The sequence below is a fragment of the Sus scrofa genome, chromosome X, assembly GCF_054392235.1.
Source record: "Sus scrofa isolate SSC_HxYL_T2T_F1_AM1 chromosome X, Sscrofa_HxYL_maternal_Yorkshire_Landrace_v2.0, whole genome shotgun sequence".
Taxonomy (NCBI): domain Eukaryota; kingdom Metazoa; phylum Chordata; class Mammalia; order Artiodactyla; family Suidae; genus Sus; species Sus scrofa.
This window is the reverse complement of record NC_139401.1, coordinates 117,036,687-117,108,775: the sequence shown is the minus strand read 5'-3', so window position 1 is coordinate 117,108,775 and position 72,089 is coordinate 117,036,687. Positions and strand designations below refer to the sequence as shown.

Below are 72,089 nucleotides of genomic sequence, written 5' to 3'. Positions count from 1 at the left end.
ACTCAACCCCAAAACTACTTGAACTGATTAATCAATTCAGCAAAGTAGCAGGAGATAAGATTAACATTCAGAAGTCAGTTGCATTTCTGTATACCAGCAATGAAATTTTAGAAAAGGAATACAAAAATACGATACCTTTTAAAATTGTACCTCACAAAATCAAATACCTCAGAATACACCTGACCAAGGAGGTAAAGGACCTATATGCCGAGAACTATAAAACTTTAATCAAAGAAATCAAAGAAGATGTAAAGAAATGGAAAGATATTCCATGTTCCTGGATTGGGAAAATCAATATTGTAAAAATGGCCAGACTACCCAAAGCAATCTACACATTCAATGCAATCCCTATCAAATTACCCATGACATTGTTCACAGAACTAGAACAAACAATCCAAACATTTATATGGAACAACAAAAGACCCAGAATCGCCAAAGCAATCCTGGAGAAACAAAAACCAAGCAGGAGGCATAACTCTCCCAGACTTCAAGAAATACTACAAAGCCACAGTCATCAAAACAGTGTGCTACTGGTATCAAAACAGACAGACAGACCAATGGAACAGAATAGAGAACCCGGAAATAAACCCTGACACCTATGGTCAATTAATCTTTGACAAGGGAGGCAAGAACATAAAATGGGGAAAAGAAAGTCTATTCAGCAAGCATTGCTGGGAAACCTGGACAGCTGCATGCAAAGCAATGAAACTAGAACACACCCTCACACCATGCACAAAAATAAACTCCAAATGGCTGAAAGACTTAAATGTAAGACAGGACACCATCAAACTCCTAGAAGAAAACATAGGCAAAACACTCTCTGACATCAACATCATGAATATTTTCTCAGGTCAGTCTCCCAAAGCAATAGAAATAAGAGCAAAAATTTACCAATGGGAACTAATCAAACTGAAAAGCTTTTGCACAGCAAAGGAAACCCAAAAGAAAACAAAAAGACAACTTTCAGAATGGGAGAAAATAGTTTCAAATGATGCAACCGACAAGGGCTTAATCTCTAGAATATATAAACAACTTATACAACCCAACAGCAAAAAAGCCAATCAAGCAATGGAAAAATGGGCAAAAGACCTGAATAGACATTTCTCCAAAGATATCCAGATGGCCAACAAACACATGAAAAAATGCTCAACATCGCTGATTATAAGAGAAATGCAAATCAAAACTACCATGAGATATCACCTCACACCAGTCAGAATGGCCATCATTAATAAATCCACAAAGAACAAGTGCTGGAGGGGCTGTGGAGAAAAGGGAACCCTCCTGCACTGTTGGTGGGAATGTAAACTGGTACAGCCACTATGGAGAACAGTTTGGAGATACCTTAGAAATCTATACACAGACCTTCCATATGACCCCGCAATCCCACTCTTGGGCATCTATCCGGACAAAACTCTACTTAAAAGAGACACGTGCACCCACATGTTCATTGCAGCACTATTCACAATAGCCAGGACATGGAAACAACCCAAATGTCCATCGACAGATGATTGGATTTGGAAGATGTGGAATACTATGGAATACAATGGAATACTACTCAGCCATAAAAAAGAACGACATAACGCCATTTGCAGCAACATGGATGGAACTAGAGAATCTCATACTGAGTGAAATGAGCCAGAAAGACAAAGACAAATACCATATGATATCACTCATAACTGGAATCTAATATCCAGCACAAATGAACATCTCCTCAGAAAAGAAAACCATGGACTTGGAGAAGAGACTTGTGACTGCCTGATGGGAGGGGGAGGGAGTGGGAGGGATCGGGAGCTTGGGCTTATCAGACACAACTTAGAATAGATTTACAAGGAGATCCTGCTGAATAGCATTGAGAACTTTGTCTAGATACTCATGTTGCAAAAGAAGAAAGGGTGGGGGAAAAATGTAATTGTAATGTATACATGTAAGGATAACCTGATCCCCTTGCTGTACAGTGGGAAAAAAAAAATATTAACCCCACCTCACAATTGTTAAGGATTTCATAGGAAATAAATTCCCCTACGAATGTTTCCTTCTTCATCTGTAAAATGGGGATATTGGCACTTACCTCACAGAATTGTAATAAGAATGAAAATAAAACAATGGCTATAAAGTGCCTAGCACAATGTCTGTTGTAATAATCTCTTCGAATAAACTGTCAAATTACAGAATGTGACACAGTGAATATGGAAATGATGATGTGGCCATGGACGGGGAAATAAATTCTGCGTGAAGGGTAATGAAGGGAGAGGGAGTTGGCAGTAATACCGGATAGTGGCTGATACCAGGAGTTCTCAAACCCCACAGTTCTTGCTGTTCCACTTGCTAGCTATGCGACCTGAAGGAAGTCCATTAACTTTTCTGCATCTCAGTTTCCTTAGGTGTATAACTAGAGGACAAGAGGATGATAATAACAGTCTCTGAGAAACCAAACGGCACGATTCTTAGCACACTGAATGGCAGGCAGTACCTATCATGAACGCTGATTTGGCAGCGAGAGCAAACTAGAAATGAGCTAGAAAAGCGACCTGGAAAACGGATTTATAGGCCGACAGTGGAAGTAAATAAAAGTGGGTGATGAATGTCGGGAGGAATGATGGGCGGGAATGCTGAAATGTTAGGAGGCAGGCCAGGAGAGAATGAGAAGCCCTGCGGGAGAAAGATGTGGGCCTCACCTAGGAAGATCCAGGCGCTGTCCTTGTACTCGGAGTGCCAAGACACCTTCTCCGCCACCCCCAGCTGGACCTCACGCTCATTCAGCTCGTTGATCAGCTTCACTTTAGTTAAAGGGCTGCACAAGGGGCGGAAAAGCGGACAAGTAAGCGCGGCCTAGCCTGAGGTAAAGGAGAGCAAAACTGGGAGACTAATTTTCTAGTATCTGCGCCTCCCCCGCTCCTCAGCCTCACAAGTGCTCTACCACTCCAGCTTCAGTGAACTACCCCCGGCCGCCTGTCCCCTTTTCCCAAAAGGAACCTGAGGCCTTACTTCATCTCCGCGGGTTCGCCCTCAGCACCTAGGAAGCGACTTCCGGGAGAGGCTGCAAGACGCATGCGCGACCCGGCGCTGCGCGCCCATTGGTCTCAGCTGCGCGCTTACGCCGCGCCGGAAGAGCCGGGCCGCGCTGGGGCGTGGCGCCTGCGCACTACGTCAGTAAGCGGCTTCTCTTGTTCCGCCGATGTCGCTCTTTTTCTGTAGACCCTCGCTTCCACCGTGCTTGGAGTTGGACGAGGGTGCGAGCCTGGTTTGTTACAGGACTCCGAACTCCTAAACGATGCCTGGCATTTATTGGGTTAACTATAAATGTTTTTTGAAGGAAGACTTTGAGAGGTGCCTGATAACGGCGACTTGAGTCCCATCCTTCTCTTCCAGTGCAAATCCTCATTCTGTCCTTAACTCCCAGCCAATTACTCACACGCACACCGCCATGAAAGCATCCCTGTTCAGGAGTTACAGCAGAAATGTGAAAAAGCTGTGTGAGAGGGTAAATCTTTTTGTCTCAAATCGCACCGCATAGGCAACTGACCACTGTGCCTCCATAGGCTGAATTGAATACCCAGATTTGTGTGAATGCTGCTAACCGTTTTCCATAGTCTGTCTGCTACTCAAGCAGGAGGTAGGAATTGGTATTGTTAAATTAATAACTAACAGTTGAGCAGGTAATGATAGATTGTGTGCTAAGCAATTTACATGTATTGGCCCTCCTGTGAAGGCTTAGATACAATTATCCTCCCCGTTTCGTAGCAGAAACTGAGTTTAAAGGAGTTAAATAACTTGGATGGTACTCTGTCTCTATCCATCAGATCCACTTGATTTATCGGTCCTTACTGAGCATCTGTATTTGTCCTATACAGTAAGTCTGCAGATGGGAATGTAAGGTTGGGTTCTCTGCCTTCAAAGAGCTAATAATATCATTGAGGAGACAGGGCTTGATAGATTTGACTCCAGAAATAATCAGGAACCTGTAGAAGAGATGATGGCATGTAATGTGTGAATTAAGCCATTCTGAAGATTCAAATCCATCTTGCATGTGTCCACATCAATTCTGGCCTTAGACCATGCAAATTATGTCAAAGTCAAATTATGGGGCTGTATAGTTCTCTGTGTAGGCCTAGCTCACAGCCCCAGAAATTAAAAGCACTTTGATGATGGTGACAGTGACAACTGTACCCTCAATGGTTCACCATGTACCCAATGTCTTCCCAAGAAGCAGAACAGGCTGCCCACCAATGACAGTTTTTGTGTCTGTCCCCCTCCCCCACTTCCAACCCAGCTATTCATTAACTTTGTAGAATTACCTTGGCAATGAAAACTAAACAGTGACAGATTGCATACAGGTTTTATCTGCTCCTAGAAACCTTAGGTTGCTTAGTTGTAGGGTTGAAGTAGTCACTGCAAAGTGGTAAACTAGCATGCAGCATTATCTGGATGGATTCTTCAGGCTATTGTGAAATGAGAGAATTGGAGCAATACCTAGGCCTCGGTCATCAGAGTTCCTAGCAATTCTTACCCATTGGAAGTTTATCCATGGAGATGTCCCAGGCAAACTGGGACAGATTTCAGCTCTCCCAGCTTCTATTCCTTTCTCCACCAATAACATTCATTTACCACTCATTGTATGCAGAGCTCATTTCCAGGTTCTATGGGTAATGCTAAGGAAATTGAAGGCAGTCCCCACGTTTATGGAAAGGCTGAATATGTCTAGCCGAATTCATCTCTCCACTCCCCACCACTACATCCCAAAACAGCTTTCCCTCCTGACTTCCCTATTTCAGGCAACGTTATCACCATTTTCCTGGTTACCTGGCTTCAAAAACAGGGATGTCATGCTTCAGTCTTCCAAGTTCCTCACCCAAAGATATCTATCCAGTCACCAATTCCTGATAATTGTGCTGCTGTGGTATCTATAAAATACATCTCGTCTACCTGAAGTGCTATACTGAGTCACTGTCACATGCCTCCTAGCTCTTTCAGTGCCCTTCTAACTGCCCCAGCCCCTATTCTCCAGTCTTTTCTCCCGCTGCCCCCACCATGAAGCCTCAACTTCAGCCAGGCTCTACTGCTGTCCATCCCCTCAAGGCCCCCCTTCACTATCCAATCTAGACACCTCTTCTGAGAGAGCCCCATAACCCTGAACCACTCATCTCTCTCTGACTGAAACCTGCCCAAACTCCAAACTCCCATCAAGGCATCTCTCATTCAAGAAACCTTTCCTGGGAGTTCCCGTCGTGGCGCAGTGGTTAACGAATCCGACTAGGAACCATGAGGTGGCGGGTTCGGCCCCTGCCCTTGCTCAGCGGGTTAACGATCCGGCGTTGCCGTGAGCTGTGGTGTAGGTTGCAGACGCGGCTCGGATCCTGCGTTGCTGTGGCTCTGGCGTAGGCCGGCGGCTACAGCTCCAATTAGACCCCTAGCCTGGGAACCTCCACATGCCGCAAAAGCGGCCATAGAAAAGGCAAAAAGACCAAAAAAAAAAAAAAATTCAGGGTCCTCACAAGGTTCTTAACCCACTGAGCCACAACAGGAACTTCTTAAATGTATTTGTTTAAAAGATCTATTCCTTAAATGTAGGTTGCCTTGAGGAATAAAGGGAGTAAGAAATGGCACATTGTATTAACAGAGGCTCTCACCATCTCTTCCAAGGATATTAACCTGAATCCATGCATGGGCTTCAGGGAGTTCGTGAGGACTAGCTGTCATTTTGTTCCCTTCTTCCTCCACTGCCCAGGCCAAAGCAGCCGCTCTCCATACCTCAAGAAGCATAAATTTCAGATGACCTGCCTTTGAAAGCAGAATCCAGTTCCAGAGAAGAAAGGGAGAGAGTAAAGAAGAAATTGCTGGGGGAGAAGATGGTTCTGATCCACATGGATCCTCCTGTAATCACAAATCACATTTACTCACCCAGGTTGGGTGAGGAGTAGAGCTGGGCCAATCTCACTTGAGCTGAATGGAAAAGCATATTTTTTTCCTTTTTGGCTGCCCCTCAGCATGTCGAGTTCCCGGGGCCAGAGATCAGATCCATGTGCAGCTGTGACCTTTGCCCTTGGCAACACCAGGTCCTTTAACCTACAGTGCCCAGCCAGAGACTGAACTTACAACCTGGTGCTGCTGATTCCATTAAGCCATAGAGGGAACTCCTAGAAAAGCATTTTTGAGGAATTGCAGGAGCCTGCCAGGAGCAAGAGTTGCACCTAGGTCACTCTCCAAGCCAATGACTAGTGCCCCACCCTCTATTCTACAAAATATTCCTTGCATGATCAGCTTTTTCTTCCTCTGTCATTTTCACTATTTTGAGCCAGACTTTTTCACTGTTTTGAGCCAGACTTTTCTGGGGTGTTCAGTTGGCCTCAATATATCATGTTAATGACATATTGAGACAAAGGTGAAGAAGCCAATTAGCAGGAATGCCAGGTGAAACACTAATCCAGAGACTAGGGGACAGATTAGGGAAAGGAATGGGTGGGCCACAGGTCAGAGAAGCTAGATCACTGAGACACATGCTGGAAGGGAGGAGAGAGCATGGGGAGAGACAGGAGTGCAGGTTGGAAGACCACAGCAGTAGTGCAGATGAAAGACCCCAAAGTGCTGAATGAGAGATGCCACAGCAAGAACGGAAAGCAGGAGTGAGATGGAGAGGCAGGTGTACATGAATCCAGATTTATATATTTCCTTGGGCTCAGGGTAAAAATGATCCTCATTTTCCACAATCACTGGACTTTAATGAAAGGGGGGGCTTCTACTTCATCTCAGCTCAAGTGCCTTTGAAAAAAAAAAGCATAAAAGTGTGAGCTTGAAGGTCAGAGGTAATACGATGTGCAAAGGCACAGAGGCATAAAGTGGCAAGAAAAGGGGACAACATGTGGTCTGTGTGGTTGAAAAGAGACAGGACAAACTGGCTGTCTGACCCACAGAAACTGCTGGCTCGCAATTTCCAACACTCACTGCTTACAAGCTGTGTGGTCTTGGGCAAAGAAGTCACCCTCTCTGTGTGCCTTGGTTTCCTCATCTGTAAAATTGAGTTATTCATAGCACCTGCCTTATAGAATTGTTGTGAGGCTTAATGGAGACCTCATGTTGTCTACTTAGCCAGTACGCTGCACTTAAAGGCCCCACACCTGTTAGCTGGTATCATCATTACTATAAGAAGGCGCAGATGCCCCAGAAGCCTAGGGCTGTTCCCTCAAAGTGACTCCCACTCGAAGAGACTAAAGTTTCAAATACCAATTTTCCCACCCTGTCTTTGTCCTACCATTTTTCCCAACCGACACACACCTCTTTCTACAAAGGCAGCACAGGCAGGTAAAGACGATATAAGCAAAAATATGTGTGCGCATTTCTATATAGTCTTAAAAAGGCCTTTGCAAACTGCTGCCTGAGCTAGATAGGGAGGGGGAAGGTTTTTTTTTTTTTTTCTTTTTCAGCCACTCTCTCAGCGTATTTAAGTTCTCGGGCTAGGGATCAAATCTGAGCCACAGCTGTGACCGATGCTGCAGCTGAGGCAATGCTGGATCTTTAACCCACTGTGCCAGGCCCGAAACAGAGACCTGGGTGATGTGTCACAAATGTGGGCACCTTCTAAAAGTTGAAAAAGGCAAGGAAATGATTCTCCCCTAGAGCCCCCTGAAGGGAGACAGTTCTGCCAACACCTTGATTTGAGCCCTATGAGACCCATTTGGAACTTCGGATCTTGAGAACTCTAAGATAATAAATATGTATTGTTATTTGCAATAGCTTGTTATAGCAGCAAAAGGAAACTAACACGACCAGACACCTGAGAGAGGAAAGGGCAACTTTAACATACCTACAGATCACCTGGAGGTCCTGCTTAAATGCAGCCTCTGCTTGAGCAAGTCTTGGGCAGGGCCTGAGATTTGCCTTTTCTACCAAGCTGTCAGGTCCTGATCTGATACACCCTTTGATTAACAAGAAGCTAGAAGACAGTCAAGAAAAAAATACCTGTGTAGTATTTTACAGTTCATAAAGCCTTTTCACAACCAGGATACCTCATTTTTATCATCGCCACAACACTGATAGGTAGGTATTATTGTCCCCATGTCACACATGAGGAAGCCAAAGCTATGTCAGAGAGGTGTAGTCATTTGCTCACACAAAAGCACAGAAATAGCGTTAGGCTGGCCTCCGGGTGTCCTGACGCCAGAGTCTGTGCTTTTGCCATTGGACAGTCGTTTCCACCACTGGCAAAGATCAGAATCACCTGGGGGCCTTTTAAATTTCCAGAGGCAAGAGTTCCCATCTTGGCTCAGCAGTAATGAACACGACTAGTATCCAAGAGGACACGGGTTCAATCCCTGGCCTCACTCAGTGGGTTAAGGATCTGGCGTTGCCATGAGCTGTGGTGTAGGTTGCAGAGGTGGCTCAGATCCAGCATTGCTGTGGCTGTGGTGTAGGTCGGCAGCTACCACTCTCATTCGACCCCTAGCCTGGGAAATTCCAAATGCTGCAGGTGCAGCCATAGAAAGACAAAATATAAATAAATAAAAAATTCCAGAGACACAGATCACATCCAGACTAATGACATCAAAACTCCTTGGTATGTAACCCAAACATCAGTAGTATTGGAATCACCAAGTGATTCCACTGCACAACTAAGGTTAAGAACCATTTCACAAGAGCAGTGGTTCTCAAGGTAGGGTCCCTGGACCAGCAACATCTGCATCACCTGGGCACTTGTTAGAAATAGATTGTCGGGCCAACTCCCGACCTAATGAATCCAAAACTCTGGGGGTGAAGCCCAAGATTCTGGGTGTTAAGCAGCCCTGCAGGAGCTTCTTATGCACTCTTGAGTTTAAGCATGGTCTTGAAAAGGGCCATCTTGACTCCTCACATGAAGTCAAGGGCTAGAGAAACAAAAGCACACCTTAGATCCAGGTATAAAATTAGGCCAGGTGCTAAGCAACTGAAACCAGCCTCCTAATGGATGTACCAAAGAATAAGAATTGCTCTCAGGTTGGCAGCTGGAATACCAAGTCCCCATGCTACAGCCTTTCTTATCCTTTGTAGGAGAGACATCTGTCAAAGGCCCTCTCAGACTGTCAAAACATCCTGGAATATAATATTTGCTTCCAACTCTGCACCTTGCTCTCCACTCCCTCACTTAAAACACTAACCTTTCCCATTTGTGCTCTGACCTGAACTGAGTAAATAAGCTTTGAACCACTCTTCTCTCCACCCCTCTCTTCTTGGTATCCAAGATGAGAGGAGCAGGCAAAAGGTTAGTTCTAATGTACCCAAGCAAATGGATATATAATCTAAAATAGGAGTGACCTACACAGCCACCCTCCCTGCTCCCATCTCGCCTGCCTCAGCAACACTGCTGCTCTTTGGCCTAATGCTATCCCTGGAAAAATGGAAAATTCCACTACCAAACATTAGAGCAGACACCTTCCAGAATGCAGCTCAGCTCTCCTTCTTCTGTCCCAGACACCTGAGTCTATAGGATCAAGAAAGGAAAGGCTATAGGATCAAGTGTCAGTGGGAGTTGCCATCATGGCTCAGTGGTCATGAACCTGACTAGTATCCATGAGGATGTGGGTTCGATCCCTGGCCTCACTCAGTGGGTTAAGGATTCGGCATTGCCATGAGCTGTGGTGTAAGTTGCGATGTGGCTCGTGTCTGGCATTGCTGTGGCTGTGGCATAGGCTGGCAGCTATAGCTCCAATTCGACTCCTAGCCTGGGAACTTCCATATGCTTCAGGTGTGGCCCTAAAAAGACAAAAAGAAAAGAGAAGAAAGAAAGTGCAAGCCTGGCGGCCACAACTCACGCCCAGAGACATAGCTACACATGGTGCAGAAAAAGTTCTCAATGAGTATACCCAACAGACAGCAGCTTTTGACAGGGAGTAGGCTCTATTTTGCTTTTCCTGCCCTTCTGAATCCTCAAGTGAGTTCTGAGGGATGAAAAATAGGGGACCAGCATACCCTCCTTGAAAGAATTAGAATCTGAAGTGTTAGGAAACAAAAGATGAAGGAATAGCCAAAATATGTGTCAGTTCCCCCTGAAAATATGCTGGACCCTAAAAGGGCTTGCCTGCCCCACATCCCGCTCCAACTGATCATGATCATCTTGCTTAATTGAAAGCTCTCATAATAGTAACAGAGAATAAGTTATTAAGCAAATGTTTAATTAAGCTTAGTTATTAAGTTGGTACTTGAGGCTTAGAAAAAAAAAAGAAGTGGACACTTAATATCAAGCTATGGAGGAAGAAAACTTGTTATTAGGGTCAATGATAGCTTCTGATACACAGGAGACCTAATGAATGCCCCAGTCTCTCCAAACAAATTCCTTGAAACATCAGTGAAGAGAGAGAGCCTGGTGAGACAACGAGCAGCAGGTACTTGGGAGTTGTCTAGTAACTCAGTTGCTGGAGGAGGGACTAGCTCAAAGCTCAGGGACACATCTGCGCTGCGATCGCTACCTTCAGAGAGCTGGAGAGGCAAGAGCCTAAGGACCAAAAACGAGAGGGGGAGTGATTCTTAATGACCAGTAGGATCTCAGAGATGGCTAGCTGCCATCCTGCACTGCCAGCGATGGCCAGAACTGTACTCCAGCTCTGAACCCACCAGCCTGTGAGAATTTGAGCTGGAGAGCCAGCATGTCCTGGTAAGTGGACATCCTGCCACTTCAAGACATGGAGTCATCTTCCTTATTTGGAGTGATCCTTGCTGTCCTGGCCTCCCTCATTATTGCTGCTAATGCCTTAGTGGCCATGGCTGTGCTGTCATTGATCCACAAGAATGATGGGATCGGTCTCTGCTTCACCTTGAATCTGGCTGTGGCTGACACCTTTCTTGGCCTGGCCATCTCTGGCCTAGTCTCAGACCAGCTCTCCAGCCCGGCTCGGCCCACAGAGAAGACCCTGTGCAGCCTTCGGATGGCATTTGTCACTTCTTCAGCAGCTGCCTCTGTCCTCACCGTCATGCTGATTACCTTTGACAGGTACCTTGCCATCAAGCAGCCCCTCCGCTATTTCCAGATGATGAATGGGCTTGTGGCTGGGGCCTGCATTGCCGGACTGTGGTTGGTGTCTTACCTCATTGGCTTCCTCCCACTTGGGATCCATGTATTCCAGCAGACCACCTACAAGGGGCCCTGCAGCTTCTTCGCCGTGTTTCACCCTCGCTTCGTGCTGACCGTCTCCTGCGTTGGCTTCTTCCCAGCCCTGCTCCTCTTTGTCTTCTTCTACTGTGACATGCTCAAGATTGCCTCCACGCACAACCAGCAGATCCGCAAGACAGAGCACACAGGGGCCACGGCCGGGGCTCACCGGCCCCCACGGACTCCCAGTGATTTCAAGGCTGTCCGAACTGTGGCCATTCTCATTGGCAGCTTCACTCTGTCCTGGACCCCGTTCTTTATCACGAGCATTGTGCAGGTGGTCTGCCAGGAGTGCAACCTCTACCTAGTGCTGGAACGGTACCTGTGGTTGCTGGGTGTGGGCAACTCCCTGCTCAACCCACTCATCTATGCCTATAGGCAGAAGGAGGTACGGCAACAGTTCTCCCAGATGGCCCTGGGAATGAAGAAAGGGCTCGCTGCATTCCTCCTCCTTCTCTCGGCCAGGAATGGTGGCCCAGAGAGGCCCAGGGAAAGTTCCTGTCACATCACCACCATCTCCCAGTCAGAGCTTGATGGCTAAGATGGTAAGGGCAGACAAGTTTCAAAGTGCCTCTCCCTCTAGAGCCCCAACTAGGAGATCAGGTGGGGCAAGGGGAATGAGAGCACTTGCTTCTGGCAACTGGCCACCCCCAGGACCCCCTCACCCCAGACTGAGAGGTAACTGAGGCGGTGTGCTGACTTTCGTCTATAATCAGCTTCCCCATTTGCAAATTTCCATTCCTCCCTGCCCTTCCTTTGCAACGAGTCTGTTTCTCCTATACAGGTATACTTACTTAAAGCAAGAAGTGTGCTACTAAAAGATGCTTTAAAAAAATCAAATTTTGGAGTTCCCTGGTGGCTCAGCGGGTTAAGGATCTGGTATTGTCACTGCTGTGGCTTGGGTCACTGCTGTGGCGCAGGTTGGAGCCCTGTCTCGGGAAATTCCTCATACTGTGGGCACGGCCAAAAGTATTCTTATTTTCGAATACACTAGAGCAGCACTATCTAGCAGAAATTCAAAGCAAGCCACATATGTAATTTTAAACGTTCTAATAGTCATCTTAAAAAGGTAAAAAACAAAGAAACAGGTGACATCGATGTTAGTTTCATTTAACTCGGTATATCCAAAACATTATTTCAACATGTAATCAAGATATAAGATTATTACACTATTTTTTTTCATGCTAAATCTTTAAAGCCTTGTGTGTATTTCACCTTCACAGAACATCTCAATTCAAACTAGCCATGTTTCAAATGCTCAATAACTGCGTGTGGCTAGTGCTATTATATTGGACAACACAGTACTAGAGAAATGAGGTTCTGTCCTTTTTAACTGTTTACTTATAGTGATTGCTTTGGTAAAATGGGGAGCCCTGCCTGGTGTAAATTAGATGTTTTATGTAGTGAGGTTGCATGAATGTAGGAACAAGAATTAGATACTAACACCTGTCTTTTTCTACACTTCATGGTGTTCAAACCAGTGTTTCTTTGGGAAATAGCCTATCATATGAATATTTCTGGTCTCACCCCTCCCAATCCACCACCCTCCTAACTCTGTGGAGCCCCCTCCCTGCAGTTGGCCTCATGTCACTTGTAGCTACTTGCTGATGGTGATGCTGAACCACAAATTCTGAGGCATTAAAAGGGAAAAAAGAGGAAAATGGATAGGTACCAAGAGAGGCACTGCCAAGCTCTCCATGATGAACCTACTTTGCTTCTCAGAGCTTGACTTTCTCCCATTCACTCCCAAATTTGCATTTTCCTAAAAAAAAAAAAAACTCAGTTGCATAAAAGGATGCCTCCAAAATGGCCCAGAAGACCAGGCTGGGTACATTAAATGACTGTTGGCAACTGGGAATTATGCTCGGACTTCCTCTGGGCAAAATGGCAGGAGAAACTACAAGAACAGAGTGGGGAAGAAACCCAGGGACCATGCTCAGCCTTCCTGACCTTCCCTGTAAACCTTCCTTCAACCTCCTTGTCTCCACAATACATCTCTAGAAAGTTTACCTCTTAAGACCCTAAACTAGATTATCTCCCTAGAAACTGCTGAGTGGACAACAAAAAAAAAGGGCAAGAAGAAACCAAAACAGTATGGATTGATTGGTCTGGGATTTGGTGCCAAAACAACCTTGGAAGGTTAACCCCTTGATATCCCTAAAATGATAGCTTGAGGGTAAATTCGAGCCCAATGTGTAATGGCTAATTCCAAGAGGTCTGTGATGATTTTCATTCAAATCTCAAACAATAATGTTCAGAACCTAGATGGAATAGGCCATCCTCCTCTCAAAAGGATAGCAACCATGCCACGATGCTTCACGCTTGGGTTTTAATTCCTTTTCAGTCTTAGATTAACCGCCCCCCCCCACCACAAGCTTGCTTTCCTCGGTTGTTCAGAAGTTAATGATCACCCCCTTCCATTTCCGCGCTCTTGAAAATCCCCTTCCTCTCCTCACCCTCTGCCTTTAACCCAAATGGCCTGTTTGTCACTGATCTCTTCTAATACACATCAACCCTCCTTTGGTAGATGTTTTTGGTAAGTTGTTCTGCTTACCACTCTGGCGCAGAGGAGGACCATGCTTACCTTCACTGTAGTAAGTTTATATTCCTACCACTGAGGAACTTTTTGGTTCTTGGGTGGATGGTTAGAGTATTGTTAGTGCTCAGAAAATGCTCTCTTCTTCTTTCTTAAAAATCCTAAAGAATAACGCATCCAGCTGACAAGGGACTACATCACATATTACGGCCTTTAGGAAAAGGACAGTTAGGCTCCAAACCATGAATTCTTCCACCCCTGAATAAAGTTTTTGAAAATGCATGATGAGAGGTGACTCAGGTTGGAAAAGACAAACATAAATCTTATACCTTAGCAGGGTCAAGACAGAGCAGATATAAACAAGATCCTTGGGTTTAAGAGTAACTGCAATTAAGAAGAGTGCTTAATAGGCCACCAAGAACAGAGATACAGAATGCAAAGCAAGAGTCTAATGGCTGTCTTTGCTGCAGGCTCCTGTACAGATAAGGGAATGCGTTGGAGTGGAAACATTTAGATTTCATTCACACATCCTATGTAGTCTCCTGATGGACTCGCAAAGAAAACCCGATCCTGTTCAGCAGTTTGAGCAAAATAGCCAAAAGATATTAAGATCTTGTAGGACAGAATGTAGGTCAATTGGTCCCATCTATCATTTCCATGAACAGCTCATTGTGACTGTGATGAAAATTGTAACATGACTAAGTTTTACACTAATTCCTTGGGTGGTTCATGTTATGTACAGCACACCTCAGCTTCAGAGGACTGCTCTAAAGAACATAAGAACATACAGAGCCCTCTGGACAGGGCCATTTAGAGTGGTCTTACAAGAGAGCAGTTTGCCCTTATCCACCAACAATTGCCTGCTTGTCCATGTGACAAATAAGCCCATCTCTGAGAGCTAGCCAGCCAGAGTTAGCCTTGGGATATCTTCTTTCTGTATGGAAGGTGTTTACTGGTTCACATGGGAAATGAACTTGTGATTTTTGACTTCATCCTCACTTGCTCAGTCACTGGCCAAACTAAACAGATACTAGCGAAAACACAGACTTGAGAGATGCTTCAAGGATACACAGAACGAGAGGAAACATGGTGTTGATAACTGAGCAAAAAGAGCAGCAATGGGCCCAAGGTCAGACCCAATCCCTTCACTGCCATCAGCCACTCACTTGTTTTGTGACTCCGTCAGTACCTCCCATGTCATCCTTCAAACTGCTGACTGGTCTGGAATCTTCTCCTTTTAACTAATCAATCTTCAATTTGTTATTTCTGCAATCATATAAATTCAATGATGGTACCTACAAGTGTCAACTGTCATTCATTCATTCATCCGTCCAGCCATCTGTCTACCTACCCCACGAACATTTATGGAGAGCCAGGTGCTAAAACTACCCTGGCTTTGCTGGGATTTCTTTTAGAGCTATATATTGATATAAATATGTTCATTATTCTTTTATGATTATAAAGGCAATTTCTGTTCATTTTAGAAATTTTTGAAAATATAGAAAATCATAAACACACTCATAATTATACCATCCAGAGATGACCACTTATTTTCCTTCATCTGTTTTCTTCACTTAATATTATACTGTGCTACTTTCCTATGTCATTAAGCTTTCTTCAAAAACATGAGTTGCAATGGTTTCATGTTTTTTCAGCATGAGTATATACTTTCTATAATGAAAAAAATAAAAATCATTAGAAACAATTTTTTTTTTTTGCCTTTTTAAGGGTCATACCCATGGCATATGGAAGTTCCCAGGCTAGGGTTGAATCAGAGCTACAGCTGCCAGCCTGCACCACAACCCCAGCAACATGGAATCTGAGCTGCATCTGCAACCTATACCACAGCTAAGGGCAATGCTGGAACCCCGACCCACTCAGTGAGGCCAGGGATCAAACCTGCACCCTCATGGATATGAGTTGGATTCTTTTCCGCTGCACCACAATGGGAACTCCCAGTATATAATATATAATATTTCAAACATTTTTCTATGGTTGTACTTTTATTTCCAATTTCTCACTGTTTTAATACCACCACAAATACCCGTGTGTATAAGTCTTTGACATGTCTGTTTACTTCCCTAGGATGAAATTCTCCAAAGTAGTATGACTAGGTCAAGGAGCATTAAGCAGAATTCTGATTCATATTTTTGCTGGCATTTCTTGAAGGGTAACATTTCCCTAGAATATTTGCTATAAGAAGTCAAAAGTGAGCCATTAATGAACAGACAACACTGATACGAAAAAAGTATTTCAAAGAAATAAAAGTACACGACTTCTTGAAGCATAAACCATACCGAGGGGTTAACCAGTTTGTTTTTGCTGTTGTTTGTGTGTTTTACAAATGAAAACCTATTGCTATGCCCTACTGCTAGAGTTAATCTGCAAATCCAGAAATCTGGACTAATGGGACACAGCAGCTTAGGAACACCCCTCACAGGACAACTGCATCATCAACACAACACCGTGTGATGTACACATTCCAATTTCACTCTTAAAAACCTTCTGAGGTGGTTGCTTTGTGCAATACCATAAAATGTTAAGTAGGCACAAGAATATGAAGACATGATCACATGGAGCCAGGAGCCAGGTCTTGATGCAGCTGAAGCCTTGAAGACATAGTCTCACAGCCTTGCTGACAGGGAAAGATGTGGTCCATCTAAAGGATCCACTGTGGCAGGGTGAAGTGCAGAAGAGCTTAACGTGCTACCACCCAGCCATATGTTCGCTGGATTTACAAGTTGACGGGACCATAAGTAGCCATTGGGTTCAAAGAGCCCTCTCACGAGGAGTCCTAGAAACGACCAATGCAGCTGCTAAAGCACAAAGCAGTTCCTGTTTCTTTCAAAATGCCTACAACACAATGGGCCAGGCAGGACTCATTTGCTCCAAAGCACTGGAGGAAATAAAATCATGTAAGACCAAGAACCTGGGAGATTGGGGGGGGTGTATCTTTATTTTTTTAGGTTTGTTTTTATTTGGTATATGTTGCCCAACAGTTCCATGATTGAATCCTACTTCCCATTTACTATAATAAATCCATATTGGTTCAACTTCTGTCTTGATTGTGTTGACATTATGGCACTAAAAAGATGATGAACATGCTGAGATAACACAGTCATTAGCCCAGTTAAATGCTATGTTGTCTTACAAAACTCTTCACTGTGCTTTTACCACTCATAATAGTTTTGCAGATTTGCCCACTGAGCCATTCAACCAATACTAAAACACATCCTATGGAAAAGCAAACTGGTGTCATGTCACCTTAGCGGTGGTTCAAAAAGTAAGAAAACTGAACCAAGAAATTAAAGCAGAATGGCTATGAGGTTATTTCAAATGTGGAAAAGGCTTATAAACCAAAATTCCAACTCCTGCTTTAAGATTATCGGGTCCCTTAGTAAGCTTATGCAATGATGTGTTAAATTGTTTGAGCACCAAGGATGCATGAAGAGAGTTTATAATGAGTTAGGCACAGCCCCAGATACAACAGCATTCTGATGCTGAACAGAGAGAAAAAAAATATCCTTTACTGAAACTCAGGAATTAAAATAAACACAAGTGGCCATTCTAACTGAAAAAACAGGAAAGTATTTGTTTATTTTTAAGCATATAATTTATTTACTTTATTACTCTAACTTATATGCAATATCCTGACTGGGCAAGGTTAACAAAAAAATTATCCCTTAAGTGATATGCTTTAGTGAACAGAAAAGAAGTTTAATCATCGCCCTCCCCCCATAAATTTGTTTATAAGCCTAACAACACACTTTCTTTATAAGGAAGGAGGGTGAGAAATCTAGCCATGTGTCCAAATGATTCAATCTGAAATGAGTGAAATCAGTATCAATAATTCCAAGTGCCTCAATCAATAGTATAGCATACAACAAGAACAAGCTCCTGTGTGTATGGTGTTCTCACTTTGACTGCGGAAGAAGGGTGGGCTAGTGATGATGGAGGTCGTGGAGAAGGCAGGCCAACAAAGGAAAGGAAGCAGTAGAAAGGGGAGAATAAGAGGGAAAGGATATATTTGCAGTCACATGTCTCCAGGAAAGTAATTCAAATCTAGTATTAAAGTAAGTGTCACAGATTGACCAACCACAACTATTGACCTTCTTTCTCCCAGGGTACTACAAAGAAAGGGGAATTAATGAAATCAAGATTCTTTACTGCTCACCTGCCATAAACTTAAAGTGACTCTGGACAAAGCTGAGTTAGTACACCTCCAGCATAGTGACTGTAAGCATGGGCTCAAGACCTAGACGGCCTAGATTAGAATCCTGGCTCTGCCACTCCCCAGGAACAAAGTATTTTACCTTTCTGTGCCTCAGGTTCTCACCTGAAAAATAATAGTACCTATGTCATAGGGTGGTTGAAAAGATGTAAATAGAGTTTTATAAACATAATACACTTAAAACAGTATCTGGCACATAATAAAAGCTATATGAGTGTTGGACATTATTATGACGATCTGTGTTGTCGCATGCTCCAGCCTCTAAAAAAAAAAATGTTGATGAAAGTTTTTTCCTCTCATAGCCTACAGATTGTGATCATCATTCAATCCCTTCAAGCCTAAGGTTTCCTGATCAAAAATGTCAGTTGTTTGAGCTTCACGTTACTGGTAACATGATGGATTTACTCATTCCAGAGGAAAATGTACATGTGATAATCTGGATATGATTAATATGAAATCAGTATGTTATCCTGTTACTAGTAGTTTCACTGAAACCCCTCGCTATCCATCCTATTCAAACTAAATCTCATGCTAAGCTGTTTTAAAAAACAGCCTTACTGAGATATAATTTACGTACCATAAAGATCACCTATTTAACATTTAATTCAATGTTCCTTCCCATATTTACAGCATTGTGCAATCTTCACCATTAACTTAATTTTAGAATATTTTCATCCCTAAACAAAACCTTTTACCCGTTAAGCAATTCCTTCCAATTTACCCCCACCCCTAGGCAACCACTAATTTACTGTCTTTATGGATCTGCCTATTCTGGACATTTAACTGGAAATATATAATATGTGGCCTTTTGCATCTGACTTCTTGCATTTAGCAGGTATTCAAGGTTCATCCGTGTTGTAATAATGTGTCAGCACTTCACACCCTTTATGGCTGAATACTAGCCCATTGTACACCATATTTGTTTATCTGTTCATCTGCTGATGGACATCTGGGTTGTTTCCACCTTTTAATGATTGTGAATAATGCTGAATGAACATTGGTATACAAGTATCTGTTCGAGTCCCTGTTTTCAACTCCTTTTAGTATATACATAGGAGAAGAATTCCTGAGTCATATGGTAATTCTATTTTTAGCTTTGGAAGAATTGCCTGACTATCTTCCTAAGGGAACTTCACCATTTTACAAATTCTCCAGCAATTTATGAGAGTTCCAATTTCTTCATATCCTCACAATTCTTGCTATTGTCTGTCTTTTTGATATTCTGGCTTTTTTCTCTTTTTATCATTTATTTATATATATATATATTTTTTCTACTATACAGCATGGTGACCCAGTTACACTTACATGTATACATTGTTTTTTCTTACATTACATGTGGGCATATATCCAGATAAAACTCTCCTTAAAAAAGACACATGCACCCGCATGTTCATTGTTGCACTATTCACAATAGCCAAGACATGGAAACAACCCAAATGTCCATTGATATATGATTGGATCAGGAAGATGTGGTATACATGCACAATGGAATACTACTCGGCCATGAAAAAGAACAAAATAATGCCATTTGCAGCAACATGGATGGAACTAGATATGCTGGCTTTTTACCTGGAAAAATAATTGTTTCTCTCCAAAATCAGTGGTGCATGCTCATCTTAGTGTTACCCTTTCATACTGAGCATTTTAAAAAAATCAATAGACTTAATTTTTTAGAACAGTTTAGATTTATAGATAAATTGAGCAGACAATACAGAGACTGTCTTGTTTTGTTCTTTGACAAACAAGATTTCAACCAAGGTCCTTATTCCCTTTCAAGATTGTTTCCTTGTACTCAATGACTCTGAAAGATTTCCCTTCTCAATCTACCTTCAAAAGACACTGGCAGATCAATTTCATATCTGATGTACCCCCTGAAAAGTTATTTTTCAATCAAAAATTGCAATTCAAATATACAACAGAAAGCTCTTACTTCAGGGAACTGTATGGTGAATATTTTTGTGAAACACTGGTTTCTTCATACATATGAAATAATCTCCTCCATATGTCACATGGCAAGAGGTAGACCCTCACTTCCTCGCTAAAGCACATTTACTGTAGCCTATTCCACTCTAGAAATGGGTTGATTCTTAATGATAAATCAAAATATTCTATTCATCATATTAGTTACCTGAAGGAATACTGTATTAATCCATGACTAAGAAAGGACAAGAACACTACACCAGAAAGAAAAGTAGCAAGTCAAATTCTTTAATTTGAACTATCTGCCCATGATTATGGCTACTGTAAAATGAGCACTCATTAAAACTTTGGCAATTTGGATAAAGACCTCATTAGCTTTGAACCCTTTCTTCAAATTTTATGTTGAAAATAATTTACCCTCCCTGCTCTCTTCACTCTTTTTTCTATCACCAGAATATGAGGCCTTTTTAGACAACTTTTTAAGACAACTGTTTTATATTGGACTGCCCCAGGCTCAATTCTTGGACTCTCTCTTATCTATTGACTTTCACTTGTTCTATGATCTCATTCAGTATCACAGCTTTAAGCATCATCCTATAGGCTGATGATTTCCATCCCCATACACATCACCAGCCCATACCTCTCCCCTGAACTCCACGTCTGTCTCATTGCCTACTCATATCTCTACTAGAGTTTAATAGGCTCTTTAAACTTAACATGTACCAAACAAAATTATTGCTCCCCCTACAAAAAAAAAACAAAAACAAACAAACAAAAAAAAAAACCTGTACCTTTCAGAGTCTTCTCCCTCTCTGTGGCCCTACTGCCTTTCTAGTGGCTCAAGCCTTGGAGTAATCTTTACCTCTGCTCTCTTTCTCCCTTACAATCCCCATCCTATACCCTAGCAAGACATTATTTGCTCCTCTACAAAATATAGGAATTTCAACTACTTCTTACAGCCTCCACTGCTACCACCCTCATCCAAGCTACTATTAGGTCTTGCTTGAATCATCACTTTAGAGTCCAAGCACACTCTTACCCGAGCACCCCTGCATTTGCTTTCACCCTAGATTGGCTCCTTCTCCTAGCCTGCTATAGACTTCAACCCAGTTTGGCCTTCTCAGTGTGCAACCCCGTCCCTATATTCCCCATCCCCCCTCCCCACTTTATTTCTCTATAAAGCATTTATCACCATCCAATATACTATATATTTTACTCATTAAACTTTTTATTATGTATCCCTTCTATAGACTATAAATTCCATGAGGCAGAGCTATTTATTGAGTCAATGAATGGATCGGTTTAAAAGCTTACATGCATCTCCCCAAGCACCTCCATTCTCTCTTAATAACCGACCATTCCATCATTATCCAGCAACTGAAAATCTAGTTTCATTCCATTTACATCCCACAATATATGCCAAACCTTTGCTGTTTCAGATATTTTATCAGGTCTTTGGATATAGATCAATTCATTTATTTAACAAATATTTACTAAGCATATATACCCAGGCTAGGCACTAAGAACACATAAGTAAATGAAACTGACAGGACCACTATTTTTATGCAGTTTGCAGACTGAAGGAAGATCTAGATATTATTGGTCAAATAATTACATGAATATAATACATAGTTATAAATACACGGTATGAGAAGTTATAATGAGGAAAGTTATTTGGATTGGGGGAGAGAAAATCAATGAAAGTTTCCTCTGAAGGAATAACATTTAAACTGAGGAGAATGAAAGCCAATTTCAATATATATAAACCCTTCAAGAAACTATCTTTCAAACTACAGCACTATGAAAAAATGACTTCCTTTTTGCTCATCTGTTTGGGAAAGAGTAGGATATCTGACTGGTGTAGTAGTCTTAAAAATAAACAGTGAGACATCACTATACACTTATAAGAATGGCCAAAATCCAAAACCCTGTCAATGCCCAAAGCTGGCAAGGATGTAGAGAAACAGGAACTCTTATTCATTGCTGATGGAAATGCAAAATGGTATGGCCACTTTGGAAGGCAATTTGGCAGTTTCTTATAAAACTGAACATACTCTTACCATACCATCCAGAAATTGCACTCCTTGGCATTTACCCAAATGACCTGAAAACTTGTTTCCACACAAAAGTCTGCACATGAATGTGTATAGCAGCTTTATTCACAATTGACAAAACTTGGAAGCAACCAAGACGTCCTTCTATAAATAAACGGACAAATATATTATGGCACATCCAGAAGGGAAAAAAAAGAAAATGAGCTATAAAGATGTGAAAAGACATAAAGCAACCTTAAGTATATATATTACTAAGTGAAAGAAGCCAATCTAAGAAGGCTACACACTACATGATTCCAACAGTATGACACTCTGGAAAAAGCAAAACCATAGAGACAGTAAAAGGATCAGTGGATTCTGGGAGCTTGGGGGAGAAGGAAGAGTGAATAGGCAGAATACAGAGGATTTTTCAGGACAGTGAAAACTATTCTGTAAGATACTATAATGGTGGATACATGTTATACATTTGTCAAAACCCACAGGATGTATAACACCAAGAGTGAACCCTAAATGATGGGTGTGAGGTGATAATGATGTGCCAATGCAGATTCATTGATTGTAACAAATGAATTCCTCACAGCCTGGTGAGGAATTTTGATAAGGGGGAAGCTGCACATATGTGGGGGTAGGAGGTGTAGAGGAAATCTCTGTACCTTCCACACAATTTTGTTGTGAACCTAAAACTTCTCTAGAAAATAAAGTCTATTAAAATCTATTTTGAAAAAGTAGTACTCTAGCCTGACAATTAGGAAGGCACTGCGGTGTGGCAGAATGAGACAGAGAAGGAATCTGATAACTATGTGCTAAGCCCAAATCTGCCAAAAACAGGCTATGTAACTTAGGACAGATTTTCTCAGTTTTTCTGGACCCTATTTTGTCCACCAGTACATAAAGGGGAGTAGATTTCAGTGGGTCTCAAACTTTTTTGGGTTGCTCCCTTCCAGGCTACCCTCCACCTAAGGGTTATCTTCCTAAAAAATAAAAGCTGGTTATATTATTCCCTATTTTATTTTATTATTTTATGGTTTAGGTCGTGCCTGTGGCATGTGGAAGTTCCCAGGCCAGGGATAAAACCCATGCCACAGCAGCAATCCGAGCTACAGCAGTGACAGTACTGGATTCTTAACCCAATGTGCCACAAGGGAACTCCTAATCCCTGTTTTAATCTGCCTTTGCCTGCCCTTTCCCTCCAGGATAGAAGCCACACTCTTTCTTAGGCTGTATAGAGACCCTTTTGGACATACTATTTTAATTTGCTTTCACTCTAGCCCACATTTCTTTACAAGCACTTCTCAAAATGAAATCTAAAAATCACCCTCTGTCGTTGAGTGCCTGTTACAAAAGCACATGCCTTGCCCCAAATAAGGTTAAGATCTCAAGTGATGGGATGCAAGAATCTACATTTGCACAAGATCTCCAGGTGATTCTAACTTACTGGTATTTGAAAACCAAAACTGTTCATTTCAGCCACACTGAACTTTCCCCCATTCCCCTGCCTAGAATGTCCTTCCCTGCTTTATCTACATGGTGACATCGGCTTTTTAGCATTAATGTCACCTCCATTATGAAGCCTCTGGCCAATCCCCTAGGTAATTGGCTGTTCCCTCCTCTGTGCTTCTATAGCACTTACATCTCTCAGATGGTACTCAGTACCTACTGTAATTACTTACTTACATGTCTCTTCCTCCTACTATAATGTGACCTTGAAAACAAAGACCACGTCTTAATTTTTACATCCCCAGCACCTAGGACATAATAGACACACAATTAATGTTTGTTGAACAAAAGAATGAATGGATAAAGATTAAGAACTAAACTATTCACTTGACAAATATTTGAGTGCCTACAACGTGGTAGGCACTGTTTTAGTACCAAAAAGTAGCCAGAGCTTTTTGCCTGCAAGACAATTAGAACCCTGCGTCCAGAGTTCTAAGCCTCTTTCAGCATCTTAGCTGTGGAAACTTCCAAATGAGCCCCTTGTTTGTTTAGCCATTCTTTAGGAAAGAATCACTTGTCTGAGGTGTACAAGTGAGTGGCATTATGACAATGAGTGGCGGTGGGAGAGCACAATGCTTTGAGTCCAAAGCCAATTTCATAGTCACCTTTTTTTTCAGTTAACACCTATTGGATGAATGAACAACAAAACCTAAAGAAAAATTTACTATAAATTCAATAAAAACTGAAGAAAAAGTGATGGCCGTTGACTTGCTCAAAATATCATCCAAAATGTAGGCAGACCAATTAGGCAAAGCAGATACATCAATGGAAGTTTAAAATAATGTAATTATTATCAATGAAATATTCCTTTGCAAATACACTTAATTCTTTCATCCCTCTCTTTTTTAATGTATTTACCTGGAACAACCACAACCATAGCATTTTTCATTGATTTTCAAATGAATTTTGTAAGAATATTGTGTAATGAATAACAAATTAATATAATAAACAGGGAGGTCCCGTCGTGTCGCAGGAGAAATGAATCCGACTAGGAATCATGAGGTTGCGGGTTTGATCCCTGGCCTTGCTCAGTGGGTTAAGGATCCGGCATTGCCATGAGCTGTGGTATAGGTCGAAGACACAGCTGGGATCTGGTGTTGCTGTGGCTATGGTGTAGGCCAGCAGCTACAGCTCTGATTAGACCCCTAGCCTGGGAACCACCACATGCCTCGGGTGTGGCCCTAAAAAAAAAAGACAAAAGACCAAAAAAAAAAAAAAATATATATATATATGTATATATAAAATAAACTGATTCCAATTAAATATTTTAATTTGCAAGAAAAGAATGTATACTTTTGTGAACATTTACAAACCTTATTATAAACTAGGCTACCCTTACAGAATACTTCAATAAGCCTCTAAAAGTCATAGTCACCTTCTTTTTATTGTTTTCTGGAGAATATAATATAAACTAAAGAGTTGGAAAATGAGAAAATAGTAAATGAAGACAAAGCCAAAGTGATTCTGCCAATAAATACTTTTTAATGAGAACCGAGGTCTGTAACATACAATAACTGCCCTGGCCTATGCTTTCTGCTCTAGCCCAAGTCTGGGGCTAACAAACTACATTTAACCCACATTTGGAGAGAAGGCCATTTTGAGTGTCATCCATCAGTATCCATCTTCACAGAAGATACCAATCTGGGGCCAGAGTCTCAATGTTAATACTTCCTCTCAGGGAAAAGTTCACATGGTAACACAAACACATAAGCAATTTTGAACCATCCTATCATTCTTCCATCAGAAGGACCTTAGGAGACAAATGGTTCAGTAAATACTTACGACTTTGTCAAAATACATTAGAACACAGGAAAAGGGAAAAGAAAAGAGTAGAAAGGTTGACAGAACTTGGCTCACATATAATTCAGTCCTTAGATTTGAAGCCTCTTGAGCTGCTCATATGTGATAAAAAACTGAGGAGTAAGTCATGGAAGATCACTGGGTTGATACTGAAAGCCAAACTCAGTTCTAAAATTGTGCCTTGCATTCTCTTAAATTGAGTTATTTAATCTGTGCCATTCTCAGCTGCACTTGCTCAAATCATTTTAAAAACAGTATCTGGCAAATGAAGCACACATTAGGTGCCCACCATGTGCCCATTTTGATGGTTGGCATTTAACAATATAAACATATTAGAACTCTAACATACTTAAGAGTCTTCAGGGGCAAAAAGGACACACACACACAAATATCTAAGTACATCAACAACATAATAATTGGACATGAGGTGATCAGAGCCATCCTGAGGCAGGAGGAAGATGCTATCTCCCTCAACCTATAGACTCCACAAGGGTAGGGGATTACTTTTCAACTCTGCAGTGCTCACCACTATACAAACACCACCATACACAGTATCCAACTCATGGCTCTGCGTGTAGGAGGCACTGAAACACAGCTAAAAGAGGGAGATTCACCCAGGTAAAAAGAACCCTACTTGGCTCTGGACTCCCCTGCTCTCTAAGTGTTTTCTGTCTTATTATTTCCCTAGTTATTCTGCTCCTATATTTAGTTAGAGGTAGGGAATACAGACTACCTCAGCATGGATCTTTCTGTTGGCAACTCTGAGCAGGGTTTCCAAAAACTTCCTAGCTCCTTTCAGATCTGGCTGTTTGTTGTTGTTGTTTGTTTTAAAGAAGAAAAGAGGAGAAACTTTCGCATATCTTTTCGACTCCATTCCGTGTGTATTAGACTCCAGCACTCTATACTCAAATTTTCCTTCCCAGAGTCTAACATTACCTGGGAGCTTGAAGCAGTTGCTTTCATTCTCATATTTTTAAAAAGGATACAATGATGTTCCAGGGTCCAAGTCGAAGCCAGTTTGGCCAAAATCCTTTATAGAGTGCAAAAAAGCCTTCATGTTTCCACATCTGTGGGAAAGATAGAATAAAAAATGGAGTGAACTCCCCTTACACTTTACATCCGTCAAGTGTAAAATAATAATTACTTTTATTTTAGTACTCATCTTCCATGCCCCTCCTCGACAATTGGAGATTCGTGAGTGGCCCTTTTTTCTAAAGGCACACATTTTGCATTTATATATATTCTAAATCTATCCACCCACTCATTCAACAAATATTTACTAAGCACCTACAATACGCAAGGTACTCTTCTCAATGCTGGGATAATAGTAACAATCGTACACAACAGAGAATGTCTGTGGTCGCCAGCCTCCAAGATGGCCCCCAATGAAAGCCACCTCCAGTTACTCACATTCTTGTGCAGTTCCTCCCACAACATATCAGGATTGGTCTGTGTCACTAATAAAGTAGGCCATTAGAGTGTTTGCTAAGACAATAAGATGAGAATCCTGACTTCTGAATAGCCCTATCCTATCTTATAGATTGAGAACACTCAAGCCATTATCCTTACTCATCATTTTTGAAGCAAACAGTAACATAATAAGGGCACTCTGGGCACTATTTATGGAAATATGGTGGTAATATGCCTGCACCAATGGATCGCCAGCAAATGCTGAAGCTGTCAGACCAAAATTGATGTTGGAAAACTGTGAAAATCAGCCAAAATAAATCCTGGATGCAGATAATCTAGAATCTTAGACTGTTAAGACAAGGGACATTAAGAGAGACAAATCAACCCCATCACCTCTCACCTGGAATACCACAATAATCCTCCTAATTGGTCAACAATATCTACTTAGAAGCCAAAGCAATCTTTTAAAATTATAAATCAGAAGATAGTTTAAAGCTCTCCAATGACTTCCCAGTGGATTTCATTCTAATTTCAAATTCTTTTTTTTTTTTTTTTTGTCCTTTTAGGGCTGCACCCTTGGCCTATGGAGGTTTCCAGGATAGGGATCCAATTGGAGCTACAGCTGTCAGCCTACACCACAGCCATGGCAAAGCCAGATCAGGGCCGCATCTGTGACCTACATCACTGCTCACGGCAAAATGGTAAAGACAGACATTAAAAGCAATTATAGTTGACTCTTGAACAACTCAGGTGTTAGGGGCATCGACCCCCCATGCAGTCAGAAATCCGCATACAACTTATTGTCAGCCCTCTGCATCCACCAGCTCAACCAACTGCAGATCATGTAGTACTGCAGTATTTGCTACAGAAAAAAAAAAATAATAATCTGTGTATAAGCGGACCCACGAAGTTCAAACTCGCATTGCTCAAGGATCAACTATATAATAAAATGTAACAAATGTGAATGAATGTGATAGAACCATACAATAGAGTGTTATCCAATCATAAAAGGGACACAATGCAGACATACCTGCTTTCATTGCACTTCAGTTTATTACACTTTGCAGATATTGCAATTTTTTTTGCAAATTGAAGGTTTGTGGCAACCCTGCATCAAGTAAGTCTACTGGCATCATTTTTCTAACAGCATTTGCTCATTTTGTGTTTGTCACCTTTGGCCATTCTCACCATATTTCACACTTCTTCGTTATGATTATATTTGTTATAGTGATCTGTGATCAGTGATTTTTTTTGGGGGGGGTCTTTTTTTTGTCTTTTTAGGGCCGCACCCAGGGCGCGGCATATGAAGATTCCCAGGCTAGGGGTCTTACTGGAGCTGTAGCTGCTGGCCTATGCCACAGCCACAGCAACGCGGGATCCGAGCCATGTCTGCAACCTACACCACAGCTCACGGCAATGCTGGATCCTTAACCCACTGAGCAACGCCAGGGATCGAACCCACAACCTCATCGTTCCTAGTCAGATTTGTTTCCACTGAGCCACAATGGGAACTCCTGATTTTTGATGTTACCATTACAAAGAGATTGTGACTCACTGAAGGCTTAGATGGTGGTTAACACTTTTTTTAGCAATCATACCTTGATTTAAAAATCAATATATGTGTGTTGTTTTTTTGACAATACTATTGCACATTTCATAGACTACAGTATAGCATAAACATAATTTTTATATGCACTGGGAAACCAAAACATTCATGTAACTCACTTTATTGTGATGTTTTCTGTATTTTGGTGGTCTAGAACCAAACCCGCAACACCTCCGAGGTAAGCCTGTACTGATACATGCTACGGCATGGATGAACCTTGAAGCATTATGATCAGTAAAAGGAATAAGTCAAAAAGGTCATATATTTTAGGATTCCATTTATATGAGCTATCCAGAATAGGCAAATCCACAGAGATAAAACGTAGACCCAGTGGTTTTTTAGGGTTATAATAGCTAAAGGGCACAGGGTTTCTTTTTGAGGTTATGAAAATGTTCTAAAATTAGCTGTGGTGATGATGGTTGCACACATCTGTGACTATATCAAAAGCCACTTTGAATAAGTGAATTTTATGATGTGTGAATTAGTCCCCAAAAAGATATTTTTAAAAATATGATAAATGCTATGATAAAGCAAGTACATGAAACTATGTGCATATAAATAGTTTTTAATGGTCAAGGAAGGCTTTTATGAAAAAAATAACATGATCTGAAGAATGCGTAGGAGCTAACCATTTAACAAGATATAAGGCATGGGTGAAAACTTGGGAATGAAAGAAAGTCTAATACCAGAACTCGTTTAGTATGTGTGGAAGATAGAATAAAGGTAGCAGAGACAGGGCTGTAGAAATAAAAAGGTGTCGAATCATAAGGAGTCTTGGTCAATGGGAAGCATTCAAGGATTTTAAGATGGAGGTAAGAAGGTGAGACCTGCAGCTGTTCATTTCTGTCAGAGATGAATGCATAATTCCACTCACCAAAGTGTTTTAGCACTCTTTCAGATGAAGTAATAAAGCATGATGACACTATATAGCAAACTAGTTGCTAAAGAATTTTAATAGTGAGTGAGTAAATGTAAATACTTAAAGATTAACATCAATGTGAAAATACATTTCTGGCGTATTGCACAGCATAGTGGTTACAAATACAAAGTTTGGATTCAGACAGACCCTGATTTAAATGTCACACCTGCCACTTATTTATTAGGTATGTAATCTTGGGTAAATACTGAGCTACTCTGAACCTAAGTTCTCTCATTTATAAAATGACAAAGATATCATCTACTCTATGGGGTTTCTTGGAGGTAAATGACATCCTATAGTGTGTAGTACATAATAATTAGCATTCAATAAATGCTAACTATTACTATATCACTGTATATTAGCCAACCTCATTCTTGAAAGAATATTTTACACTTGTCTACATATCCTCACTTCCTATATGTTTATCTGTCTCTTCCTATTCGAATTAAAATGTCATGAAGGCCAGGACATTTTTGTTCACCAACCTAGAACAGTATCTAGCACATAAGACACTTAAACATTTTTGAAATGAATGAATAAATGATTAAACACACTCCTCAGTGCACAGCAATCTGGATTTTGCAAACACCAGTCCAACAAATCCCCTCTAGAAAATATTAGATCCAACAGACACTTTGCAGTCCTTATACTGGATTTCTCTATTCCATTTGGCATTAAATAACTACTCAGCCCTTCTTGAAGCTCATTACTCCCTGTGCTTCCAAGACGCTATTCTCTTGTAAGTTTTCTCATATCTTTGGAACTATTAATCTTTTGGTGTCTTTCCTGGGCTCCTCATCTACCAAGCCCTTAAAAACTGGTATCTCCCCAGAGTTCTTTCCTTGGCTCTAGTCTTCTCTCTATACCAGTGATTGTCAAGTGGAAGGGCAAGCATGTCAGAAATAGAAAGGGGGGTGGGCTTTGCCAAACTCTACTCCCCAGAGTATGAGAATCACTGCTTCTATGAATCACTACTAATGGAAGGAGTTTTATAATACTTCAGTGTGCTAGGAAAGCAAAAAGGTGTGAACTCCTCTACCTGCTCTCCTTGGTCTTCCCCTCCATAGCTATGTAACACCTGTACACTACTGATTCCCTGGGTGCTTATCTACACACTTGAGCTCTCCCTTGAGTTAAGACTACGACATCCAAGTATATTGACTGGATGTTCCTCATGTACTTCAAACTAAGTATCCCAAATTGTGATGTCTCCCACAAAACCTGTTCTGCTTCCTGTAATGACTCTGTCAACAAATGTCACTACATGGTCACCAAGACCAAAACCTGGGAAGTGATCTTTGATATCTTCTTTCTCCCATACCTCTCCACATCAAGTCAACCAAATCCTGTTGATTCCATCAGCTAAATTATTCTCAACTCTATCCCCACTATTCACGCTCAAGTTCAGGTCCTCACCGCCTCTTGCTCAGATTACTATAATCCCCTTCTAATCAGCTTCCCATCTCTAGGTGAGTGGTTCTCAAAGTGTGGTCCCAGACTAGCAGCATCAGTATTGCCAGAGAACTGCTTAGAAATGAAAATTGTCAGGTCCTACTCCAAACTTGTTGAATCAGAATGTGGTGATGGGGCCTAGCCATCTGCATTTTAACGAGCCTTCCAGGTGATTCAGATACATGTAAAAAGTTTTAAAAACCACTGTTCCAGGCTTATCCTCTTAGATAAGAGGTTTTCCACCTTGGGTAAACACTGCAATCACGTGAAGAATTATGAAAATACTGACAGCCTGGCTCCTACCCTAGATGTTCTGAGTTCACTGGTCTACTGTGGGCACAGAAGCTGTGAAAGTTCCCCAGGTGATTCCAATATGCATTTCAGACTGAGAACCACTGTCTTAGATCCAGTCACCACAAAGCCAGAGTGATCTATTTAAAAGGCAAATCCGACCTGATTAAAATCTTTCAATAGCTTCTTATCAAGTAAAAAAGTTAAGTTCCAAGCATCTCAGCACAGCATTTGATTTTCTTTATAACCTAACTAATCCTCATTCACTAACATGAGGAAGGCACCACAGAGTAGAGTTAAGAATGTTGGTTTGAAGCCAATGGTCTGAGTTGAAATCCCAGTTCTCTCACTTACTAGCAATGAAACTTTGGGCAGATCAGTTAATCTCTCAGTGCTTCGGTAGCTTGTAATCACGAGGATTCAATGAATGAATACATGTAAATCTCATTAAGACAGTTCCTGATACACAGTAAAGCATTCAACAGATGTGTGTTATTAGTATTCCAGATGCCTCCATCTACAGGAAACCTATCCCAAACCTCCAAATTGGACCAAAATTTCCTCCAATAGATCCCTGAGTTTATTATTTACCAAGATGTGTTGATTATCTGTTTGTATGACTGCAATATACTGTAATTTCTCTGTACCTACTAAAATGGTGCCTGAGAGATAACAGTTTTTAACTAAACTGATAGCAACAGAGAAACCATAAAACAACATCACATTTTAGCTCCAAGTTTGGTTTTTGTAGCAGTATTTTCACCAGTGATTATATAATACATTATAATACATAATACACGTATGATATTCAGCTTCCTACAAATGTAACATAGCAGAAACTTTCAAAGCCAAAGTATGAACAACAGTACAATGCTGGACTGAAACCAATTGCTAGATTTTCTATTACAAGAGCTCTGCCTTTTCTGAAATGGGCAAATATGGGATATGTTGGGTCCTTTCTATCAGTAATTCTACATGGTGCTATTGATAAAAGTATCCTGCAGTCTTAAGCATTCAAATTGGAATAATAATATTAAGAACCACCGTGCGTCAGCAGATTGCCAAGGAGACAGCTTCGTACCTGGGAATTACTCTGAAAGGCTACTAAAAATAGGCATAATGATTCTTGCATCTTCAGAAGGAAATGTAGCAACTGAGAATAAGGACTGTAAGAAGGTATGAGACATCAAAGGAAACTAAAAATACAATCCAAGTTCAAAGTGTTCGTACCTTTAAAATACCATCCAAAGTGCCCTTGTAGAGGTCCACGTGCCCCACAATTGCCCTCTGGTTCATCATGCGAGTTCGAACCACATCAACTGGATTGGAAGCCAGAGCCCCAGCCAAGCCACATGTAAAGCTAGAACTAAAGATGAAAACTTTAAGAAGACAGACTGGCTCACTTCCACCTCCGCCCATTTAAACAGAAATTAGGCCAAACACACATGTACAAGGAGTCAGACTCGTCAGATAAAACCTGGCACTTGCCCTTTCATTACAAGCTAAAGAGAAAAGAAATTTTTACAAAAAAGACATTATTCAAAAGTTGTTCCCTTCACTTTTCAATCCAAAACTCAGAGAGCCATTTATGTTAAGGGGACAGTTTATAAGTCTAGCAAGTTCCCTAAGCAGGAAATATTATGCACTATTATGGTTATGCAAATGGTTATGCAAATGTTTCAAACCACAGGCAGCATCATATGCCAAGTGCATCTGAATAGTAAAATATCATAAAGGTTGCAAGATGAAGAAAATGTACGATGAGATTAGCAACAGTCTTCAGGCCAAAACTGTGGTCTTCTTTTGCAGGCCCTGTAAAATTGCACCCTTTTTTTCTGTTTCCCATTGAGAAAATTTGCTTTCTGATCCGAAATTACCCAAAGCAAATAATAGATGAGCTTATTAGATATAGAGGCTGTGCATGAATAAATGCAAATCCTAGAGACATCTGACGGGCTACTGTATTAGACACTGCCCCCAAGTACTAAAGTGCCCCACTGCATCTGGAATCTCTGTGTATGTATCAGAAGGCTTGAGGTTCTGGTGATGAGGAAGAAAAAGGTATTTAGGCTATATGTACACATCATCAATTCTATATGTGGACTTCAGTGAAAAATACATTTTGTGCTTACAGAACTGAAAATATGGAATGAGCACAACCTATCAGACTTACACAAAGTGAGTTAAGATTGTGTCTCCCAACACCCCTGACAATATTAGGTGCTTCTTCGTAATATCGTAGACTGGTAGCTCTACTCCCACAACGATGGCAGCCCGCTGAGCAGTTGGGACGACACCCTATAAAACATAAGTGACATGAGACACCAAGGAAATACACTGGTAGTGATGTAAGTCTAAAAGTGAACAAAATAGGTTAGGAGTTAAAAAAATGAGAGAAAAATCCAAGTCTGAAGTACAGAGGTCACTCTGTCAAATCAATACTGGAACACTTATAAACTCCCAATTCACTTACTGTACCAAAAATAAAATCATTGATATGACACCCAAATAATCACAAGCAACAAAAGAAAAAATAGGTAAATGGAACTCCATCACAATTTACATTTTTGTGATTCAAAGGATACCATCAAGAAAGTGAAAAGAGGAGTTCGTGTCATGGCTCAGTGGAAACAAATCTGACTACTAACCATGAGGACACAGGTTCGACCCCCGGCCTCGCTCAGTGGGTTAAAGATCCAGCATTGTGGTGAGCTAAGGTGTAGGACAATGACGAAGCTTGGATCTGGCATTGCTGTGGCTGTGGTGTAAGCCAGCAGCTACAGCTCCCATTTGACCCCTAGCCTGGGAATCTCCATATGCCGCGAGTGCAGTCCTAAAGAGACCAAAAAAAAGGGGGGGGGGAGACAACTCACAATGGGGGAAAATATTTGCAAATCATATATCTGGACTAGTATATATCATGTATCACATATGGACTAGTATCTAAAAGACTAGTAAATAAAAGAACTCTTACAACACAACAGTAAAAAGACAAACTATCCAATTAAAAACTGGGTAAAAGATCTAAGTAGACATTTCCCCAAAGAAGATATATGCTTAGACACTGTTGGTGGCATGTAACAACCATTGTGATAAACATTTTGGCAATTCCTCAAAAATTTAAACATAGAATTACTATATGACCCTGTGATTTCACGTCTAGATACATACCCAGCAGGATTATAAGCATATCTCTATGCAAAAACTTCTACATTAATGTTCATAACAGCATTATTCATAATAGCCAAAAAGCATTTTTTTTTCGGGGGGGGGCGCACCCACAGCATACGGAGGTTCCCAGGCTAGGGGTCGAATTGGAGCTACAGCTGCCAGCCTACGCCACAGCCACAGCCACATCAGATCCAAGCCACATCAGCGACCTAATCCACATGACGTTTCGGGTTCAATCCCTGGCCTCACTCAGTGGGTTAAGGATCCAGTATTGCCGTGAGCTGTGGTGTAGGTCGAAGATGTGGCTCGGATCTGATGTGGCTGTGGCTGTGGCGTAGGCCGGCAGCTGTAGCTCCAATTTGACCCCTAGCCTGGGAACCTCCATATGCTGTGGGTGTGGCCCCCCAAAAAATGCTTTTTGGCTATGATGAATAATGCTGCTATGAACATTAATGTAAAAGTTTTTGCATAAAGATATGCTTATAACTCTCTTGGGTACGTATCTAGACTACTAGCTTTTCATTCACTAGCACAATATTCCCATCACAGCTCATAGGGCTGCTAGAGCATTAAAAGTCATGTTTTTGATTTTGTGTTTCTTTTTGGCCACACCTGTGGCATGCAGAAGTTCTGGGGCCAGGGATCAAACCCTTGCCACTGCAGCAACATGAGCCACAGCAGTGACAACGCTGGATCCTTAACCCACAGAGCCACTAAGGAACTCCAAAAGTCATGTTTTTGAAGAATATTAATGACACAATGAAATGCCTATAACGTTAAAGAAGGCAAGACATAAAATTACTTAAGGTATTATTCTAACATTGGGGGAAAGGTATACACCCACATGCCAAATTTTTGTAAAAAAAAATTCATAAAGAATGTTTTACTTTTATAATTGTGTTTAAGTATAATTTAAAATTAAAAAGAACATACCATGGGAACATCTGCTTTCTGGGATACCCGTTATAATTAAAGAGTTCAGTCATCTCTAAATTCCCAAATTCAGTTTTTACAGTGGAAGAGATACAGCTGTGCTATTATCAGGAGATGGTGAATCCTGCTCCTTGGGCTGGCGGGCCCAGCAGTACCTTCCTCTCTCACCCTTCCACCTGCTCAACTCTGTTAGAAGATGAACTCAGAAGACTAATTTGGTGAATAGTAAGATACCCTCAGGCTGAATTCAGGTCACAGATTTGTATTGTGTGGTCTACACAGTGTTTCTTAAAAGGCTGAATTAGCTGTCAATATATTTTTTAAAAAACCCACAGGAATGGATACTTCATACAGGAATGCAGATTTCCAGCTTCTCTTGAAAGTCCAGAAAATTTGGCCACATGGACTCATGTGGCGCATGGCAGCCATGAATGGGGCAAGTGCCCTCTAGTTCACTACTCTACCATCTCCAACCCTGATGTAAGTGCCACTTACTCTTTTTTATTATACTCGTATTGTTATTTCTCACAATGGAGTTAGGAAGAAGGTGAAATGTTTCCAGTACTCATGTCACCATCAAAGCAGGAAAATAAAATATATACAAGGAGGACCATGTGCTTGAAGAAAAAGGCAAACATATTTCCTTGTGGAAATGAAAAAATATTCCTGTATTTTAATATGTAAATAATACATGTCTGTGTCAAAAGAATATGTAATACAATGTACTTTACTTCTTTACCTTATACGTCTGGAATGATGCAAATAGCCTGGATCATAAAAGTAGCCACGTTCAGTTCCTCAAAAATTTAAACATAGAATTGCCATATAATCTAGCAATTCCACTTCTGGTATATAGATAAAAGAATTGAAATCAATCTTAAAGAGGCATCTGCACATCCATGTTCACAGCAGCATTATTTACAAGAGCCAAGATATAGAAAACCTGAATGTCCATTAGTGGATGAAGGGATTAACAAAATGTGGCACATGCATATAATGGGATATTAGCCTTACAAAGGAAATTCTGACACATGCGACAACATGAATGAACCTTGAGGACATTATGCTAAGTGAAATAAACCAGTAATAAGAAGACAAATACTGTTTGATTCTACTTATATGAGGTATCCAGAACCACCAAATTCAGAGACAGATAATAAAAGGTTGGTTGCCAGGGGCTGGAGGGAGGAGGCAATGAGGAGTTGTTGTTTAATGGGTACCCAGCTCAGTTTTGCAGGATGAAAAGAAATCTGGAGAATAGTTGTACAATAATGTAAAATTTTATGTTATATTTTTACCACAATTAAAAGATTGTTTTAATTAAAAATAAAGTAGCTATGTTCCCCTGACAAAATCTCAATTCTATTTATTGTTCTTTGTCTTTCCCTTAGCATTAGTTTGTGAAAAAGTTCTAGTTAGTTCCATTTTCTGGTTTTAAATTAAACTAATCAAGGAGGTATACCTAAAAGTGCTTTTTAATCAAAAACCAAACCTCAAAGATCATTAATTGGACGCTAAGACCATTTGGTGAAAGGTCATTAAGTAATAGGATATATGAATGTTGTTAGAATATCTTGCTAATTGCGAAGGGGAAAAAAATTTATCTTTTATGAAGGTAAGATCCGATAGACATCGTCTTAAGTAATCCAACTTGGCATCGCTAATATGGGGACGACCTAACATTAGGTGCCTCTTACTGTGATACAATATGAAATACAGTGTCATTTATGAAGTTCTCTTACCAAAAATGTTTAACATGCACCTAATCAAGCCAAAAGATCTAACTTCCAGCTTACAGGAAACAGAAGGAAAATACAAGGCAACATTTTAAAAGAAAACTGGCCTGATCTCATCAGTAAAGGAAATCTAAATATGGACTGGATATTAGGTATTAGAGACTTAATTTTCTTAGGTGTGACAATCGTGTTGGTATTCTGTAGGAGAAGGTCCTTATTCTCAGGAGATGCCTAATGAAGTACTTAGGGGGAATACCATGGTGTCTGCAACTTCCTTTCAAACAGTTTATTCAGCAAAAAAAAAAAAAAAAAGAGAAGAGAGAGAGTGTGTGTGTGTGTATGTGTGTGTATATACACATAAATAGATAAGCAAATATGGTCAAACTTTGAGTCACTTAATCCAGGTATGTAGGTGTTCATTGTTCTGTTCTTTCAACTTTTCTATATGTTTGAAAATTTTTATAATAATTATAAAGAAAGAAAAAAAGCAAAGCTCTCTATTTTAAGAGTCTATTAATGGATTTCCCATTCTCTTCTCTACTATTAGTAGTCTTATTTAATATTACAAACAAGTGATTAAAATAAAGTAAAAAGATAGGAGAACAACAACAAAAAAAACCCAAAGTAGGAGTTCCCGTCATGGCTCAGTGGTTAACAAACCCGACTAGTATCCACGAGGATGCAGGTTTGATCCTTGGCCTTGCTCGGTGGGAGACTGAAAGATAATATAATAAAATATTAAGTGATATCTCTAGCTAGTAGGACTATTGGATATTTTTCTCTTTTATATATTTTCTCAATATTTTATAGTACATCCTTTTTTTTGGCTGCGCTCGTGGCATACAAATTTCCTAGGCCTGGGATTAAACCCAAGCAACAGCAGTGACCCAAACCACAGCAGTGATGACGGATCCTTAACCACAAAGCCACCAGGGAACTCCTACCTTTTATAATGTAAAAAAAAAAAAGTTGTTTTAGGTAATAACTTTTGATCATAAGTACTACAGAGACTACCATAAGCATACATTGCTATGTTAGTATGAAACTAGAAAAAAATATACATCGAAGAATCAAATTCACGGTGAAACTGAACAAACCAAAATGGCTATTTCAAGTAATATAATAACTTCTCTCACATATACAGTACCCAAACATTAAGCAGAAATAGAGACAACTGATTAGTTTTGGTCCTTTCATAGATGATAGGGAGCTTCTTACCTTATTTGGGGGGTAACCAAGAATCTTACATAGTATAAGGTGACAATTCACAATTTTATGGCTTTATATAAATGATATCCTTGGCAAATTCCAGGAACTGTGTAAAGAACAATACCAAGGAAAGAGTACTCACCCGCCACAGACCCCTGGTACCTTCTTGTTGGTATATATCAATGAAGCTGCCAATCATGCTGCCTTGGAACAAGCTTCCTTGAGCCTGCATTCGAATCTAAAATCAGAAGAGGTGAACATTTTAACGGAGAACCAAAATGAAATGTTTCACTCGTTTAAAATGAAGAAAATAGGAGTTGGGAATTATCAAAAAAATCAGGCTGCTATTACCATAAAATTAATGACTATACATAAAAAGAATATAATTTGTATCAAAGTATATTTCATAAAGATGATTTTCATCAGCCTCACATTCCTCATCCTAAGCCCATCATTTCTGGAGTTGGGAGAAAATTTGGGGAAAAGAAAGAACAAGTTATTACTGAGAGTAGAAAATAATCCATTTAGGAGTTCCCATCATGGCGCAACAGCAACAAATCCGACTAGGAACCATGAGGTTGCAGGTTCGATCCCTGGCCTCGCTCAATAGGTTACGGATCCAGCTTTGCCATGAGCTGTGGTATAGGTTGCAGACACGGCTTGGATCTGGCAATGCTGTGGCTGTGGCGTAGGCCAGCGGCCACAGCTCTGATTAGACCCCTAGCCTGGGAACCTCTATATGCCACAAGTGCGGCCCTAAAAAGACAAAAAGACAAAAAAAGAAAAAGAAAAGAATCCATTTAAAATGATTACTTTAGTAAAAAAACTAGAAATGACCTACATGTCCAAAAATAACAAAGGATTGGTTGCAAAAATTATGATACATCCATTTCATGGAATACCATGCAGCCATAAATTTTATTGTAGAATAATATTTGTGGGTATTGAAAAATGTCAACAATTAATTGCTAAATAGAAAAGGCAGGTTTCAAAGCAGTATATATGGTATGCAATTTTTATTAAAAATATGTAAGCCTGGAGTTCCCCTCATGGCTCAGTGGTTAATGAATCCAACTAGGAACCATGAGGTTGCAGGTTTGATCCCTGCCCTTGCTCAGTGGGTTAAGGATCCGGTGTTGCCGTGAGCTGTGGTGTAGGTCACAGATGCAGCTTGGATCCCGCGTTGCTGTGGCTCTGGCGTAGGCCAGCGGCTACAGCTCCGATTCGACCCCTAGCCTGGGAACCTCCATATGTCGCAGGAGCAGCCCTAAAAAAGGCAAAAAGACAAAAAAAAAAAAAAAAAAAAAAAAAAAAAAAAAAAAAAAAAAAAAAAAAGGAAACCTAAAGATGGCCATATGCACAAAGAGAGTGGATAACATACACACTGAAGTGTTGACAACAGCTTAAGTCTAAGTGATAAAGCTGAAAGTGAGTATTTTTCACTTGTGTTTTTTTTCCTGTCTTCCACTTTTTTCTGCATTGAATGTGCATTGCTTACTGAAGAATAAAAAGCAAAAAAAAGTTTTAAAATATAATTTAATGCTTACAAGACCTTAAATTGAATTTTATTTGTAGTTTAATATAGTAGTAAATAACATTACTTTGTAAATAAGAAAATAAACTTCATATGACAACCAAATGCTCAAACCTCTATTTCCAAAAGAAGCAAATTATTAATTATAAGCTCAGGTCAACCATTCCCCTCTCTTTCATTTATCCTTCATTTATTGTTTTATTTTTAGCATTTTTTATTGACTTTAGTTTCATGTATACAGCAAAGTGATTCAGTTATATATATATATACATACATATAGTATATATATATTTATATATTTCTACATATACACTTTTTCAGATTATTTTCCCTTATAAATTAACACAAAATAGTGTAGTTCTCTATGCTATAGAGTAGATCCTTGTTGGCTATCTATTTTACATATAGTAGTGTGACTGTGTTAATCCCAAACTCCTAATTTATCCCTCCCCACCCCTTTCCCCTTTAGTCACCATAAATCTGTTTTCTATGTCTGTGGGTTTATTTCTGTTTTGTATATAAGTAGTAAAAGACTTCTTTAGGGAGATTGATTCTTGAGCAGCGCGGAGATGAAGGAAAGGCAAGTGTGGCACTTTCCTCCGGCACAAAAATGTAGTAAAGGGATGTAAAACAACTTAATGATCCAGTTAAATAATATCTTAATGCGATTATTTTAAAAAATAAAAACTAATGTTCAAAAATCTAAGTATCGAAACTGTAACTAGGGAGTTTCCGTCGTGGTGCAGTGGTAATGAACCCAACTAGGATCCATGAGGATGTGGGTTTGATCCCTGGCCTCGCTCAGTGGGTTAAGGATCCAGCATTGCTATGAGCTGTGGTGTAGGTTGCAGACATGGCTCAGATCCCATGTTGCTGTGGCTGTGATGTATGCTGGCCTGGAACTTCCGTATGCCGTAGGTGTGGCCCTAAAAAGCAAAAAAAAAAAATAAATAATAAATAAATAAATAAATAAAGTAACTACAGACAGGATCCAAAAGGGTGGGATTAGGCTAAGCAAGTGAGATGGATTACACAAAATATTACTATTTTGTTTATCATGAACTTTTCACATTCATTTTAATTTTTGAAAAATATTGTATAAAAATGTTATTTCTATAGATTATTGAGTAGTTTTTGACACACCCTTACATTTTACACCCAAGGTGAGTATCTCACTTGTCTTGTCCTACTCCTGGCCCTGTTCCTGAGCAGTCTTGAAGGATAAATTCATGAGGAAAGGGAGAAAAGGCATTGCAGGCAAAAAGAGAACTACATGCGCAAAGGCAAGGAAGCAGCACATAGTTCAGAGAAAGAGCTATCTATCCAAGGATACGTGGAAGGATTAAACAGCCCAACTGTTATTATAAATCCTATATAAGACTGTGACTATATCCCCACTCCCCACCCCTCCAGCACCACTCCCCACTTGGCCTGACCTAAGTATAAGAAAGGAAAAGGTAGATTGTTGCATTGGCCAATGGCTGTAATTGTACCAGACAGGTCAGAGGGACAGGAAATTGAAGTGACTCTGTCAGGTAATTAAGTCTAGGATCCTCATGGATAACAAAGGAAGTTTTTTATTTTTTGCTTTTCTAGGGGGGGCCACAACGGCAGCACATGGAAGTTCCCAGGTTAGGGGCTGAAACAGAGCTGCAGCTGCCACCCTATGCCACAGCCGCAGCAACACAGGATCCTTAACCCACTGAGCGAGGCCAGGGATCAAACCTGCACCCTCATGGATACCAGTCGGATTGTTTCCACTATGCCACAACAGGAGCTCCCATCAAGGAAGTTCTAGGAAGTTAAATATTATTGTTCTTGAAAAGCACATCCCAACAAGTGTAATTACACTGCAAATATTTTAAAGTTTTAGGATATAGTCAATTCTCTTCAAAAACACTTGTTCTGTAAATCTAAAGTGCTATAAAAATTCTGTAGCTAAATTATTCTCAATTTAATCCAGAAATATCATTTTCATATCTTTTTTTCATCAGCCACCACTGGTTTTTTCATGTGTGTCATTTTTCAAGTCACTTTCTCAGTTCTCAAAAATCTATTAATTGCAATAGATCTCCCTTTCGCTAACCTAGCCACATGTGGTTTCAAATAAATAAAGCATATGTTCTCTTACTTTTTTTCCCTCAGTATTTTTTTGGGGCCATGCCCGCAGCATACAGAAGTTCCTAGGCCAGGGATCGAACCTGCACCACAGCAGCAACCCAAGCCACTGCAGTAACAACACCAGGTCCTTAACCCACTGAGGCACACAGGAACTCCTCTCACAGTAATTTTTTTTTGAAATATACATTTTTTATGTGTCAATTTTATCACCATAAAGCTAGAAAAGAGAACATATGGGTCTAATTTAAGATGAGCACAGAAGTCAATGGATGGGGCAAATGGCCCTGAATTAAATAAATTTATACACATGCTCACAGTAATTTTTAAAAAGTATTTTTAAAAACTTGGGATCCTCTTACACATTTGAAGCATATACTTAGTGCTTTTAATTATCATAACTTTAAATGAGTTCATAAGTAGGAACTGTTTACCATTTTATGAGATAAAATGAGATGTAGGTTGATATTATCCAATAAATGTTTCATTATGTGTTTTGATAAAATATGAAAGAAATCCAATCATATTGTAGAAACGCAACACCACTAACCTATACTGCTCCGTTCTAAATTCAGAATATCTCAACATAGGCCAAAATATATATTTAAAGCCAAATCTCATCCTTAATAAAAAATATGGATAAGCCAGAAAAAGAGACGTTACAGACTTAAGGTACCTCAATTAGTTATTAAAGGATGCTTCTCCAAAAACTATATTTCAGTTTATCACTTTGTTTCATACTCCAAGTTACACCACAGGTCAATATACAATACTAAGATTTGGAATGGGTGGGAGAATATGCCTTTCTTTTGCATAGTGGGGAAAGCACTATTATAAACGCAAGTTCATTCATTCTCAGTTTTTGAAAAGGCTACAAATGAAAGTAAGGGATCTGGAAACTGATTCCCTTAAAGTTGTGAAGCCATTGGAAAGAACCTGTACCGCTTTGCATACTCTAGTTTAAAGACCAATAGATTAGTACAAACCATTGTAACCAACTACTATTTATTGAGCATCCACTACCTACCAAGGACAACGATAAACAGTTTACATATATTATCTTTAATCCCTAACAACCCTATGTGATACATACTGAATTATCTTCATTTTACAAATGAGGAAACTGAGGCTTAAAGCAGTTAAGTGATTTTTCCAAGGTTTTACAGCTGGCAAGTGACAGAGAGGGGATCTGAACCCAAATGGGACTCAAAGCTCATGCTCTTTTTGCTTCACACTGCATACATCCAATGCTACCAGACTTCTCTTACCTTTAGCACATCGGTGGGATTGGCTATAGTGGAAGATATCACTCCTGACACTACCCCACATATCATATTAATTAAAAGAGTTTCATCTGTAAGAAAGGAACAAAAAAAGAAAGAGAGGTCTGCTTGTATGAGGTACCAGTTTCTAAAAACAGAGCACTGAGCTATCAGAGGAAAGGAACCATGGTCAGAGAAACGACTGTAGAAATGAACTACAAAGCCTGTGAAAATAAAGAAACTCAAATATTTCTAGGTTCCAAATCAGTCCTGAAACCTACAAAATCTGTAAAATTGATCATTATTTTAAAATATTTCTAAAAGACATTGGAACATATCCTATATAAATACTGATACCCCACATAAATTCAGAATGTGCTAGTTCCCCCTCAATCATTTCAAACATCTAAAGACAATGGGTTTTTTATTCGTTTTCTACAGAATAATCAACTCTAAAGCCTCAGGAACCAAATGCTAAAAGATAAAACCTTATGTTAACAGAAAAACATTATCTAAATATTAATTTTAATTGGCCTTGATGTCTACTATCCTTTATTTATTTGCAGAAGATTTCTGGAGTGTGAAAAAAACTGTCATTTGGAACTAAATACTCTCAGCTGGAAAAAAAGAACAAAGAAACCAAAGAGCATATTGTTCTAAAATTCAAACTTCATCACACCTCCTCACCATGAAGAGCCTACAAATAGAAACTAGATAAACCCAAGTGAAGAATCTATGAAAGGAAATTATTTTAGGACTAGAACCCTTCTGCCTCAAGGAAGAGGCTCCAGAAAAAGTTGATTTAGGACAATAGAGCAATTCAAAGGACACTACTAACCAAAAGGCTCTCCAGCTGTCCCCAACTATGCAACAGCCTCAGGCCTGTAGTAAAATGACCATTTTAGTACAGTATCTGGCTGGAAAAGCTACAGCAGCAAATAGAGAGACATATGGTAATACTGATTGTGGATTAAGGTGGTCATTATATATACACATACTATATATATCTCCTAATAAATGTTTATCAAAACCGGAAGCTAGAAGATTCCTTATAGTTGAAATCTCTTGTAGATGAGGGCAGCATTAATCTTCTCAACAAGTTCGTTCCATGTTCCCTCTGTGATGACCAGAAGCCCTTTTGTTGGTTGGTTTGAAAGGAAAAGGGACAAACTTGAAGAGCAGGTCCCTCTGACCTACCTATCACCTATGCAAGGATTAATCCCAAATCCGCACAAGCTTGCTTTGTCATTGCAATGACTGCTACCCATTCTCAGGCACCCTGTGATAGACACTTCTCTTGCTAAGTGTGATTTCAACAATCCCTCTGCGTATTGCCCCAAAAGAGAATGAGGAATCTATGCTGACCTTCTAAACGTTCTACAAATAATCTCTTCAAGCTCTGGTAAATGCCGATTTTAATGGTGCCATATGATGCCTGTCTTAGTAAAGCAGGAGCGATTCTGCTCAAAAAAAGGAAAGAAAAAGAAAGTCAATTATACTTAACATGCACTTACAGATTATACATATCTAGACACCCTACTCATTCCATTACCTACCTCATTCAACAAAAACAGCAAAATATGGGGTTTTTTTAAGCACCCATGGAACATTCACCAAGAGAACGTATTTGGGTCATAAAACAAACCTCAAAAAAGTTAAAATAAGGAGTTCCCATGGTAGCTCAGTGGAATGAATCTGACTAGCATCTATGAGGACAGAGGTTTAATCCCCAGCCTTGCTTGGTGGGTTGAGGATCCGGTGTTGCCATAAGCTGTGGTGTGGGTTGCAGACGCAGTTCGGATCCCGAGTTGCTGTGGCTGTGGTGTAGGCCTGCAGCTATAGCTCGGATTCTACCCCTAGCCTGGGAACCTCCATATGCTGCATGTGCAGCCCTAAAAAATAAATAAATAAATAAAATTTTAAAAATAAAAAGTTAAAATAATTGAAATCATATAGAGTATGTTCTCTGACCATGATGGAATTAAACTAGAAATCAACAAGGAAAATCTACAAACACTGGAAATTAAATAATACTTCTGAACAATCCATGGGTGACAGGAAGTCTCAAAATGTTTTTAAATACATAGAAATGAATGAAAATTCAACTTATTAAAATACATGGGATGCAGCCAAAGCAGTGCTGAGAGAAATTTATAGCACAAAATGCTTACATTAGAAAAGAGGAAAAGTCTCAAAATCAATAATCTAAGTTCCTACCTCAAGAAACTAGAAAAAAAAGAGCAAAATGAACCCAAAGCAAGCAGAAGGAAGTAAATAAAGACCATAAATTAATAAAAATGAAAACAGGAAAAATAGAGAAAAATCAATGAAACAAAAAGTCAGTTATTTTGAAAAAGTCAATAAAATTAATAAACATCTAGCAAAGCTCACAGTAGTAAAAACAGAGAATAAATAAGTCACTAATATAAGGAATGAAACAGGAAATAGCACTACAACTCTGTAGTCATTAAAAGAATAATAAAGAAATACTATAAACAACCCCATGCTCCTAAGTTCAAAAACTCAGAAGAAATGGACTAGTTCCTTTAAAACTACAAAACTACCAAAATTCAATCAAATGAAATAGATAATCTGAATAGTCTCAAAAGCACTAAAAAATTTTAATTTATAATTTAGAAGTTCTCAAAAAGGAAATCTCCAGGCCCAGACAATTTCATTAGGGGAGTCTATCAAACGTTTAATAAACTAACACCAATCTTATACAATCCCTTCCAGAGGGCAGAAGAGGGGACCCTTCCTAACTCATTTTATGAAGCTAGTATTACCCTGATAACAAAAACAGAAAAGGAAAACTAACCACAAGCCAATATTTCCCATGAACTTAGATGCAAAAATCCTTAAAAAATATTAACAAATCCAGTAATGTAGAAAAAGAAGTATATACCATTACCCACTTCATAGATTTTTTAAAAAAATCAATCTTACTTCCTAACAGTTGCAGATACATCTTTAATCCTGTCAAGAAGGAGATAAGATTTCAGAGCCAAGATTTCACCCTATTTAAGTTCTGCTCATAAACTGGAAAGTTCTCACTCATACCTCCTTTGAGATTCTTCCAAACTGCAGAACTATAACAGTTATAAATAGAAAGACAGCAGCAGCTCAGACAGTTAAGATTTTTAAATGATGACAAAACATGCATATTTCTGACTTTATTGCTTGCTATCTGAAAAAAAAAATAATCTCGTGATTATCCATGCCGACGAAAGAACACGGTGAAACAGATGATCCATGATTCATTTGCTTCAGAAAGTAATTCTTGATTTTTTTCAAGTAAATTACCTTTGAAATTAAGTCTAACATAGGTTAATAAAACTGATACCCATTCTCTGAGCAATAAACTGGTACCCTAGACATAGGAGTGGACTAGTAAACTGGCAGCAGAAAAACAATGCACTGGGAGTTCCCGTCGTGGCTCAGTGGTAACGAATCCAACTAGTATCCATGAGGATGGGGGTTAAATCCCAGGCCTGGCTCAGTAGGTTAAGGATCTGGCATTTCCGTGAGCTGTGGTATAGGTCACAAATGCGGCTTGGAGCCCCCGTTGCTGTGGCTGTGTTGTAGGCCAGCAGCTGGAGCTCCGATTTGACCCCTAGCCTGGGAAGTTCTATATGCCGCGGGTGCAGCCCTAAAAAGACCAAAAAAAAAAAAAAAAAAAAAAAGAAAGAAAGAAAGAAAGCAAAAAAAAAACACAGTGGACAATAAACCACCAATTTATGAATAATCAAAACAAAAGTTGACTCAAAAAAAAAAAAAAAAGATGGCTCTCCCTCTCTCTCATTCTGCATTTTCTGTTTACACTGCTGGAATAGTTCTTGTTTTGCTTTGTTTTTGGCCATGCCCACGAAGTTCCTGGGACTGGGATCGAACCCATGCCACAGCAACAACCTGAGCCACAGCAGTGACAATGCCATGTCCTCAACCCGCTAGGCCACCAGGGAGCTCCCAGAACAGTACTTCTTTAAAGGGGACATTTTTTAAAAAGTATTTGGCAACTCAAGAAGAATATCACAGAAATATATACTGTTAGTTGGTGCTACTATTCACAGTGGTTATGGATGACTCTGGGGAAAACAGGAGAAAGCCAGTGCTGCAATGAGATATCCATTTAAAATGTATCACTTCCAGCCAAATGGACACAAAATCCAAAGCTCAAGATTTACGACCACTTTAAAATGTATCACTTCCAGCCAAATGAACACAAAATCCAAAGCTCAAGATTTACAAGCAAGTAAACTGGCACATCGATATTGAATGACAAGTTCAAATGGTGAATATAAAGGGCACAGACTATCAGACAGCTGAAATACACAGCTTCTCAAAAAGTGTTTCCATTCATGATAAAAGGAAAGAGTCCAGTCTCACCCTGAATATAGAGCCAATACACCTTCTTCTTTATAGATTCGGAACAAGGCATGAAACATTCCTCGGTATTTTATCTCTTTGAAGCGGACATCAATGCTTTGGCCTTGAACCTGAAGCCGTGTTTTGGTCAGGTCCACAGGGAATGTTCCTATGAAGGAACACACTCATTTATAAGTTTTTCCAAAATAATCACAGTTCAATTTTGTCTGAATTTAAGCTGATGATAATTTCTTACACATGAGATAACATCCTTTTTGTAACACCTGGATTTACACAAAAGTTGTGTGTGATCAAATGGAATGTTCTGTATCTAGGCAGCAGGATTTGACCCACAGTATAAGTGAAACTGTGATATAGTAAAGTGCCTTAAGATAGTCCTAACATACTATAAATGCAAAATAATTTAAATGTTTTAATTTCATCTATGGTCTACAATCTGGCATTTATCATTCTCTTCCTTATGCCCTCCTCCCATCTCAAGTCTCCCCACCTCTCCCTCATAAAATCTCCCCAAATTTTTACAATGAAGATAGGAAGGAATGGGATTGCTGCTCGACATACTCTTATGTACAAAGTTTCATGGGTTTTTTTCTTTTATCTGTCTATAAGAAACAGTTTCCGAGAGTTCCCGTCATGACTCAGTGGTTAACGAACCTGACTAGTATCCATGAGGACTTGGGTTCAATCCCTGGCCTCACTCAGTGGGTTAAGGATCCGGTGTTGCCGTGAGCTGTGGTGTAGGTCACAGATGCAGCTCGGATCTGGCGTTGCTGTGGCTATGGCATAGGCCGGTGGCTACAGCTCCAATTCAACCCCAAGCCTGGGAACCTCCATGTGCCACAAGTGCAGCCCTAAAAAGACCCCTCCAAAAAAAAGAAAGAAACAGTTTCCGAGATAATGAAAGATAATGGCAAAGTCCTATTTGGTCTATGCATCTGGTTCCTCAGGTAATTCAGGACTAACACCAGGACAGTGCTTAGGTGGAAAATTTCTTTAACCAAACTTCTTTCTCTTATTATATCAACACACAGAAGTGGCCATTATATTGACAAAATATATTTCAAGGACTATTTCAAAGTCTAAAACTAATAAGGTGATTATGCAGCTCTGGTCAACGATGACATTGATATCACAACACCAGAATACATGCCAAGAAAGTCAACAAAGATTAGTGGACTGGAGTCACATATGAATAGTTTAGGAAAGAGAAAATTTGGAGGATGAAAAAACACAATCTAAAAGTATTGCAAAATTAAAATCAAATAGAGAAGAATCCAGTTTGGTTAATTTTCTTCTAAAATGGGAAAGAGGTTTGAAAAAGATGTTTAAATACTTACAAAGAAATTTATAAACAGCTAAGTATATAAAACAACTTAGCATTAGTATAGGAATACAGCAGAAATCCCTATCTTAACTCCCTCTATATTTCCTTGTATATTTCTTAAGCCTAGCAAATTAACGAATCATTAAACTATCAAAAAGCTTCCTAAATTTGACTTTTCTTAACTTCATTTGCCATACCATTAGTAGTCCTTTCCCAGAAAGTATTACTTGATAGTTTTGAGATAGTCGTTTTTAAAACAAACAGAGCAAGCTTCTTTTCACAATTTTTCTAGTTTTTACCAAAAATAATGCTACCATGTCTATAACCCTAAAGAGCAGATTTGTCAGTTTTCATATTCTTACCAAACTCGGCAACAATAGAGGCAAGGCCGCCATATACAAAGGGTTTCCAGTTCAGACCAGACATCTCATGGCTTACAATGGCACTTTTCTGGTGCTAAAAATAAACAGAAATCAGAACAAGGCACAAGAGTGAGGAGCATTTGTTGGTGTATGAGCACATAATTTATATCAACAAAACTTTCAAATAAAACAGATGAGAGGAAAATCCCTAGTAAGTGGAATGACACAAAATGAAGGATTTGGTTTTTGTGACGGATGATCATGCCTGTGTTCTGCACTGTTCTGGAGGGGTATGTGTGCCATTCACACAAATATCAACCTGTGCCCTTCACGTTCTCTAGTTTTTTTAATGTTATCCCCAGCCCCACCCGAAGGAGAGGTGTCATTCCATCTAGCACACCCAACTTAGACATTCAACTAGACAATGACAAGTGAAAGAACTTGGAGTTTAAATTGTATAGGCTGAGGCATCTCATAAAAGCAGTTCATGGTATTCAGCTAACTTGAGTCAGGCACAAAGCACAGACTGACACGACCATCCTCTCATAGTCTTAGCCCTCTCATCTCCCCACTAAACTTTAGGGTTTTATTTCATCTAGCTACTTTCCAGCTACACGCAACCTCTCCCCAGGCTAAGGTAAGCACTTTCCACCTTCCTTCTGGTTCCCAGAGGAATGACAGCAATATGGACGATGGCCTCTCCTCTCTCTGACATTTAACAGACATCCCCTCTAGTGAATCTCCTTTTCCCTGGCCTTTTAAAGCACATACATACAAAGTGTTTTTCTTTAATGTTTGGGTTCTTTAACAATGTATGCTATGCCCTAACTTCCTTACTTCTCTCCCGATCCCGCCCCCACGAGACCTGTCATCTTCAAGCTTTTCAGCCCTTTTTTCCCTGCCACACCCAGCTAGTCCTCTCTTGAGTTTTATTTTTTCCACACCTCTGCCCTCTAGATCAGTGGTTTTCAAACTTTAAAATGCACCAGAAACAGGAGTGCCCTGGTCACTCAGTGGCTTAAGGGTCCAGCATCATCACTGCTGGGGCTCAGGTCACTGCTATGGCACAGGTTCACTTCCTGGCCAGGGAATTTCTGCATGGCCTGGGCATGGCCAAAAAAACTAAATAAATGAAGCTCATCAGAATCACCTAGAAGGCAGATTAAAACATAGATTGCTGGGCCTTACCCTCAGAGTTTCTGATTGGTGGCCTGGGTCTGGCCTGAGAATTTGCAAATTTGTAAATAATGCTGATCCTTCCATGTTTTAAGAACTATTGCTCTAGGCATTGCCTACTACATCCTGCTCTAGCTGGAAACAATCTCTTTTCTGAGGATGGATTCTTAAATTTCTCTTAAATATTCTTTTTCAGATCTTTATGGAATGCAAACTATTGAATTTCAAAAGCAACTTCAAGTGGTTTATGGTCAGGAATGAAGACTCTAAAGTCAGACTACCTAGGTTTAAATCCTGACACCACTACTTAGTTCTGTGACCTTGGGCAAGTTAGTTAACCACTGCATGTCTGGGTTTTTCTGAACTGCAAAATGGGGATAATAATAAATACTATATCATAAGGTTGTTGTAAAAATTAAATAATAATTAGAAAAGTACCTGGCACCTAGTTCAACAACGATTAGCTATTGTCAGTATTACATTTTGAAAAGTTAAGTACTCAAATTTACATTTTAGCAGACAATACTTACTGCCCACCTCCCCTGTTGCCCAATCTGAGGTTTGCACCATTTAATCAAAGTCTCTTTTTAGGGGAGACAAGGTTTTGCTTTGTTCCCACATAGGGAATTCTCTGTAACTAAGCACAGAAGAATAACTTTCCAAAGAGGATAGCTAACATGCAGACAAATGTTTTAGTTTGAGGCCACAAAAATAATTATGGAAACTTCCTTTGCCCACATTTGAAAGATTACAACCGATAGTAAAACATGACACACACCTTGCTGTACAGTAGAAAATTGACAGGACACTGTAAACCAGCTATAATGGAAAAAATAAAAATCATTATATATAAAAAAAAAACACAACACACATGATGAGAGGGTAGGCAGGGAAAGGCAAGGACCATGGCATATCCCTTTTCCAAATTTGAGGTGGTGCCCTTTTCATGCACCAATTTAGAGATTGCACAAAACAGTCAACCATTTCAAATGGCTGCTAAGCTTCTCCCCAATACTTTCTCTTTAGTTTCTTTCAACTCTTTTCATTATAGAAGAAACCTAACTTGACTACCTGCTACCCAGCCTTTTAGTAAAGAAGATGTGCTCAGGGTTCTGGGAGCAATAATAAACCAATTAAAGGCAGGGGACAAAGCCATAGCAAGGAGCAGAATGACCAGTCACAATCTCAGGTCAGTTAGCCCAGTGGTTCTTTAATGAAATCTTCACAATTCTGACTTGAAATGAAAAAAGGGCACTCGGGGCATTTTTTTAGCTAAATGTATTCATTTAAAGGACTATTAGAAGGTCGTGTTCTTACTACCCATAGAACATTTTTTAAAACCACCTGTATTGTATGAAGTGGTAATAGTAGTTGGTAGTCGATTTTGTTTAGTGTTGTTATTTGGCAAAAGTGTTACTAACCTAATTTGCGCCCCCTCCCAACAGTTTGATTTAAATTTTAATGGTCCATGAAATCTAAACTCTGGGCCCACTGACACATCCCCACCTCCATCTGATAGTAAAATCCCTTTCCCTCCAATGTTAGGAAAGAATCTTGTTATGAAGAAGTCCTGTATCGCCTTTGATTAAGTTTGATTTTAGACATCCTATCCTCACACTAAGCCAAAAGTCTGCCTTCCTCTAGTTTGCATCCATATTTCAAAAGTAACATGAACAATGTATTCTTTCACCCTAGGGGAGTCTTTCATATATTTAAAGACAGCTATCATGCTACCCTACATGTTATCTTTTTCTCTCTCTCTCTCTCTTTTTTTTTTTTTTCTTTTCACAGACACACCTGCGGCATATGGAAGTTCCAGGCTAGGGGCTGAATCAGAGCTATAGCTGCCGGCCTATGCCACAGCCCCAGCAACACGGAATCCGAGCCACATCTGCAACCTACGTCACAGCTTGCGACAATGCTGGATCCTTAACCCACTGAGCAAGGCCAGGGATCAAACCCACATCCTCGTGGAGACTGCATCAGGTTCTTAACCCAATGAGCCACAATGGGAACTCCTTTACATCTTTTTTTAGGTTAAATATCTATGACCATTTTTGTCATTTTCTGTATTATACTTCAATTACTACAAAGCTGAAAATTGCAGTCGCTTTTGTGGGGGCCACATCACACTGCTGAATCATTAAAATGTCAGCTAAAATCTCCAAGTCTTTTACATAAGGCCGTATACATGCATGCATGTTATGTCATACCCGTTCTCCTGCTGTGTGATGGCCTTTTGAGCCTTCATCTGTCCCTTCTATATCTTAAATCTCAGGCAGAGAAATAATGACTAGGATGAGGTTTATCTTCTGGTTGAGGTTATTTTCTCTCTCAACTAGGTCAGATCCCTAAAGGTAGAGACCATGTCTCCCAGTATTTCTTATAACCCCTACAATAGCCTGCACAGAGTTGGGTGCATGCCCATCAAAGACTCGGTTCCAGGGTGATGTCCTTTATGTATGCATACAGCCTGTAAATAAAAGGTTACAGGGGAAATCAGGGAAGTTAATTTGCTGGACCTGGCCGATGCTACACACTTCTGTATGTGACACTTTGTGGCTCCGCGGAGATTCTCTCCCTACTAATTCTCTTCCCTGGTTTCTATTGCAAAGAATTACCTGTGTAAAATAGCCCACAGACTCTAAAAATGATTTTGACTTGTGGGGGCTATCCCCAGATATGAGTAAAAGAAGTCATATCTGAGTTAAAAGAGAAATATGGTAACAGGTATTTTTATTGTGTAAAGAAGCCAGTGAAAATTGTCTTCAAAATGCAGACATGTATTCTCAAGTCTACGGAAAATCTGATAGCCTAAAGAGTGAGAAGAATGTCCTAGAATGCAAGTTACATAACCCTGTTACACTACTCCGAAGATCTGATTAGAAAAATCCAGGTGCCTTTCTTGCTTTCTCCCTTAAGAAAGGGTAGGCATTAGAGATCCTCAGAGTCCAGAGATAATATTGGAGAGTCAAGCAAATGTTTACTGAAGGCATACTAAATGCCCCGATGTGCTATGGGTATAAACATCATGTTAAAATAAAAACAACAACATATAACATATGTTGTAACACCATGACAATATTTATCTTTGTTAGATAATCAAGGAGATGGGTGTGGGGATAAAAGTTGTATGAAATACAGTACTTGCCTTTCGAGAGTTTATAACCTGGTGGAAGAAATCAAAGTAGTTCATTGGAGAAAAAAAAAATAAGTGCTAGACTATATAGCACAAACTATACGAGCAGAAGCATGGAAAAGGAGAAAATCCACACAGGCTTGAATAACTTGAAAAAGCTTATGGAGGTGAGAGAACTTAAAGTGGGCTTTGACTCAGGGCAGGCAGAACCTGGACTGGTGCAGGTAAGGGAAAGGGTTGGAGGAGAACAGGATGAACAGATACAAATGTGGGGGAAAGCCCAGCATGTGGAGGCAAGCGTCAGCATGGTTTGTCCTGAGAAGGAGGAGTGCAACCTAACTGCAACAGGGAATCACTGTATCTTCTGACTAAAGCAATATGAGATAAGAAGTATGATTAGGAACAGGTTACGTTAAAAGGCTTGAAACCAAAGTGTGTGTGGCAGAGTGGGAGGGCTACTGTAAATTCTTGAATATGGCAGTGCCTTGAGGAAATCTACCACATTTTAGTTAGCCTACTAAGGCTGCAGCAAGCAGTGGATTACAAATGGGAGAGGCGGTGAAACTTATCTTAGGATGGTGTGAATTAAAGCAGACAAGATGACTGTTGGTAGTGAGGTTAGAGATAAATTTCTAATATGGAGACACAAAGGATCTTGATAATGGAGGGAATGGAGGCAAGGGAAGAGTTCGTGATGACTAGAAGCATCCCTAGCCTCAAAAAAAAAAAAAAAAAAAAACCAAGGAAACACTGACAGGAAACTACAAATGTCCCTGCTGTTACCTTGTCTGAGAAACTAATTGATGTTAATAATGGCTGTCATCCCAATTAGTTAGTTGAACTGCATTTTAATAGATGCCTTCAACGCCTTGACCTCAAGGAGTGGCAGGGACTAGAAACTGAAGGGGAGCATCTTTCAACAGCATCCCTCACATTAATACAATGGAGGTGTTTGCTTACTCCGCTTACAATCACGGCCGCCGTTGCAAACTTCACCCTTAGAAAAATTAGGATTATTCCGGGAAAGATACCCATTCACCCTCTGGGTAGCAGGATCTTGCCAGTTCCTCAGCTGTCAGAGCGAATTCGTAGAGAGAAGGGAGGCGCCTGAAGGAGGCGGCCTCCCAGGGGGGTCGAGGAAGCAGGGTTCAATCGAAGAAGTAAAACCACCGATGCCAGAAGAGTGAAAGACAGGGAAGGGACTCGGCTGAGGGGAGAGAGAGATCAAAGGACCGTTAAGCCCCTCCCAGGCCGGGAACCTGGCCAGCCCGGCCCCGCGCGGCCTGGCGCGGCCCAGCCCCGCCCCCCAGCCTGGAAGTCCAGGAGCTCCCCCTCACCTGCTCCTGCTCATCGGACGACTGGGAAGCCGAGGCTCCCAAAGTCGGAAACGCCACCGCAACGCCAACCCGGAAGCATTGAGACCAACGGAAGTAACCAAGTCGTCGCCTCGGCAACGGTGGCGCAGCCATTCCAACCCCGCCCCCTCCAAGCCTGAAAAAGATGGCGCGAAATAAACCGAGGAAATCGCAGGGGTCTCAACAGGGCAGTCGGGCCGGCTGCAGGTGCCAAGGCCCAGAGGGGACAACCTGACTGTAAGGAGGTGCAGGGAGAGGCAGCTAAGGCGTGACACCTTGGCAGCTTCCACAGCTAACCTGGGCGCAGCGATATCGCCTCGTCACGGCGTCACCACCCACCTAGGGTGTACTTGGACTCGGGAAAGGAGGGGCGGGCTACGAGGGGTGGGGCCAGCGGAGTGAAGGGGCGGGGCGCCTGCACCAAAAAGGAGGGAAAGTGAGGGGGCGGGGCAACGGGCTTAAAACAAAAGTGGGAAAAAGAGGGAAAGACGGGGAGCGCTATTTAGAGATGCTCCCGAGCTGGCGGAGAAGGGGAAGGGAGAGGTTAAAGATCAAGGACGCAAATATCTCAGCACCTATTGGGCGCCGGGCGCTCAAAGCACACAGTTGAGGAAGAGTAAGTTAGAAACAGAAAAGGAAACCATAAAAAGTTCAAGATAAAGAAAATAAGGAGTAGAAATACTAACGGAGCAGTCGAGTTAATCAGCACCTCACAATCAGCCAGCAAACGATGACAGGGCCTGGACACTGGCTTCGGCTCTAGCCCCCCAGGAGTCAGAAGGAATAACAGCAAAGCATTCTAGGTCATTACGTTGGTCAGTTAGTCAATGGGATACTTCTTAGCCCCTCACGTGATGGTTCTGTAATCATGGGTGAGTGCAAGATACTCTAAGTAAGCCAACGTAAGGAATATGGCCCTAAATGATTATTTATTAAATGACTAAATGTTCAAAATACCTTTGTTCCAAAAGGATCTTTATCATTTTAGTTCACATCTTGGTTTTACCCCCCACTTAAAAATTTCCTCAGGGAGCTGACATTATGGAATGCTTACCAAGGGCAATGCCAAGCGTTTCATGTTCACACAACTACTCTGGGAGACTGGCACTATTATTTACCGCTTTTGATAGATAAGAAAACTGAGGCCTTAAGACGTTAAGAGAGGGAATTCCCGCCGTGCCTTAGCAGAAACGAATCTGACTAGCATCCATGAGGATGCAGGTTCGATCCCTGGCCTTGCTCAGTGGGTTAAGGATCCAGCATTACCATGAGCTGTGGTGTAGGTCGCAGACGCTGCTTGGATCCTGCGTTGCTGTGGCTGTGGTGTAGGCCAGCTGCTACAGCTCTGATTCAACCCCTAGCATGGGAACCTCCATATGCCACGAGTGTGGCCCTAAAAAGACAAAAAAGAAAAAGAAAGTTAAGTGAGTAACTTGGGGAGCTCCCGTCATGGCTCAGTGGTTAACGATTCCTACTAGGAACCATGAGGTTTGTGGGTTCGATCCCTGGCCTCGCTCAGTGGGTTAAGGATCCGGCGTTGCCATGAGCTGTGGTGTAGGTTGCGGATGCGGCTCAGATCTGGCATTGCTGTGGCTCTGGAGTAGGCCGGCAGCAACAGCTCCAATTAAACCCCTAGCCTGGGAACCTCCATATACCATGGGTACAGCCCTAAAAAGACCAAAAAAAAAAAAAAAAAAAAAAAGAAGAAGAAGAAAGAAAGAAATTATGTTTCTGAGAACTATGTAATAATAATATTAAACTCTACCATCTATTGACTACTATATTCTAGACACTTTTCACATGTCAACTCTATTCCTTACAACAACCCTGTTTAGGCTTTCCCATTGGTGGGCCAGGATTCACCAGCTGCGTGATTCTGGATAAGTACCCACCCTCCCTGTTCCCAAGTTTCCTCCCCTGTGAAAACAAGGCTCCTATGAGCATCCAGCTCCTGAGTTACTGAGCATTCGAATGCAATGATTCACGTAAGGCACTTGGAACAGAGCCTGGCACACTGTAAGCACTCCAGACATGTCTCTTTACCAAGTAAATTCCAGGTCCCCTAAAAATTTAAACATGAAAAAGAAATTCAAACCACAACAGTGCTGGAAGCAAATGCAAGTGACCACTTTTCTAATCCTGGGGTGAGGAAGACCTTCTAAGCATGCCATCAGAGGCAGAGACAATAAAAGCAAAGCATCATTAGAACCGACCACACAGCAAGAAGCATTTCCGAATGGCAGAGAACACCAAAAAGTTAGAAGACTAACAATAATTTGGGGAAAAAATTGTAACAAATATGACAGACTTAAAGCTCTTCAACATACAAAGAGCTTCATAACTTAATACAAACACTTTAAGGTATGTTCCTAGAAAAACAGGCAAAAGATATAAAGAGCAAAGCAAGACAGTCTGATGTGGCCAGTGTATCTGTGGGGACATTTTGATGAGCCCTGTTGACACAGCTGCTCTAATGCAGCAGCTGTTTCCTCCTGTTTCCCTGTCCCAGTGTGCAACACACTCTCCCGGACTCCTTCTCTCCCTCACCTCCAGTCCAGAGGACCTTCACTTCCCACCTTCGTCCTTTCTGCACTGCTTACACTTTCTTTTACAAAAGTGTTACTTCTAATTGGAAAGAAAGAAAGAAAAAACTCTTTAGACAAAGATAGCCTCTAAGGGAAACCAAAATCACCATTATAAAAGAAATGTTATGATAGTATATATATATGCATCCTGGAATCTTGAAGGAAAAGTTAAGAATTTAGTTGAGAGGGTTCCTGTCATGGCTCAGGGGAAACAAATCTGACTAGCATCCATGAGGACACAGGTTCCATCCCTGGCCTCGCTCAGTGGGCTAAGGATCCAGCGTTGCCACGAGAGCTGTGGTGTAGGTTTCAGACACGGCTCGGATCCTGTGTTGCTGTGGCTGTGGTGTAGGCCAACAGCTGAAGCTCTGATTCGAATTCTAGCCTGGGAACCTCCATATGCCATGGGTGCAGCCCTAAAAAGACCAAAAAGAAAGAATTTAGTCGAGCATTTTTCCTCTACGGTCTGGAGTTGAGGCTAAAGAACCTTGTGTTCCAAATACCTTTCTCTGTGTGGGGGAGGGGCAGGTAAAAAGGAAGTCAACATTCAGGTTAATGACATATTGTCACATGTGAAGAAAAAATGAAGCCAGGGAAAGGACACAGAGAATGGCAGGGGCCGCTGATTGAGCTTAAATGGTCAGGGAGGCTTCTCTAATGAGGTGATATTTAAGGAGAGGCGTGAAGCAGGTGAGAGCGTCAGCTGTAAGGGTCTCTGAGAACATTCCAGGCAAAGACAGCAGCGACACCAAAGGCCCCTAAGCAGGAAGAAGCCTGGTGTGTTTAAGTAACATCGAGATCACCAGAGTGGCTGGAGCAGAGGGATGAAGGGGGAAAGCAATTGGAGATGAGGGCGGAAAGGTAAACAGAGATCAAAGGAGATCAGGTAGGGGTGTAATATCATGCTAAAGACTTTGAATGTCACTCTAAGAGTCTGGGAAACTTCGTAATCAGGAAAAAGCAAGCTGCAACAAAAATCAGAGGTAACTATCCTTCATATTTTTAAATTAAAAAGAGAGTGGTTTCCATTAAAACAAATAACCCCTGGTTATATGTGACTATAGACCAAATGGTGCCCAACCCATAACCATCCTTCACTGCCCCATCACTGAGACCTGTGCCTCAAATTGGCAAGAGTTAGCAATAGGGAAATCGCACATTTGGGTGTTGTGAGGAAAGAGTTCACACAGCAGGCTTGGTGACTTACTCACTGCATGTCTCCAAGAGAACCATGATTGACTCTTGGCCAACCCATGAGAATGCATCTGTCAGAGTGTTCTTTATATCACATTGATGATTTTATTGTATACAACTGGAGTAATAGGCATGGCTATACCATCTTGTCAGGGTTGTTTTGCACAGATATCAAGATTGATGGTGTGAAACTGTTTTCATTGCTGGAGTCAACAAGAATGTTAGGGTCCTGAGTTTTCTGGTCATGGCCAGTTGTTAACAACATGTGCATATGTGACCAGCCCTCCCATTACTGGGATAGATATTGCACACACATTCCTGGAGTTCACTGCTAGAAGAAATCAAATGAAAACTACAAAGAAGTACCACCTCACACCAGTCAGACTGGCCATCATTAGTAAGTCTACAAATAACAAATGCTGGAGAGGGTGTGGAGAAAAGGGAACCTTCCTACACTGTTGATGAGAATGTAAACTGGTGAAACCACTATGGAAAATGGTATGGAGGTACCTCAGAAAACTAAATATAGAGCTACCATATGACCCAGCAATCCCACTCCTAGGCATATATCCAGACAAAACTTTCATTGAAAAAGATATATGCACCCCTATGTTCATTGCGGCACTATTCACTATAGCCAAGACACAGAAACAACCTAAATGGCCAACAACAGATGAATGAATTAAGAAGATGTGGTACAGGAATTCCCATCGTGGCTCAGTGGTAACGAACCTAACTAGTATCCATGAGGATGCAGGTCTGATAACTGGCCTCACTCAGTGGGTTAAGGATCTGGTGTTGCCATGAACTGTGGTGTAGGTCATGGATGCAGATTGGATCCCAAGTTGCTGAGGTGCAGGCCTGCAGCTACAGCTCTGATTCAACCCCAAGCCTGGGAGCTTCCATATGCTTCAAGTTCAGCCCTTAAAAAAAAAAAAAAAAAGAAGATGTGGTACATATATACAGTGGACTACTACTTAGCCATAAAAAAGAACAAAATAATGCCATTTGCAGGGACATGGATGGAACTAGAGACTCCCTATACTGAGTGAAGTAAGTTAGAAAGAGAAAGACAAAATGATATCAGTTATATCTGAAATATAATATACAGCACAAATGAACCTATCTACAGAAAAGAAACAAACTCATGGATGTGGAGAACAGACTTGTGGTTTCCAAGGGGGAGGGGAAGGGAGTGGGATGGACTGGGAGTTTGAGTGTAGTAGATGCAAACTATTGCATTCGGAATGGATAAGCAATGAAATCCTGCCATGTAGCATAGGGAACTATGTGTAATCACTTGTAATGGAACATGATGAGGATAATGTGAAAAGAAAGAATGTACATAAATGTATAAATGGGTCACTTTGCTGTACAGCAGAAATTGACAGAACATTGTAAATCAACTATAAAATAATTTTTAAATAAAAAAATTTAAAAAAAACAAATGGGAAATTAGAAAATATTTTGTACTAAATGAAAGTTGAAAAACAGCATAACAAAAGCTGTGAGATGCATCTCAAGCAGTACTTAGAAGGTAATTTATGGCCCTAAATCACTATATTGGAAAAGAAGAAATGCCTCAAATCAAAGATCCTAGCTTTAATCTTATGAAACTAAAAAAAATAAGAACGTTAAACTCATAGTAAGCAGAAGAAGGGAAATAATAAAGGTAAGGGCAAAAATCAGTGAAATAGAAAACAATAAAAAAGTAGAGAAAATCAATGAACCAAAAGCTGGCTCTTTGAGAAGATCAATAAGGCATATAAACCTGTATCCAGACTGATCAGGGAAAAAAAAGAGAAAAGTCATAAATTACCAATATCAGAAATAGGAGAGAGACTATTGATATTCTAGGCAGCAAAACAGTAATGAGGAAACATTATGAACAACAAACAAGAAAATTAGATAAGTTGAACATCATCAGAATTTTTTTTTAATTGTTCCTTAAAGGACACTACCAAAAAAGTGAAGAAACAAGTCCCAGTAAGGGAGAAAATATTTGTCATATATCTGATAACAGGTTAGTATCTAGAAAAAGAATCTCCACAATCCAACAAAATTCAAATAGTCCAATTAAAAAGTGTGTGTTACCAGGGACAGAGGGACATTATGTGATTATAAAAGGGGCGATAAATTTTATAAGATGACATACAATACTAAGTATTTATATACCTAATAACATAGCTTCAAAAGACACGAAGCAAAACCCAAGATAAATGAAGAGAAAAATAAACAAGAACACAGAGATTTCAATAATTGATAGTAAAAGTAGATAGAAAACCAGTAAAGTGATAGAACACTTAACACTATATATCAACTTGACCTAATTGGCTTTTATAAAAACGTTCCAACCAACAACAGATAGAGTCTTTTCATGGCCAGAGAACATTTACCGAAATGGATCATTTTCTGGGCCATAAAACAATTCACAACACATTTTAAAGTATTAAAATTATACAAAGTATGCCCTCTGAACACAATAAAATTAAATTAGATTTGGATTGCCCTGGTTGATCAGCAGATTTAAGATCCGATGTTTTCACTTTTGTGGCTCAGATCACCGCTGTGACACAGGTTTGACCACTGGCCCGGGAACTTCTACGTGGTGCAGGAGCAGCCAAAAATTACTTTAGATTTTATTAAATTCAACTAGATCAGAAAAAGAAAGATTTTTGTAAAATCCCCAAGTATTTGGAAACTGAATAACACTTCTAAATAACACACGGGTTAAGAAAGATATCAAAAAGGAAATTATAAAGCATTTTGAACCGAATGGAAATGAAAACATAGTTTACTAGACTTACTGTGGTGAACATTTTACAATATATACAAATATCAAATATTCTACACCTGAAACTAGTATATGTCAACTATACCTTAATAAAAAGATTAAAATTCTACTGTTGAAGATGGCTATGACTACCATCTTGCTCACTGGCTTTAATTAAGCAAGCCGCCATGTTGGAGAGATAACATGTCAAATAACTGAGGGCCACCCCTTGCCAACAGCCAACAACCCAATCCTGCCAATAACCCTGGTCCTGGCTGACAGCCTTGTGAGAGATCTTGAACTGAGAACCCACCTAAGCTGTGTCCAAATTCCCAAACCGAAGAGTCTGTGAGATAATAAATATGTGTTGTTTTAAGCTGCTAAATTTTGGGGGGGCAGTTCCCATTGTGGCTCAGTGGATTACAACCCCGACTAGTATCAATGAAGATACAGGTTCAATCCCTGGCCCTGGTCAGTGGGTTAAGGCGTTGCCATGAGCTGTGGCATAGTTTACAGATGTGGCTCTGATCTGACGTTGCCATGGCTGTGGTGTAGGCCAGCAGCAGCAGCTCCGATTCAACCTCTAGCCTGGGAACTTCCACATGCTGCAGGTGCAGTCCTAAAAAAGGAAAAAATGGTGATTTTTTTTATACAGAAATAGTTAACTAGTACAAATGTAAAAATGATAAAGAAATAGGGGGCACAGTGTTTAAGGCATTAGCCTGCTGTGGCCTCCTTTGCCTGGCAAAGCAATAAAGCTATTTTTTTTCTCCTTTGCCCCCGCAAAATGATAAGGAAATGTTATCAACAGCTTTGTATTAATAAATTCAACAACTTCTATAAAAATTTCTTCAAATACACAACTAGAATTTCCCATTACGTCTTGGTAGGTTAAGAACCTGACATAGTGTCCTTGAGATGTGGGGTTTTTTTTCTATTCCTGGCCCCAGGAACTTCAATATGCCACAGATGTGGCAAAAAAAAAAAAAGGAAAACATTTGAAAAAAGTAAAAATTTCTTAGCACACTAGAAATAGAAGGGGTCTTCCTCAATCTAAACAAAAACCTATAGCTAGCATCACATTTCATGAGACCGAATGATTTCCCCCTAACATCAGGAACAAGGCAAAACTATCCACTTTTACCATTTCTATTCAGTATTATACTGGAAATTCTAGTCAGTGCAGTAAGGCAAGAAAAAAAATGCATGTAGGAAAACATTAACCTCTCATTATTCATGCATGATAAGTTATCCAAACTGAAAACCTTCCAGAATGTACAAGAAAGCTACAACTAACAAGTGAACCTAGAAAGGTTGCAGGATATAAAGTCAATGTAAAGAATCAAATTTTTTTTTGTCTTTTTTTTGTCTTTTCTAGGGCCGCACCCAAGGCATATGGAGGTTCTCAGGCTAGCGGTTGAATCAGAGCTATAGCTACTGGCCTACACCACAGCCAGAGCACCGCAGGACTCGAGCTGGGTCTGCGACCTACATCACAGCACAGGGCAATGCCGGATCCTTAATCCACTGAACAAGGCCAGGGATCGAAACTTTGTCCTCATGGATGCTAGTTAGATGCGTTTCCACTGAGCCTCAACAGGAATTCCTGGAAATTTAGATTTTTTTTAAGTATGTAAAGCAGCATCAACAATGTGAAATACCCAGGGATAAATTGGATGAAAATGCGCAAGACCTATACATTGAAAACTACAAAACTACAAAAGATTACTAAGCGAAATTACAGAAGGCTTAAACAGAAAGATATACACATGAATTGGAAGATTCAGTATTTAATAAGATGTCAGTTCTCCTCAAGTTGAGGAATAGATTCAATACAATACCAACCAAAATCTTAAGAGTTTTTTTCTGCAAAAATTGGCAAGCTCTTTCTAAAATTCATAATTGATGAGCAGAGAACCTAGAATAGACAAAACAATTCTGAAAAATAATAACAAAGTTAAAAGACCTATACTATTTGATTTCAAGATCTCTCATAAAGGTACAATAATCAAGATACAGAAGGACAGTGCAATCAGTGGAAGAGAATAGAGGATCCAGAAGTTGACCCATGCATACATGGTCAACAGATTTTCGACCAAGGTGACAGGGATAATATTTTCAGCAAATGATGCTGTCAAAATTGGATAACCTTATGCAAAAAAAATCCTTTGACTCTATTTCATGTCTTATATAAAAATAAGCTCACAATGATCATAGACCTAAAGGTAACTGTTAAAATATTTCTTGAAACTGTTCCGTAGCAGATAATTTCTAACTGATACCAAGAGATACTGTGGTGTAAAAAATGTGAAGAATTATATTCCTTTCTCAAAGAATTATAATTTACAATATCCAAATAAAGACTGAGAAATCCAATAATAAACAAATCTGTTTAATTTTGTTTAACCTAGTAATACACAAGTGTATTTGACCATGGAGCTGTTTATTTACACATTAGCAATATTCTATGAAACACACTGAGGAAACCATGGTCTTGGTCAAAACTTTTGCTTTACATGTGAAAAATGTGATGTCCAGAGAGAGTAAGTCATTGACCAAGACCACTTGAATAGTGGAAGAGGTCTCAAGGCATGAATCTTCTGCTCCTTGCGTTACACAACAGATTTTCCTTTTCATTTGGTATGGTATGTGCCTTGAAGATTTCACAAGCTGGTGTTGCTTCTGTTTCTGTTTCCACTACTCCACAGGCTGTCTGTACTACAGCACTGATCACCATACAGTACACTCCCCTGTCTTCCTCTGCGAGATTGAGCTCTCCTTCTGCCCAGGGAATGTGGGCTGATCGTTTTTTGTTTTGCCCAGTTAGCGCCAGTAACTAGAATATATCAGAATCTCAATAAAAGTTTCCTGAATGAAAGGGAGGGATTTCGATGTGAAGAGCCCAAGAACAAGACTACAGATACCCAAGAGAAAAATACAAGACTCCAAGTTGGGAAGAAAGCTACTTAGGAAAAGTGATCTAAGAGAGGGAGACAGGACTGGTGAGAAATTAAGAACAGTATTCGCACAGCAAGGAATCAGGAAGGAAGACCCAATGAGATATAGCAGCAGTATCACCAGTGCTCAGAAGATATTTTGTTGAGGACAGCTGGTACATTATTGCACAATCTCTAAATGATTAGCCATGCTAAAAGTCAAGAAAATGCTCCGCACTATGCAAAGGAAAATGTACATTATGACACAATAACATTGAAATGATTTCAGTTGGATAAAAATGGATATATTCCATAAATACCAGTTCAATATGTTGAGGGAAATCATTTCAAGAGTGTTCTTTTCAAAATAAAAATATTACAATATATGAAAACAAAAGTACGTCACAAAAGGAACTAATATTTATTGAGCATGACAAGCTCTTGACATATATACCCAATTTAGGTCTCATAACTACCCTGTGAGGTAAATTATCCCCCCATTTCTTTTAAAAAGATTTGAGAAACTGAAGTATCTGCTCTTCTAAGAATCTGCATTCTATCATAAGAATTTGGGTTGCCCCAGTTTTCCCCCAATAATGTCCCAAGCCAATTTTTTAATAGAATGAACTTCTCCAACGACTCCAGTTTTATAAACAGAGTTTAATTTTCCTGACTTACAGAATCTCCTGTTGAGTACTTAAAAACGGTAACAGGTCCATCATCTTGCTCAGGACAAACTATAGGAATTCAAAACAGCTGCCTCTCTAAGGAGCATCCAAGACTTGTAAGAGTTCCTAATATGGTTTGTAACAAAATCAATTTGTAACTTTTCATGGGAACAGAATTAAAAAGAGGAATGAATGCTTATAGAGTGCTTAATAAATTCCAGATAGCGTGCTAAACAATTTATAAAGCTTCCTCTATGTAATTCTCACATCCTTCTTATGAGATAAAGTAGACCTCATTTCTGGAAAGTTTAAAAAATTACTAGTTAAAAATTACTAGTTTCAAACGTTAGAGAAACAAAGTACCTAAATGGAATAAATGTTTAATACTGGAGATTAGTCATAAATACACAGAAAGTAAATGTAAAGACAGCATTACTGTAGGAATAAAAATCTCATTTAAGTTTAAATATAAATTTCTATTCATTTGTATCATGTACTTCATTAACATTTTAAATATCAGTCCACAAATATAAGGTAAATACATTGAGTGATACTATTTCCTAACACTACTTGGAAATATTGGTTATGATCGGTTTTGAAAAACCAGTCACTTACATGAGAGATTTTAAGATTATTATGTCTAAATTGTAAAAAAAAAAAAAAATTGCTTCTGATCTTCATTTTGGAATAAAGTGAATCTTAGTACATTTACTCTACATTTACACATGCGGTCAAAGTTATGTCCAATGAGGAGTTCCCGTCATGGCGCAGCGGAAACGAATCTGACTAGGAACCATGAGCTTGCAGGTTCGATCCCTGGCCTCGCTCAGCGGGTTAAGAATCCAGCGTTGCCCTAGGCTGTGGTGTAGGTTGTGACGAGTCTCCATCCCTCGTTGCTGTGGCTGTGGTGTAGGCTGGCAGCTGTAGCTCTGATTCGACCCCTAGCCTGGGAACCTCTATATGCCGTGGGTGCTGCCCTAAAATGACAAAAAGACCAAAAAAAAAAAAATTATGTCCAATGACACTACCGCATACAATACAGATTCATTATATCACGTTGTAGAGAACAGGTGTTGGTCCCTCCTCCTACACAGCAGTTAACAACAAAATTCAACTCATTAAAAAGGCAGTGGGCCTTTGGTTTCAGCTGATATTTTTTAAAGTTATTAAATTATTTCCCATGTTAAAAAAAAAAAGCCAAAATAGTCTTTAAAATGCTCAGCTAAAAGGCTGGGAATTCTAGTCCTGTACTGGCTTTCTTCTAACTGACATCGTTCAGGTATCATACACTATATTAATCTGATCTTGGAGAAGGGAATGGAAAGGGATGTTGAAGAAAAATTAATGTTCTTTTTTCGTATAAGACCCTAAATACCTAAACTCCGAATAAACATCAGGGTCAGAGTGACTCAAGATTACACTGTTCTCCTTTTAACTGGTTAAATCAAAAGACCCCGCTGGCATTCAAGTTTTGTTTTGTTTGTTTGTTTTTTGGCGAACCTTGGCAGCACTCCAAGATGCCTCGGAAAGTTCCCATGCCGCATCGAAGTCGAGTAGGTCGCTCAGCTCCTAGGTCCCTAAGCGGCCAGGTGCTGCTGCTGGGTTTCACCTTAGGACCACTGCCAGCAGGTCAAGGCTGGGAAAGAGACTCGGTGAGAGACCACGGAAGCCCGAATGGGGAGTGAGCAGATGGGTCAGGGCGTCGGGAAAGAGGGAGAAGGGTTGGGGGCCCCCGGGCTGACCTCCAGTGACCCCTGCTCGCTCCCCCAAGCGGGGCGGGCCCGAGGCGGGAGAGCCCAGGTCGGGTGAGGGGTCAATTCCGCATCCCACCGTCTGGGAGACGGCGGCGGCGGCCAAGAGAGATGGGAATTGACCCGCTCGCCCCGCAAGGGTAGACTTGACAAATTGCAGGGAATGCGCCTCTGGCAACGCGGGGTCCGAGAGGCCGCCTAGGTCCCTAGCGGGGTCCCGGGATCAGAAAGCAAGTCCAAGGAGCCTGGTTAAAAAGCAAACAATGTCTCACTGTCACCTGGCATCATCCTCCCTTGGCTTGGCCTCCTCCCACTTTTGCTGTCCTTCCCGCGGCCGGCCAGCCCTGGACCTGCCGAGACCACTAGGCTCGCTGGGCTCGGGAGCCGCTCGCTGTCCCACGTACCCTGCATCCCAGAGCGCCGCCCGCGGACTCCTGATCCCGGACTCGCGCCCACCAGCCGCTCCCCAGCGTAGAATGAGGAACGGGTGGGGAGCGCGGGAGTGGGGGCGCTGGCCAAGACCACTCCTCTCCCCGCCGCCAGTCCGAAATTGCCGGCGGCCCCACGGCCTTATCCAACCACCGGGCTTTAAGTTCCTCTGATGGGGAGAGCGCCCCGGTTCACTTCGCGCCGCGGCTGTCGGTCCTGGCCGCCCCTTCCTCCGGGGACGAGGTGGCCGTTCCCTGGAATGGAGCCGGTGGGTCGCCTCTGGCGGACATTTTTTTTCCTCTACGGTGGTCTCAGCACCGGCTGGGCCCCAGCTCCCACTCCGACTCGCCCCCCTACGCCTAGAAGAGCCCCTAGTTAACTCCTTAGTCCCTGGCTCGCTGGCGCCACCTGCGCGGAGGAAGTGGGGGCTCCCGGGTGACCGAGGGGCGGGGGGCGGGGGAGCAGAAGAGCCGCTGAGAATCTTAAGGGGGATGGAAGTGGGGAGGGGGAGGGATGCTGCGGAGCGGGAGGACAAAGCCCTCGGTGGGGAAAGGCGGGGCTGGCGGAGAGGAATGCAGACCCCCTGGGGAGTGGTGGGAGACGGGCACCGCGGCGCCTCTTAGCCTTCCGCTCTTCCCGCTCCTGCCTCCGCCCCTAAGCGGAGCCAGAAGGAGATGCAGCTGCGGACGCATCTGGATCCACTGCCCAGGCCACTGGTGACTGCAGTCCCCAAGCCGGCCGTTCTGTTCGCTGGCGACTCAGACCTGGGGAGGCTGCGCTAAGCTTGGCTCTTAAGATAACACTCGTGAGGGCAAGGACGCCAGGCTACCTCGGTCCACGCTGGGAGTAGGTTTCGGTTGGTCAAATTCGGTGCGGAAATCATGCAGAAGGGCAAAGTCTCCCTCAAACTCTACGAAGCAGTGTGAGCTTCAGGTTTCCAAACACGACACTCACTAAGCCCCTCACGTCCACAATCATTTCCTCCCCCCAGAATCCAACTTTCCACCCTTGGAATAACAACTGATTCAGAGGGAGAATCAGCCATCTGCCCAAATCTTCAGTCATGGCGACCTCTGTGTGGTTACTGACTGGTAGAATTTGTCATCCTCATCACGGTGACAGAATTGCGGTGAGACCAGGCCCTGGAAATGGATCCGGACAGTCCTTTTCATTTTACCAAGGACAGCCAGTTAGGTTCTGTCATATAGCCACTACCTAGCACAAGTTCTGAACTTGGCTTGAGGAAGAAGCCTTAAACAGACACTTTTGGGGTCAGTGGGTTGAGAAGAGACTGGTAAGACCCAGGCAGAAGAGATTGATGAGAGAGAAGACATATCCAGAGTAATAATTTCAAGGAAACAGAAGTTCCTGTTGTGGCTCAGCAGGTGAAGAACCCGACTAGTATCCATGAGGATGTACTGTCCATCCCTGGCCTCCCTCAGTAGGTTAAAGGATCCTGCATTGCCACAAGCTGCAGCATAGGTCAAAGACGGCGGGGGGGCGTTGCTGTGGCTGTGGCATAGGCTGGAGGCTGGGGCTCCCATTAGACCCCTAGCCTGGGAACCTCCACATAACAGGCCCTAAAGGGGGGGGGGGGGCAAAAAAATTCAGGAGTTCCCTTAGTGGCTCAGCGATAACAAATCCAACTAGTACCCATGAGATCGCAGGTTGCATCCCTGGACCCCTCACTCAGTGGGTTAAGGATCCAGCATTGTGGTGAGCTATGGTGTAGGTCAAAGATGTGGCTTGGTTCCCACTTGCTGTGGCTGTGGTGTAGGGCAGCAGCTACAGCTCTGATTCGACCCCTAGCCTGGGAATTTCCATATGCTGTACCCCCCCCCAAATTTTTTTTTCAGGGAAACAGCATGGCAAGAAGGAGCTATTGGTAATGTGAGTTGGATGGAAACAAGGAGGTAGATCAATCAAAAATGTATTGATATAGTTTCTTAAAATGAGAGTTGTCCAGCAGGGAAGGCAATTGTAGCTTGGGGTGGGGAATTTCATGACACTATCAATGGCTAAACCAAGACCCCCTGCCAGACAGACCCGGTGGTAACTTCCCCAATATCCACTCTTCCTTCTCTTAGTGGCTACCTCCCATTCTTTAATATTACATCCCTGCTCTAACTCCCTTCTGCAACATATTATTCCAATCAGAAAATTAGCATAATTCAAATCTAAATTAATAAGTATAGTCTCATTCCCTGCCATAGGTTGGCTATGGGCATAACCTAATTGGGGCCAAGGACAGTAGCAATTTCCTGGGGCTTTGGGGAAAGTTTTTCTTTCATATTCTGAGCAACCCCCTCTTCTGTGTTTGCTCAAAGAAACAAAAAGCCCCTGATACTGCAGGCAGCCATATATCAGCCATGAATAAGAGCCAACTTAAAATAAAGCAGACATCAAGAAAGCATAGGTGGAGAATTCCCATCGTGGCTCAGGGGAAACGAATCTGACTAGTAACCATGAGGGTGCGGGTTCAATCCCTGGCCTCGCTCTGTGGGTTAAGGATCTGGCATTGCTGTAAGCTGTGGTGTAGGTCGCAGATGCGGCTCGGATCCTGGATCCTGCGTTGCTATGGCTGTGGTGTAGGCCTGCGGCTACAGCTCCAATTCGAACCCTAGCCTGGGAACCTCCATATACCATGGGTTCGGCCCTAAAAAGCAGAAAAAAAAAAAAAAGCAGAGAGAGAGAGAGTTAAAAAAGAAAGCATAGGCGGAAAGGAATCTGACTTTGCTGCCATTTTTGAGCCTCTGAATCAAACAGCTTTTGAGGTCTACCTTCATCGCTTAGGACAGTGAGTTTTGCGGTTTCTGTTACTTGTAATCCAGTGTTTCTGAATGATATAGGCCCAGGAGTCTTTTTCGTAGCAAAGACCCAAGGGCCAGATGGGCAAATGGATTAAATACCCTTTAAGGCCCCATCCCAGTGGTAAGTCTACTTCATCTCAGTGGTAGAGTTACACGGAAATCCTGGAGAAGGACGAGGCACGTGCTCTAATCTGAGGGATTCATGTCTGTTTTCAAGAGTAATAGAGAAACAACTTTTCCTTCTTCACATAACGACTGATTCAGAGGGAGAAATAGCTATTTGCCCAAACCCTCAGTCATGGTGACTCCTGTGGGGGCCTGACTGGTAGAATTTTGCTTATATATTATGGCCCATAATGTTTTATTTTATACTTTCTTTCCTCACAACACTGCAAATGTCATGAGGGTTGGGGCTGCCAGGCATCTTTCTACAAAATACAACAAAGCAGGCACTCAAAAAAAGGGAGAGTATATTTAGAACGGATAAGCAATGAGATCCTACTATATAGCAGGGGGAACTAATATCCAATCTCTTGGGATAAAACATGATGGAAGATAATATGAGAAAAAGAATGTATATACATGGGCCACTTTGCAGTACAGCAGAAATTGGCACGACATTGTAAATCAACTACACTTTAATAAAAAAGGGGAGCTGGAATGAAATCTAGCAATCATTTGACATAACAGGAAAAAATGTCATGCTGTAACGTAGTCTTCGCATGTGTCATTTTTAATGATTTTTAATGACACATTTTATTATTCCCACCAGTGGATTTCCTATAATAGCTCTGTCCACTTGGGACTGGATGGAACAATATGATTTTTAAAAATTAGTTTAATAATCATCAAACCCTTCAGTTCACAGTGCGTCAATTATCACTGAACTAAAATCCAAGATTTAAATCTATTTTATCATAAGCCGAGATTCAGCTTTTTATTTTATTTTATTTTTTGCTTTTTAGGGCCGCACCTATGGCATATGGAGGTTCCCAGGCTAGGGGTCAAATCCGAGCTGCAGCTGCTGGCCTACACCACAGCCACAGCAACACCAGATCCCAGCCAGGTCTGCAACCTACACCACAACTCAAGGCAACGCCAGACCCTTAACCCACTAAGCAAGGCCAGGGATCGAACCCACATCCTCATGGATCCTAGTCGGGTTCATTTAGCACTGAGCCACAAAAGGAACTTGCCAGGTTTCAGCATTTACCAACAGTTCACTCTTGCTATTCTTCTCTATCAGTCAGCAAGAATATCCCACCTCTGGTATTCCCTGGGAGAAAATTTATTTACATATACTCTCTGAACATTGGTAGATACAAACATTCTCTAAACCTTGCTGGTATTCTTGTTTATTTTTATTAAGACAAAATTTACGTCATTGACAGAACAATGTAGATCAACTATAATAAAAAAATTAAAACTTAAAAATAAATAAATAAAATTTACATCACATACAATTAACCATTTTAAAGTGTTTAATTCAGCAGCATCTAGTACATTCACAATGCTGTGCAAACATCACTTCCATCCAGTTTAAAATCCTTTCATTATCCCAGAAAAACACTCCATGCTCAGTAAGTAATCATTCTCCACTCATACCCTGGCAACCACTAAGCAGCTATCTATCTATATGCATTTGACTATTCTGGATATTTCATATTTTTAAAAAATCATATGATATGTGATCTTTGTGTCTCGCATCTTTCACTCAGCATTATGTTTTCAAGGTTCATCGATGTTATGGTATGCATCAGTACTCCATTCCTTTTGGGGGATGAATAGTTTTCCTTTTTTTTTTCTTTTTACAGCTGCACCTGCAGTATATGGAAGTTCCTGGCCTATGGGTTGAATCGGAGCTGCGGCTGCAGGCCTATCCCACGGCCACATAGCAACACCAGATCTGAGCTGCATCTGTGACCTATGCCACAGCTTGCTGCAATGCCGGACCCTTAACCTATTGAGCGAGGCCAGGGATGGAGCCCACATCCTCATGGACACTATGTCAGCTTCTTAACCCACTGAGCAACGATGGGAACGGCAATATTCCATTTTTTGATTACACCCTATTTTGTTTATATTTTCATCCATAGTTAGACATGTAGGTTGTTTCTATCTTTTGGCTACTATGAGTATTACTGCTACAAACAATCGTAGACAAGAAGTTTTTGTTTGGATATATTTTCATTTTGCTTGAAAATATACCTTGAAGTAGAATTTCTGGATCATATGGTAATTTTATGTTTAACTAGCTGAGGTACAGCCAAACTGTTTTCACAGCAGGTCCAACATTTTAATTTCCATCAAGGAATATATGAGGGTTCCTGTATCTACACATCCTCATGAGGAATTTTATTATTCATTTTTCTATTATACCCACCCTAGTGTATATGAAGTAGTACCACA

At 40.9% G+C, this 72,089-nt stretch overlaps 3 protein-coding genes across 15 annotated transcripts in view; 1 reads left to right on the top strand and 2 right to left on the bottom strand.

Annotated features, from left to right (window-relative positions):
• RBMX2 (RNA binding motif protein X-linked 2) overlaps positions 1-3,025 on the bottom strand; it is a 9,480-nt gene extending 6,455 nt beyond the window's left edge. The window contains exons 1-2 of the mRNA NM_001243671.1: positions 2,986-3,025; positions 2,676-2,791 (exon numbers count right to left, since the gene is read on the bottom strand). Coding sequence (NP_001230600.1) covers positions 2,676-2,791; positions 2,986-2,990 — 121 coding nt within the window. The 5' untranslated portion in view covers positions 2,991-3,025. The remainder of the gene's footprint in view (positions 1-2,675; positions 2,792-2,985) is intronic.
• A 7,612-nt stretch (positions 3,026-10,637) lies between these two features.
• Positions 10,638-11,712, top strand: GPR119 (G protein-coupled receptor 119). Its single transcript, NM_001287850.1, has one exon. The coding sequence runs from the start codon at positions 10,647-10,649 to the stop codon at positions 11,652-11,654; it is 1,008 nt and encodes a 335-aa protein (NP_001274779.1). The 5' UTR covers positions 10,638-10,646; the 3' UTR covers positions 11,655-11,712.
• Positions 11,713-24,813: 13,101 nt separating this feature from the next.
• SLC25A14 (solute carrier family 25 member 14) lies at positions 24,814-54,888 on the bottom strand. 13 transcript variants are annotated; one of them, XM_005673906.3, is made up of 12 exons: positions 54,832-54,878; positions 54,517-54,670; positions 48,865-48,958; positions 47,179-47,326; positions 44,158-44,252; positions 42,799-42,884; positions 38,021-38,116; positions 33,003-33,127; positions 32,060-32,195; positions 26,138-26,218; positions 25,209-25,264; positions 24,814-25,101 (listed from the first exon to the last, which is right to left on the bottom strand). In XM_005673906.3, the coding sequence occupies exons 2-11, from the start codon at positions 54,646-54,648 to the stop codon at positions 25,223-25,225; spliced, it is 1,035 nt and encodes a 344-aa protein (XP_005673963.1). In that variant the 5' UTR covers positions 54,649-54,670; positions 54,832-54,878; the 3' UTR covers positions 24,814-25,101; positions 25,209-25,222. The 13 variants fall into 13 exon arrangements, 11 of the variants coding, with proteins under 11 accessions (XP_005673963.1, XP_020935693.1, XP_084864925.1 ...); XM_021080034.2 differs by lacking the exon at positions 54,832-54,878 and adding exons at positions 50,819-50,859; positions 54,140-54,386 and having other exon boundaries at positions 24,814-25,264; positions 54,517-54,579; XM_085008799.1 differs by lacking the exon at positions 54,832-54,878 and adding an exon at positions 54,140-54,386 and having other exon boundaries at positions 54,517-54,579.
• Positions 54,889-72,089: the final 17,201 nt, after the last annotated feature.

Coding starts and splice junctions, on each gene's coding strand:
- SLC25A14 (XM_005673906.3), bottom strand. CDS start 54,648: ATGGCTGCGCCACCGTTGCCGAGGCGACGACTTGGTTACTTCCGTTGG. Junction 47,327..48,864: donor CTCTATTGTTGCCGAGTTTG/GTAAGAATATGA, acceptor GTTCCTTCATAG/GAACATTCCCTGTGGACCTG. Junction 32,196..33,002: donor ACAATCTTAACTCACTTTGT/GTAAGTCTGATA, acceptor TTTCATCTTTAG/TTCTAGCTTTACATGTGGCT.
- GPR119 (NM_001287850.1), top strand. CDS start 10,647: ATGGAGTCATCTTCCTTATTTGGAGTGATCCTTGCTGTCCTGGCCTCC.